The sequence below is a fragment of the Dermacentor silvarum genome, chromosome 1 (genome assembly GCF_013339745.2).
Source record: "Dermacentor silvarum isolate Dsil-2018 chromosome 1, BIME_Dsil_1.4, whole genome shotgun sequence".
Taxonomy (NCBI): domain Eukaryota; kingdom Metazoa; phylum Arthropoda; class Arachnida; order Ixodida; family Ixodidae; genus Dermacentor; species Dermacentor silvarum.
Genome location: NC_051154.1, coordinates 291,635,549 through 291,707,637, shown reverse-complemented (window position 1 = coordinate 291,707,637; position 72,089 = coordinate 291,635,549). Strand labels below are relative to the sequence as shown.

Genomic DNA, 72,089 nt, shown 5'->3' with positions numbered 1-72,089 from the left:
AGCCACTTCATCAGCCAACGGCATCATTTCATCGCAACCAAACTGCCTAGGTCAGTAGTTCTAACCAGTGCGCCTTGCATGGCAGGCGGCAGCCAGAGACGTAATTTGCCATGTGGCGGTAACATTGTTAAGTGAACGGCACATTGCGCACCATCCTAAATTTCAGTTGCCATGGTTACAGGGGTAATTGACAGTCTGATTCAGCGTGCAAGTACAAAAAACTAGGCGTGTAGAAAAATCGATTGGCGATTGTATTTGCAATTTTTTAACAGAATAAGCATATTTTGAGTTGCTTCATGGCAGGCGGAAGGGTAAATGCCACACACCACTCCGGTTGACCTCCAAACCCCTTCGAAGGAGGACTCAGCCATTAGAGCGGATAATTTCACTTTCTTTTCCTCACAATCCTTAGCTGTTCCTTCTACAGAGTTAGTATACTACCTCTAGAAGAAAAGCAGGGCGAAAAAAGTGGCAGCCACAAAGGTGCCCCTTATTTTAGTAACCATAAATATTATCAAAATATAATGCAAAAAACAAGCATTTAGACTTAACCCGTACATATGGGTGATGAATACAGTCAATTCTATATATTTCTGAGAAAGATTCAATGGCTATTAAGACGACCTTCAGTGCCTTTCGAGATAACATAACGCAGATATTGTCTTATGACAAATTACAGAAGAAAAGTTGGGAGCAAATGTTGAAATACGCAACACTTTGACAGAAATACATAAGGTGGAATAAAGAAAAAAGAAAAACCGGTAAAAAATCACAGTGAAACGGCATTCTAGTATAAATTTTGACCAATGCATCACGAAACAAGGAATTACCACAGATGTAAACAACGGTTACAAAAAGGTAAAAAAGGTGGCCTTGAAAGCAGGAGTGCGTGAATATTCCATTTTTTCGAATATCTTCGCTTATATGAAAAAAAAATTTACATCTACCCATATGCAGTACAAAGCTCCAATTTTTCCTTTCATGAAGCTTCCTCCAGCTTGCGGAATTCTGTAGAACGATTTTTCGTCGATTTTTGTTTAATATTCGTATTTAGTACGAGAACTACCGTATTTACACGATTGTAAGTCGACTCGAATGTAGGTCGACCCCCCAAAATTGCATGTCTCAAAAAAAGGGGGGGGGGAGAAAAACCACGCGAGTGCATTTCACTCAAGGGAAATTTATTGATGGGGTTGCTAAGACTACTCATCGTCACTAGAGTTGACCTCACTGGTACTGCTGGTCCCACAGCACGTCGTCATCAAGTGTGAGTCCACACTTCGCGAACGACCGCACCACGACATCGCGCGGTACAGCCGCCCACGCAGAGAGGACCCACCCGCACACAGTAGCCAGGGAGGCCAAATTTCCTCGCGCTGAAGCCGCCACTGCCGCACCACACGTTCACTGACTCCAGACTTGCGTCCCGCTGCGCAGTTGTTAGCTTCCTCGGCATGGAGGATAGCAGCCCGTTTGAACGCTACTGAGAACGAGCGCCGAAAGTTCTTGGCACTCATGACAGGCGCGACGATTCAGCACAACAGCAGAAGTGACAGATGCGCGCGGCCGTCGAAAACAATCGTATCTCAAAGAAAAGCTCTTCCGCCAACTACTAATACCCCCTAAACGACGGCTCTTCTGCCAATTACCAATACCCTCCTAACGGCGGCTCTTCCGCCAGCTACCAATACCCCCCTAACGGCGGCTCTTCCGCCAGCTACCATTACCCCCCAAACGGCGGCTCTTCCATGATCGATGCTCCCACAAGAGCCGTGCGCTCGCGGTGCACGCAATCAAAATGTATGCAATACGGTAAATTAATACGCTACGCTTCTACCGTAACCATAAAAACGTAGGTGCAAAGTTGTAACCACGCCATAGCGCCCCTGATTTCTCGTTTCTCTTGCCGTTACTAGCGGTACACGGTTCGGTTTCGATTCTAAGTCGACCCCCCAACATTGGATTGCCAAATTTGAAAAAATGGGTCGACCTACAATCGTGTAAATACGGTATGTATGAGAAACAAATCGAATATATTGCTGGCTGTGCAGGCAAATCACAATTCTTAGCATTGATTTCTATATAATCTAATAATGTGTTTCATCTTGTGTTATATATTGAGGTCATTTCGTGCTGCCTGCGAAAGTTTGCTTGCAAAGTGCGCTCAGCTGCTGCACAACTAACCCTTGTGAGAAATCCAGCCTCTGAGCAGCAATGGGCACGGGTTCGCGGTTAGCTAGGGTGGACTCTTTAGCAGCACCACCCCCAGTCTGAGCTTATCGCTTGACAGGAAATGCCACGAGTGAGGGGCTGGAACAGGGTCAAGTGTCTCCGAGTCTATGGGCATTTGACGCTGTATCATAAGGCCCAGGTTGTCCAGTGGAAATTGCTAGATAACCGTGTACTGTTATCAGCAATCGGCAATGCGTAAACAAAGCGCTGCGGAACCGGGATGTCCTAATGAAGGTGTATTAAACCCCGATCCTTTGCGACCTTGCGTGGCAGCAGCGCATGGTGCAGCGTTCTCGCCGTCTCGGGTCGCGTTGGCAGCAGCGCTTGAGCGTCCGTTGTTTCCGTGGTCGAAAGACAGATGCTCGTTCTCAATCACTGAAAACACTGACCTCCACTATTGAGGAGACCAGTGGTTGAAACAGACCTGACGCACGTGATGCTGCATGGGCAATTGCTGCAAAAAAGAGTGACGCCACGGTGGCATTCGATATCGCACTGGCGCACACGCCGCGCTATGCTGTTTGTGCTTTACGCCTCCTCCATGGAGGCGTGCCTTGAAAGTGCGTGACCATGCGTGAATTTCCTCGCGATTACAGAAATATGCCTACAGCAGTCGCTCACTCATCTCGAATGCCGTATCATCACTGTGCTTGCACTGATGCGCGGCGCATGCAGCTGTGCACCCTGTTTGATCGCCCTTACGTGCTTTGGTATTTCACACGTGTGCCCTCTATTACCCTAAATGGGTTCGAAGCGTTCGTTGTAACAGTACATCTATTCAAAACAAGAAGTACAAAAAAACATTAGTGGTATCTGGAGGCAGTTTCAAATTGCAGAGACGAAAAATGGTAAGTGCACTGAAATGTGGTCCTTTTAACCAATACATTGTTATGTCTCGGATGATTATAAGTGGGTTGAACTGTAGGTGTGCCACGAAAGATGTTTCACAGGACAAAGTTGCTAAAAATGCATGCTGGAGTTACTAAAAGTGCTCTTGAACCTATAGTCACTAGAGAATAAAGTGACTCTGGCCCAACTTACTCAGTGTCAAGATTGACATTATGAAACAATCGGGGAGAGTTCAAAGGGATGTAGCTACATGAATGAAGAAACAGCCCACCGTGCATATACGGTTTATGGAGAGCACCTCACGAAGGAGCACAAGAAGGAAGTCGGTAAAGAATTCACACTCACGTACATTTCCAACGATGACGTGTGACACTCCTTGCAGTTCGACGCAGTCAGGATGCCTACTGTATCGGCGAATATATATCAGCAGTTTGTTAGCAGCTGTTTCGTGACACGGACTTGGTAGCCGACGGTGTTGCTCAGCTGCAGGAATGAAATATCTTGTGACACACATTGACTTCAGCATTTCAATGTGAATTGGACGCCAAATGCGCTTCCAAAATACCGAAAATTACTGCAAAATGCCCTGCATAACTCCACAGCTGGGTGTGTGATGCATAAAATAGGAATACAGTGATCAAGATTTTGCTGTGGAGTTTAAAAAAAAACAGTCTTGAAAGAATGTTTTATGAAGCAATAGTGTTTCACTGTATCAATATAATGAATTACATACAAGCGCACAACAGCTGATATGAAACATTAGTTAGAGGCATGACAATCCCACCTGTGCAAGACACTAGAGTGAGTGGCCTGGCATGAAGCCGAGCCGCAGTGGAAAGTTTTATTTGTGCATAACAATCACCTAACTTAAACGCTGTCTGTATACATGATGGAGAGCTGCCCACAATGTGCCGCCAGCCACTTCATCAGCCAACGGCATCATTTCATCGCAACCAAACTGCCTAGGTCAGTAGTTCTAACCAGTGCGCCTTGCATGGCAGGCGGCAGCCAGAGACGTAATTTGCTATGTGGCGGTAACATTGCTTAAGTGAACGGCACATTGCGCACCATCCTAAATTTCAGTTGCCATGGTTACAGGGGTAATTGACAGTCTGATTCAGCGTGCAAGTACAAAAAACTAGGCGTGTAGAAAAATCGATTGGCGATTGTATTTGCAATTTTTTAACAGAATAAGCATATTTTGAGTTGCTTCATGGCAGGCGGAAGGGTAAATGCCACACACCACTCCGGTTGACCTCCAAACCCCTTCGAAGGAGGACTCAGCCATTAGAGCGGATAATTTCACTTTCTTTTCCTCACAATCCTTAGCTGTTCCTTCTACAGAGTTAGTATACTACCTCTAGAAGAAAAGCAGGGCGAAAAAAGTGGCAGCCACAAAGGTGCCCCTTATTTTAGTAACCATAAATATTATCAAAATATAATGCAAAAAACAAGCATTTAGACTTAACCCGTACATATGGGTGATGAAATACAGTCAATTCTATATATTTCTGAGAAAGATTCAATGGCTATTAAGACGACCTTCAGTGCCTTTCGAGATAACATAACGCAGATATTGTCTTATGACAAATTACAGAAGAAAAGTTGGGAGCAAATGTTGAAATACGCAACACTTTGACAGAAATACATAAGGTGGAATAAAGAAAAAAGAAAAACCGGTAAAAAATCACAGTGAAACGGCATTTTAGTATAAATTTTGACCAATGCATCACGAAACAAGGAATTACCACAGATGTAAACAACGGTTACAAAAAGGTAAAAAAGGTGGCCTTGAAAGCAGGAGTGCGTGAATATTCCATTTTTTCGAATACCTTCGCTTATATGAAAAAAAAAATTTACATCTACCCATATGCAGTACAAAGCTCCAATTTTTCCTTTCATGAAGCTTCCTCCAGCTTGCGGAATTCTGTAGAACGATTTTTTCGTCGATTTTTGTTTAATATTCGTATTTAGTACGAGAACTACCGTATTTACACGATTGTAAGTCGACTCGAATGTAGGTCGACCCCCCAAAATTGCATGTCTCAAAAAAAGGGGGGGGGAGAAAAACCACGCGAGTGCATTTCACTCAAGGGAAATTTATTGATGGGGTTGCTAAGACTACTCATCGCCACTAGAGTTGACCTCACTGGTACTGCTGGTCCCACAGCACGTCGTCATCAAGTGTGAGTCCACACTTCGCGAACGACCGCACCACGACATCGCGCGGTACAGCCGCCCACGCAGAGAGGACCCACCCGCACACAGTAGCCAGGGAGGCCAAATTTCCTCGCGCTGAAGCCGCCACTGCCGCACCACACGTTCACTGACTCCAGACTTGCGTCCCGCTGCGCAGTTGTTAGCTTCCTCGGCATGGAGGATAGCAGCCCGTTTGAACGCTACTGAGAACGAGCGCCGAAAGTTCTTGGCACTCATGACAGGCGCGACGATTCAGCACAACAGCAGAAGTGACAGATGCGCGCGGCCGTCGAAAACAATCGTATCTCAAAGAAAAGCTCTTCCGCCAACTACTAATACCCCCTAAACGACGGCTCTTCTGCCAATTACCAATACCCTCCTAACGGCGGCTCTTCCGCCAGCTACCAATACCCCCCTAAGTGCGGCTCTTCCGCCAGCTACCATTACCCCCCAAACGGCGGCTCTTCCATGATCGATGCTCCCACAAGAGCCGTGCGCTCGCGGTGCACGCAATCAAAATGTATGCAATACGGTAAATTAATACGCTACGCTTCTACCGTAACCATAAAAACGTAGGTGCAAAGTTGTAACCACGCCATAGCGCCCCTGATTTCTCGTTTCTCTTGCCGTTACTAGCGGTACACGGTTCGGTTTCGATTCTAAGTCGACCCCCCAACATTGGATTGCCAAATTTGAAAAAATGGGTCGACCTACAATCGTGTAAATACGGTATGTATGAGAAACAAATCGAATATATTGCTGGCTGTGCAGGCAAATCACAATTCTTAGCATTGATTTCTATATAATCTAATAATGTGTTTCATCTTGTGTTATATATTGAGGTCATTTCGTGCTGCCTGCGAAAGTTTGCTTGCAAAGTGCGCTCAGCTGCTGCACAACTAACCCTTGTGAGAAATCCAGCCTCTGAGCAGCAATGGGCATGGGTTCGCGGTTAGCTAGGGTGGACTCTTTAGCAGCACCACCCCCAGTCTGAGCTTATCGCTTGACAGGAAATGCCACGAGTGAGGGGCTGGAACAGGGTCAAGTGTCTCCGAGTCTATGGGCATTTGACGCTGTATCATAAGGCCCAGGTTGTCCAGTGGAAATTGCTAGATAACCGTGTACTGTTATCAGCAATCGGCAATGCGTAAGCAAAGCGCTGCGGAACCGGGATGTCCTAATGAAGGTGTATTAAACCCCGATCCTTTGCGACCTTGCGTGGCAGCTGCGCATGGTGCAGCGTTCTCGCCGTCTCGGGTCGCGTTGGCAGCAGCGCTTGAGCGTCCGTTGTTTCCGTGGTCGAAAGACAGATGCTCGTTCTCAATCACTGAAAACACTGACCTCCACTATAGTGGAGATCAGTGGTTGAAAGACGTGACGCACGTGATGCTGCATGGGCAATTGTGCAAAAAAGAGTGATGCCACGGTGGCATTCGATATCGCACTGGCGCACACGCCGCGCTATGCTGTTTGTGCTTTACGCCTCCTCCATGGAGGCGTGCCTTGAAAGTGCGTGACCATGCGTGAATTTCCTCGCGATTACAGAAATATGCCTACAGCAGTCGCTCACTCATCTCGAATGCCGTATCATCACTGTGCTTGCACTGATGCGCGGCGCATGCAGCTGTGCACCCTGTTTGGTCGCCCTTACGTGCTTTGGTATTTCACGCGTGTGCCCTCTGTTACCCTAAATGGGTTCGAAGCGTTCGTTGTAACAGTACATCTATTTAAAAACAAGAAGTACAAAAAAACATTAGTGGTATCTGGAGGCAGTTTCAAATTGCAGAGACGAAAAATGGTAAGTGCACTGAAATGTCGTCCTTTTAACCAATACATTGTTATGTCTCGGATGATTATAAGTGGGTTGAACTGTAGGTGTGCCACGAAAGATGTTTCACAGGACAAAGTTGCTAAAAATGCATGCTGGAGTTACTAAAAGTGCTCTTGAACCTATAGTCACTAGAGAATAAAGTGACTCTGGCCCAACTTACTCAGTGTCAAGATTGACATTATGAAACAATCGGGGAGAGTTCAAAGGGATGTAGCTACATGAATGAAGAAACAGCCCACCGTGCATATACGGTTTATGGAGAGCACCTCACGAAGGAGCACAAGAAGGAAGTCGGTAAAGAATTCACACTCACGTACATTTCCAACGATGACGTGTGACACTCCTTGCAGTTCGACGCAGCAGGATGCCTACTGTATCGGCGAATATATATCAGCAGTTTGTTAGCAGCTGTTTCGTGACACGGACTTGGTAGCCGACGGTGTTGCTCAGCTGCAGGAATGAAAATTATCTTGTGACACACATTGACTTCAGCATTTCAATGTGAATTGGACGCCAAATGCGCTTCCAAAATACCAAAAATTACTGCAAAATGCCCTGCATAACTCCACAGCTGGGTGTGTGATGCATAAAATAGGAATACAGTGATCAAGATTTTGCTGTGGAGTTTAAAAAAAAAACAGTCTTGAAAGAATGTTTTATGAAGCAATAGTGTTTCACTGTATCAATATAATGAATTACATACAAGCGCACAACAGCTGATATGAAACATTAGTTAGAGGCATGACAATCCCACCTGTGCAAGACACTAGAGTGAGTGGCCTGGCATGAAGCCGAGCCGCAGTGGAAAGTTTTATTTGTGCATAACAATCACCTAACTTAAACGCTGTCTGTATACATGATGGAGAGCTGCCCACAATGTGCCGCCAGCCACTTCATCAGCCAACGGCATCATTTCATCGCAACCAAACTGCCTAGGTCAGTAGTTCTAACCAGTGCGCCTTGCATGGCAGGCGGCAGCCAGAGACGTAATTTGCTATGTGGCGGTAACATTCTTAAGTGAACGACACATTGCGCACCATCCTAAATTTCAGTTGCCATGGTTACAGGGGTAATTGACAGTCTGATTCAGCGTGCAAGTACAAAAAACTAGGCGTGTAGAAAAATCGATTGGCTATTGTATTTGCAATTTTTGACAACAGAATAAAGCATATTTTGAGTTGCTTCATGGCAGGAGGAAGGGTAAATGCCACACACCACTCCGGTTGACCTCCAAACCCCTTCGAAGGAGGACTCAGCCATTAGAGCGGATAATTTCACTTTCTTTTCCTCACAATCCTTAGCTGTTCCTTTATAGAGTTAGTATACTACCTCTAGAAGAAAAGCAGGGCGAAAAAAGTGGCATCCACAAAGGTGCCCCTTATTTTAGTAACCATAAATATATCAAATAATGATGCAAAAAACAAGCATTTAGACGTAACCCGTACGTATGGGTGATGAATACAGTTCATTCTATAGATTTCTGAGAAAGATTCAATGGCTATTAAGACGACCTTCAGTGCCTTTCGAGATAACATAACGCAGATATTAGTCTTATGACAAATTACAGAAGAAAAGTTGGGAGCAAATGTTGAAATACGCAACACTTTGACAGGAATGCATAAGGTGGAATAAAGAAAAAAGAAAAACCGGTAAAAAATCACAGTGAAACAGCATTCTAGTATAAATTTTGACCAATGCATCACGAAACAAGGAATTACCACAGATGTAAACAACGGTTACAAAAAGGTAAAAAAGGTGGCCTTGAAAGCAGGAGTGCTGTGAATATTCCATTTTTTCGAATATCTTCGCTTATATGAAAAAAAAATTTACATCTACCCATATGCAGTACAAAGCTCCAATTTTTCCTTTCATGAAGCTTCCTCCAGCTTGCGGAATTCTGTAGAACGATTTTTCGTCGATTTTTGTTTAATATTCGTATTTAGTACGAGAACTACCGTATTTACACGATTGTAAGTCGACTCAAATGTAGGTCGACCCCCCAAAATTGCATGTCTCAAAAAAAGGGGGGGGGGGAGAAAAACCACGCGAGTGCATTTCACTCAAGGGAAATTTATTGATGGGGTTGCTAAGACTACTCATCGTCACTAGAGTTGACCTCACTGGTACTGCTGGTCCCACAGCACGTCGTCATCAAGTGTGAGTCCACACTTCGCGAACGACCGCACCACGACATCGCGCGGTACAGCCGCCCACGCAGAGAGGACCCACCCGCACACAGTAGCCAGGGAGGCCAAATTTCCTCGCGCTGAAGCCGCCACTGCCGCACCACACGTTCACTGACTCCAGACTTGCGTCCCGCTGCGCAGTTGTTAGCTTCCTCGGCATGGAGGATAGCAGCCCGTTTGAACGCTACTGAGAACGAGCGCCGAAAGTTCTTGGCACTCATGACAGGCGCGACGATTCAGCACTACAGCAGAAGTGACAGATGCGCGTGGCCGTCGAAAACAATCGTATCTCAAAGAAAAGCTCTTCCGCCAACTACTAATACCCCCTAAACGACGGCTCTTCTTCCAATTACCAAATACCCTCCTAACGGCGGCTCTTCCGCCAGCTACCAATACCCCCCTAACGGCGGCTCTTCCGCCAGCTACCATTACCCCCCAAGCGGCGGCTCTTCCATGATCAATGCTCCCACAAGAGCCGTGCGCTCGCGGTGCACGCAATCAAAATGTATGCAATACGGTAAATTAATACGCTACGCTTCTACCGTAACCATAAAAACGTAGGTGCAAAGTTGTAACCACACCATAGCGCCCCTGATTTCTCGTTTCTCTTGCCGTTACTAGCGGTACACGGTTCGGTTTCGATTCTAAGTCGACCCCCCAACATTGGATTGCCAAATTTGAAAAAATGGGTCGACCTACAATCGTGTAAATACGGTATGTATGAGAAACAAATCGAATATATTACTGGCTGTGCAGGCAAATCACAATTCTTAGCATTGATTTCTATATAATCTAATAATGTGTTTCATCTTGTGTTATATATTGAGGTCATTTCGTGCTGCCTGCGAAAGTTTGCTTGCAAAGTGCGCTCAGCTGCTGCACAACTAACCCTTGTGAGAAATCCAGCCTCTGAGCAGCAATGGGCACGGGTTCGCGGTTAGCTAGGGTGGACTCTTTAGCAGCACCACCCCCAGTCTGAGCTTATCGCTTGACAGGAAATGCCACGAGTGAGGGGCTGGAACAGGGTCAAGTGTCTCCGAGTCTATGGGCATTTGACGCTGTATCATAAGGCCCAGGTTGTCCAGTGGAAATTGCTAGATAACCGTGTACTGTTATCAGCAATCGGCAATGCATAAACAAAGCGCTGCGGAACCGGGATGTCCTAATGAAGGTGTATTAAACCCCGATCCTTTGCGACCTTGCGTGGCAGCAGCGCATGGTGCAGCATTCTCGCCGTCTCGGGTCGCGTTGGCAGCAGCGCTTGAGCGTCCGTTGTTTCCGTGGTCGAAAGACAGATGCTCGTTCTCAATCACTGAAAACACTGACCTCCACTATTGAGGGGACCAGTGGTTGAAACAGACCTGACGCACGTGATGCTGCATGGGCAATTGTGCAAAAAAGAGTGACGCCACGGTGGCATTCGATATCGCACTGGCGCAAATGCTGTGCTATGCTGTTTGTGCTTTACGCCTCCTCCATGGAGGCGTGCCTTGAAAGTGCGTGACCATGCGTGAATTTCCTCGCGATTACAGAAATATGCCTACAGCAGTCGCTCACTCATCTCGAATGCCGTATCATCACTGTGCTTGCACTGATGCGCGGCGCATGCAGCTGTGCACCCTGTTTGGTCGCCCTTACGTGCTTTGGTATTTCACGCGTGTGCCCTCTGTTACCCTAAATGGGTTCGAAGCGTTCGTTGTAACAGTACATCTATTTAAAAACAAGAAGTACAAAAAAACATTAGTGGTATCTGGAGGCAGTTTCAAATTGCAGAGACGAAAAATGGTAAGTGCACTGAAATGTGGTCCTTTTAACCAATACATTGTTATGTCTCGGATCATTATAAGTGGGTTGAACTGTAGGTGTGCCACGAAAGATGTTTCACAGGACAAAGTTGCTAAAAATGCATGCTGGAGTTACTAAAAGTGCTCTTGAACCTATAGTCACTAGAGAATAAAGTGACTCTGGCCCAACTTACTCAGTGTCAAGATTGACATTATGAAACAATCGGGGAGAGTTCAAAGGGATGTAGCTACATGAATGAAGAAACAGCCCACCGTGCATATACGGTTTATGGAGAGCACCTCACGAAGGAGCACAAGAAGGAAGTCGGTAAAGAATTCACACTCACGTACATTTCCAACGATGACGTGTGACACTCCTTGCAGTTCGACGCAGCAGGATGCCTACTGTATCGGCGAATATATATCAGCAGTTTGTTAGCAGCTGTTTCGTGACACGGACTTGGTAGCCGACGGTGTTGCTCAGCTGCAGGAATGAAAATTATCTTGTGACACACATTGACTTCAGCATTTCAATGTGAATTGGACGCCAAATGCACTTCCAAAATACCAAAAATTACTGCAAAATGCCCGGCATAACTCCACAGCTGGGTGTGTGATGCATAAAATAGGAATACAGTGATCAAGATTTTGCTGTGGAGTTTAAAAAAAAAACAGTCTTGAAAAAATCTTTTATGAAGCAATAGTGTTTCACTGTATCAATATAATGAATTACATACAAGCGCACAACAGCTGATATGAAATTGCAACATTAGTTAGAGGCATGACAATCCCACCTGTGCAAGACACTAGAGTGAGTGGCCTGGCATGAAGCCGAGCCGCAGTGGAAAGTTTTATTTGTGCATAACCATCACCTAACTTAAACGCTGTCTGTATACATGATGGAGAGCTGCCCACAATGTGCCGCCAGCCACTTCATCAGCCAACGGCATCATTTCATCGCAACCAAACTGCCTAGGTCAGTAGTTCTAACCAGTGCACCTTGCATGGCAGGCAGCAGCCAGAGACGTAATTTTCTATGTGGCGGTAACATTGTTAAGTGAACGGCACATTGTGCACCATCCTAAATTTCAGTTGCCATGGTTACAGGGGTAATTGACAGTCTGATTCAGCGTGCAAGTACAAAAAACTAGGCGTGTAGAAAAATCGATTGGCGATTGTATTTGCAATTCTTTAACAGAATAAGCATATTTTGAGTTGCTTCATGGCAGGCGGAAGGGTAAATGCCACACACCACTCCGGTTGACCTCCAAACCCCTTCGAAGGAGGACTCAGCCATTAGAGCGGATAATTTCACTTTCTTTTCCTCACAATCCTTAGCTGTTCCTTCTATAGAGTTAGTATACTACATCTAGAAGAAAAGCAGGGCGAAAAAAGTGGCAGCCACAAAGGTGCCCCTTATTTTAGTAACCATAAAGATTATCAAAATATAATGCAAAAAACAAGCATTTAGACATAACCCGTACGTATGGGTGATGAATACAGTCAATTCTATATATTTCTGAGAAAGATTCAATGGCTATTAAGACGACCTTCAGTGCCTTTCGAGATAACATAACGCAGATATTGTCTTATGACAAATTACAGAAGAAATGTTGGGAGCAAATGTTGAAATACGCAACACTTTGACAGGAATACATAAGGTGGAATAAAGAAAAAAGAAAAACCGGTAAAAAATCACAGTGAAACAGCATTCTAGTATAAATTTTGACCAATGCATCACGAAACAAGGAATTACCACAGATGTAAACAACGGTTACAAAAAGGTAAAAAAGGTGGCCTTGAAAGCACTAGTGCGTGAATATTCCATTTTTTCGAATATCTTCGCTTATATGAAAAAAAAATTTACATCTACCCATATGCAGTACAAAGCTCCAATTTTTCCTTTCATGAAGCTTCCTCCAGCTTGCGGAATTCTGTAGAACGATTTTTCGTCGATTTTTGTTTAATATTCGTATTTAGTACGAGAACTATGTATGAGAAACAAATCGAATATATTGCTGGCTGTGCAGGCAAATCACAATTCTTAGCATTGATTTCTATATAATCTAATAATGTGTTTCATCTTGTGTTATATATTGAGGTCATTTCGTGCTGCCTGCGAAAGTTTGCTTGCAAAGTGCGCTCAGCTGCTGCACAACTAACCCTTGTGAGAAATCCAGCCTCTGAGCAGCAATGGGCACGGGTTCGCGGTTAGCTAGGGTGGACTCTTTAGCAGCACCACCCCCAGTCTGAGCTTATCGCTTGACAGGAAATGCCACGGGTGAGGGGCTGGAACAGGGTCAAGTGTCTCCGAGTCTATGGGCATTTGACGCTGTATCATAAGGCACAGGTTGTCCAGTGGAAATTGCTAGATAACCGTGTACTGTTATCAGCAATCGGCAATGCGTAAACAAAGCGCTGCGGAACCGGGATGTCCTAATGAAGGTGTATTAAACCCCGATCCTTTGCGACCTTGCGTGGCAGCAGCGCATGGTGCAGCGTTCTCGCCGTCTCGGGTCGCGTTGGCAGCAGCGCTTGAGCGTCCGTTGTTTCCGTGGTCGAAAGACAGATGCTCGTTCTCAATCACTGAAAACACTGACCTCCACTATTGAGGAGACCAGTGGTTGAAACAGACCTGACGCATGTGATGCTGCATGGGCAATTGTGCAAAAAAGAGTGACGCCACGGTGGCATTCGATATCGCACTGGCGCACACGCCGCGCTATGCTGTTTGTGCTTTACGCCTTCTCCGTGGAGGCGTGCCTTGAAAGTGCGTGACCATGCGTGAATTTCCTCGCGGTTACAGAAATATGCCTACAGCGGTCGCTCACTCATCTCGAATGCCGTATCATCACTGTGGTTGCACTAATGCACGGCGCATGCCGCTGTGCACCCTGTTTGGTCGCCCTTACGTGCTTTGGTATTTAACACGTGTGCCCTCTATTACCCTAAATGGGTTCGAAGCGTTCGTTGTAACAGTACATCTATTCAAAACAAGAAGTACAAAAAAACATTAGTGGTATCTGGAGGCAGTTTCAAATTGCAGAGACGAAAAATGGTAAGTGCACTGAAATGTGGTCCTTTTAACCAATACATTGTTATGTCTCGGATGATTATAAGTGGGTTGAACTGTAGGTGTGCCACGAAAGATGTTTCACAGGACAAAGTTGCTAAAAATGCATGCTGGAGTTACTAAAAGTGCTCTTGAACCTATAGTCACTAGAGAATAAAGTGACTCTGGTCCAACTTACTCAGTGTCAAGATTGACATTATGAAACAATCGGGGAGAGTTCAAAGGGATGTAGCTACATGAATGAAGAACAGCCTACCGTGCGTACACGGTTTATGGAGAGCACCTCACGAAGGAGCACAAGAAGGAAGTCGGTAAAGAATTCGCACTCACGTACATTTCCAACGATGACGTGTGACACTCCTTGCAGTTCGACGTATCAGGATGCCCACTGTACAGGCGAATATACGTCAGCAGTTCGTTAGCAGCTGTTTCGTGACACGGACTTGGTAGCCGACGGTGTTGCTCAGCTGCAGGAATGAAAATTATCTTGTGACACACATTGACTTCAGCATTTCATTGTGAATTGGACACCAAATGGGCTTCCAAAATACCAAAAATTACTGCAAAATGCCCTGCATAACTCCACAGCTGGGTGTGTGATGCATAAAATGGGAATACAGTGATCAAGATTTTGCTGCGGAGTTTAAAAAAAAGTCTTGAAAGAGTGTTTTATGAAGCAATAGTGTTTCACTGTATCAATATAATGAATTGCATACAAGCACACAACAGCTGATATGAAATTGCAACATTAGTTAGAGGCATGACAATCCCACCTGTGCAAGACACTAGAGTGAGTGGCCTGGCATGAAGCCGAGCCGCAGTGGAAAGTTTTATTTGTGCATAACCATCACCTAACTTAAACGCTGTCTGTATACATGATGGAGAGCTGCCCACAATGTGCCGCCAGCCACTTCATCAGCCAAGGGCATCATTTCATCGCAACCAAACTGCCTAGGTCAGTAGTTCTAACCAGTGCGCCTAGCATGGCTGGCGGCAGCCAGAGTGATTTTTTTTTGCCACCGATTTCGGGGGTGTGCAGGTGGTAAAAGAGATGGAGAAGGAAGACGGATGGCGACACAGCAAGCAGATTTTTAATCACACGCAAACCCTCACAACCAAAAACCTCAAACTAAAAATCAAGCATATCGAACAAATACAAGAACAACTTAAGGCTCAATACACTAAACAAGTTCTAATTTGCGCCTACGCATGTATGTAGCGTCTAATCCTTCAAAGTCAGGCAACCCTGTATTATCGCTGAGATGCACGCCTGAAACGCTACAAAGAGTCACCTTGCTGGACCCGTCGTTGAATGTGTGTTCCGGCTTGTCGGCTCTTTTTCCACAGCAGTTGACGCTCTCGTTGATGCTGTAGTCGCCTTGCCGTCGTCGCGTCGTCTCTTATCGGTGGTCAGCTCGTCGGTACTTCGTCGGTGATGAGCTCGTCAGTAATTCTTCAGTGACGGCGCTCGGCGTTGCTTAGGCCCACCTGGATAGGCCTAGCGTCGGGATGCGTCGCAACTTCTTCACGAGTGCCGAAGTGGCATCCCGCGGAGAATCGAACGGGCCGGTCTGCCGCGGAAGAGGGATCCTCTCTGGGGTGCCCGGTCCTGCCGTGAGCGGCTGCAGCCAGTCCAGGAGCCTCGCTCGAACTCGCCGAGGTCGACGGCCACACCTTGGACGGCCAACGTCACGGACTCAGCCAGACCCCCAAGTCTCCCGTCGCCAGAGCGGAGCTGGCGCTGCGACCTTCCTGGCCCGGAGCCACGTCGATAATCCACGGACAGCGCCGTTCATCCCCCGATTATGCCTCGTCTCACGCGCCTCGAGAGCTCGTGCCGTTCCGAACACCGTGCTTCACGTGCTCTTCTTTTTCGCGCCGCAGGCGGCCTCTTACATATGACATGGGTCCCCTTTTAAGAGTTTTCTTCTCAAAAAACTGCCTTCTGTCCTTCTTCTTTCTTGGTGGTGAACTTGACTGTTGTGACTTGGGTCAACGCCTCCTATAAAGACAATACCAGGAAAATGAGCCGCGAACTCGCTGCCCTACCCTGGGATTTTTCTCTTCCCACTAGTAGGTAGGCGAGCGCCCCTGGCGGGCGATCCTTGTAAACATGCCGGCGCGCGGCGCCCGGGAGCCGAGCAGCTGGCTTGTCGCGAGTAGACGACACTTTTCCGACTGCGCGTGGTCACCGCTGCTATATGCAGACGATGACACTCAAGTGGTTTCTTATCGCTGTTCTGAGATCATGCGAGTCACCTTAGGGGCTTTTTGTCGCTGGTCAGTTTGTTTTAGTACAAAAAATTACCCGCCAATCCACCCTGTGAAGGTGGTTGGAAAGCGAAGCTTTTTACGCCACCCTCACGGTGACTGCGGCGCACTTGATATTTCACACACTACAACGCAACTTTAACCATGGCCTTTATTATTATTTACTTCACAACAATGTTCACTACTGCTTTATGATCACCCGCCGTGGTTGCTCAGTGGCTATGGTGTTGGACTGCTGAGCACGAGGTCGCGGGATCGAATCCCGGCCACGGCGGCCGCATTTCGATGGGGGCGAAATGCGAAAACACCCGTGTACTTAGATTTAGGTGCACGTTAAAGAACCCCAGGTGGTCCAAATTTCCGGAGTCCCCCACTACGGCGTGCCTCATAATCAGAACTGGTTTTGGCACGTAAAACCCCATAATTTAATTTTTAATTTGCTTTATGATCGGTGTGATATACACCACTAGACTACCCCATAGTGGGGTAGTCTAGAAAATGAACCGAAGCAGTTACTAGGATGGAAGGGTTTCGAATGACGTCAACCCTCTTTCAAGCAGCTGCATAAGCTTTGCAACAGCTGCAATCTAATCTTACGGACCGCGCCGAGCCTGTTTCCGTTGTTTGCCCGCAGCCCTTATCATCCATCATGTTGGCTCATCACTTTGAAGGTTGTTTTTGTGGTTTTTCTTGCGAAAACAAGTGCTTAGTTGTACGCTGAATGCCTGAATTCAAGTAAGCCATACCTGCAATTGTTAGCGGTTCGTCGGGATCGTTTTTTGCTTACAACGACGGACACGACAGAACCCTTGGCTGGTAGAGGTACAATGCTTCGCTTTAAAATTTGCTGGAGAGCTGCAAATTTCCGCGCTGCGTCAGCAACGCTACCTACGCCGGCGTTTTTTTTTTTTTTTTTTTTTTTTCAGGGACGCCGGCGGGAGCTCGAGCTCTCCGCCGGTGGACAGCGTGCTGCCGGCTGCTCCTGGCTAATGGTGTCACGCGACCAGGTGGTAGTTGGGCGAGTGCACGACCTCCTCTATAAACTTCCGACCTGCTCATGCCGACGCACCCCCTGACGCCAGATTTGCTTTTGCTTGTCTTGTTTTTTTTTTTATTTCGCCAAACTGCCGCCGCATGCCGTGGCGCCACAACTTACCCCTATCGCTTCGCAATCAGTCCTGTGGCCGCATGTGCTCCGCGTGGTCTGCTTCTTCGGTTGGTGTGGCAGGCGCTTGCCTTTGTGACATTCGGAGTTGATCGTGTGTCACTTAGCGACTGCACAGTCAACAACATTAGGGTACGGTAGCAGTAACACCGTTTCCCGGAAATGATGTACTGTTGCGTCCCTTTCTGCAAGTCGAGCCGGCGGCGGTCAAGAATCGCGACTGGGATATCGTTCAACGAGTTTCCCTGTGACATCTAAAAATTAGTGAAAAAAAAAGGATGGTATAATGTGGCGGACAGCAAGCCAAAATGCATGTCCTTTTCAAAATGGAAATCAGATGAAAAGGAAAAGTTTCTCTGCTCAAGGTTTTCATGGGTAGAGTATCAAAATTAGTCGTTTAAGCTTGGCTGTTCGTATACACAACATTCCCATGGATCAGTATAGTGCTCGCAAGAGCTGCTGAATTGAGTTCAGTTTCTCTCCTCACGCTTTTATTTGAAGCATATTCTTAAGACGATGCAGCAGAAGCAATGATGAATGCGCGGGAGCAGTGCCGATGCGATATCGTGGCAATGCCAGCGAAGCTCGAGCGGTGGCCGTAACCGTGAGAAATAACCGTGTTAGGGATCATTTCAAAAATATTGTAGGCGCGAATAGTCGATGTAGCAACGTAGCGGTACGCCGACAGTTATGTTGCACACTTTCATCCTTAGAAGGTCGCTATTACTATAGGGCCCGACGCGTAAAGCACGAGCGTTCCTTCCGCTCGCTTTTATTTTCCCATGTGGACAGCACGATAAAGGTAATCTTGAAACTCGAACTTATGCAGCGGGAATTAATAGGTCATAAAGGTAAACAACTTAGGCGGATGACCGTGTACGTCGTTTATATATATGTTCTGTTTATTCGCGCTGCAGAAACTCGGGTTTCTATATCAATGTACCAACTAGTCCATGCACGAATTACCCCATGGGCTAGTTGTATCAACTAGTCAATGGACGTTGGTAGCAGCCAACGAGGCGGCGCTGCACGAAATGAAGCAAGGAAATGAATATAAGGATTGCATTCTCCATGCCATGCGCTGTATTTTATTTTTGTTTGTTTGTTTGTTGTTACCTACGCGTTCCCGCTGCAAAATCGCTCGTGCAACTGGGTCAGGTAGTCAACATTATTTCGGAGCCCTCTACTACGGTCCTTCTCATGGCCAGACTTTGAGACGTTAAACTCCGTGAATCCGTCATCTACGCGTTAGAAACACGAAAAACAAACAGAATAACGTGCACAGCAGTGCGCCAGGACCGCCGTGCGCTCAATGTGCGCTACGTCGCATCGTCTGCTGTGGGGGTTAGTTCAGGCGGCACCTGGCGGCACTTTCGATCTCTACGCAACCGTTTTTAGGCCCGCGCGCCGCCGTAGGGGTGGCGTCAGTGAGCAGGTCGGAAGTTTATGGAGGAGGTCGTGGGCGAGTGCTCTCGCACGGCGCCTGGTTACAACACGCGGCAGGGACCACGGCCGGGCTCGACTGGCGCTCGCGATCGCTTCTTGCGGCCTTCTCACCCGTCGGGGAAACAATGGGCGAGTTTCTCAGCACGTTTCGCCACCCGTCGGCGGTAGGGGCGCTGCGACCCTGACCCTGCTAGAGTTACTGTATATGCTCCCTAACTACCTTTGGTAGCATATACAGTAACTCTAGACTCTGCTACAAAGAAATAAGATTTCTTATTTTATAGTTCCTCTTTGTTTTGTTTTTTGTAGGAGGGTTAGCCTAGCCAAGCAATCTTTATAAGTTATTTTCATGCTTTTTCACTTTCTTTGTCCTCTCGCTTAGGTAAAAGTAGGTCACAAATTGTTTTCTTTTTTTTCTTTTTGTCACATCCACGCCTTGTTAGTACGAGATGATGGTTGGTACTCGGGGAAACCCACGTGTGCGTTGTTCTGAGTGCGAGCGTTCGTACGCGCTGGAAGAAACGCGGTTTAAGTCTGCACGCGAAGCGAATGGTGCCGATTTTATCTGTAGGATGTGTGTGCTAGGGTCGCGGCTAGACCGTCTCGAGCAAGAGAAAGATAAGCTAGCTAAGCAGGTTGGAAAGCTTGAAAAGGAACTTAAAAGTGAGCAGAAACAGAGGGTGGGGGTAGAAGAAAAGCTAGTTAACATAGAGATGCAGCTGAGGGCTACCATTCAGCAAAGCAATGGTGAACCCATTGAATGGAGCTGGCTCCCATGCGAGTGCAGAGAGCCGAACCCGGAACCGTCAGTGATAGTCACGAGGGGGATACCACTGAAGCAGCCACGGAAGAGAACAAAGGCAAGGGCAAGGATAAGACAGGAGGGGAGGGCATTGTGATCTCGGGGGCAGCTTTCGGCGGTGAGAGGGAAGAAAACGTCGAGTAGTCTTTGTTGGGGATTCCAACATGCCTAGAGTAGAACCGGCGATAACAGAGAGGGTAGGTGCAGGCGAACGAGTCCAGGTTAGCGCGCTTCCGGGAAAGCCGATTAGAGAGGTGATAGCGAAGGCCAAGGAACGCATGTGGGACACAATGGAGGAGAGACACCTAGTGGTGATAATGGGCGGAGTGATTGATGTACTGCACGGACGAGGAGGAGGGATAACAAAGCAAATAGCCAAAGGGGTCACCGACCTGTGGAATGTTTCAAAGGAAGTGCAAATCGCGGTGTGCACGGTGCCAGAGGTTGAAAGGTAGGGCTATGAAATTGAAAGGGCAATTCTTGCAGTAAACAGGGAAATTTGGACTCTAGCTAAAGCAATGAATTTTACGGTCATTGACATCAACCGAGCAGGCCGCGAAGGCGCTTTTGTGGTTGACGGGATACATTTTAGCGAAAGGGTAGCAACACCGGTCGGACGTCGATTCGCAGCGCGAGCTGTAGCTTTTTTAGGCGGGCCCCAGGCAATCAGGAAGCAGGATTAAGTATTGAACGTAGCGAAACACCAGTAAAGGGCAGAATTAGACGACCAGGAGTCAGGAAAATACGCAGAAAGGATAAGAATAGAGAAGGTAAAATTGCTACATTAACATGCAGGGTGGTCGCAAGCAGGAAAAATGGCTGGAAATTCAAACGCAGCTGAATGATGAAGCGATTAGCGTGTACGCCTTGACCGAAACGCATCTAAGAGATTTGGAGCAGCCGCCTGTTATTGACAATTTTGTATGGGAAGGGTGCAACAGAATGACCAGGTCAAGGAAAGGCGGAGCCGTAGGCGTACTAATTAGGCGAGGCCTGCAGTGGCAAAGGGTAAACGAGACATGTAAAGAGCATTTATGGATTAGTGGCACATAGCAAGGTAAAAAGACGTGGCTCGGAGTAGCTTACCTTTGGACAGGTAGTGATAGCAGAGAAAAAAATAAGGAATTGGTTGATTGCATTAGAAGCGATATTAATGAGTTCAGTAAATCGGGCCAGGTGATATTAGTGGGAGATATGAACGCACACATGGACGATTTAGACGGATATACTGATTACAACGGCTCTTAGTGCTGGATCTGTGTGATGACCAGAACCTTATAGTAGTTAACAGGGAGAATAAGTGTCATGGACAGGTAACGTGGCCATGCGGAAACAGGCAGTCATGTATCGACTATGCCTTAGTCTCAGAAATGGTCTACGAACAACTAGACCAAATGATAATAGACGAAAATGGAAAAAATAGCCTGGGAAGCGATCATAGACGTTTAGCATTAAATTTTTGGCGAGATACTAGCGCAGAACATGAACCAATAGTCTCAGAATTTTTAAAAATGAATGAGGAGCAAATAACAGAGATCGCAAACAACATAGAGAAGAAAATTGATAATTTTCCTACAGCAGTCTGGGAATATAGGGAACTGGTGGACGTTATGCAGCATGAAATAAGGCGGACACGGCAAAACAATTGTTGGGATTCGCAAGAGGAAACCACGTAAGTGGTGGAACAAGGACATAAAACAAGCTATAGAAGAGCGTAAAGAGGCATCTAGGGCTCATCGAGAAGCCAAAAAGTTGGGATTACAAGAAGAAGAGGTGCTCCTTAGATGGAATACATACCGAGAAAAGAAAAGGGTTGCGAGTGAGCTCGTGCAAAAGAAAATTAAATGCGCAAGTGAACGTTGGGTGCATAACATTCACAAAAGAGACAAAAGCGCTCCAAAAAGATTCTGAAACCATATAAAAGCACTTGGAGCTCCAACTAAAAACTCGCAAACGGCTATAAGGGATGAAGACGGTAACATCTACGAAGGAGATGATGCGATGCGGTACATCACAGACGTTATTAGGGATAACTTCGGCACGAGAAAAAGCGTAGTTCAGAGAACAGATCCAGCAACAGCAGAGAGGCCAGAGATCAAAATTTAGCATAGAAAGCTTTTATTGGAAAAAGGCAGCAGAAAATGTCCCTTACAACACGGCAGCAGGACCCGATGAAATCACAATACAGCTAATCAAAAACCTCGGTCCAAAAAGCAAGGCACTGCTAATGCCATAGAGCAAGTGATTAAAACAAAGAAAATTCCCGTTGGATGGCGTGAAAGCAAGATGAATCTCATCTACAAAGGCAAAGGAGATAAGGATAAGACGAGCTCGTAAAGGCCAGTTACAGTAACGTCGGTGATATATAGAATGGCAATACAAGCCATAAAATTAGAACTGTCGAAGTGGGTGGAGAAAAACGATGTATTGGGGGAACTACAGAATGGGTTCAGGCCAGGCAGACGCTTAGAAGACAATATGTTTGTACTAACTCAGTGCATAGAGATTTCAGTAGCTCAGAAAAGACCTTTATGGATAGCATTTCTAGATATTAAAGGAGCTTATGACAACGTAGACAGGGAATTGTGGATATTCTTCAATACGAAGGCATAGATGACGATTTAGTGGAGCTGCTGAGGGAGATATATAGAGACAACCAAGTACAAGTGGTATGGGAAGGTAGAAAAGGAAATGAAATGGTGGGAATTCACCAAGGATTGACGCAAAGATGCCCTCTGTCACCATTGTTGTTCACGCTTTACGTCAAGGGTATAGAAAGACGACTGGAAAACAGCGAATTAGGTTTTGATTTACCCTACATGCGTAATGGACAAATGGTGCAACAGAAGGTGCCCGGACTTATGTACGCAGACGACACTGTGCTCCTAGCGGACAATAAAAAAGATTTACAGATACTTGCGAATATCTGTGGGAATGCAGCGACAAATCTAGGCCTTAAGTTTAGCACAGAGAAATCAGGAATTATGATCTTTAATGAACACAAGAGTAACTTCGTGGTGTCAATTCAACAGCAAGTAATACCCATAGTGAAGCAATATAAGTACCTCGGCGTACACATAAACGAAGGAAAGAATTACTCAAACAACCATCAAGATAATCTGAAAATAAAGGAGAAGCGGAATGCAGCAATAATGAAACACAGAGCACTGTGGGGCCACAATAAGTATGAGGTGGTGCGTGGAATCTGGAAAGGAGTAATGGTGCCAGCACTAACATTCGCAAATGCCATTATAGGCTTAAAGAACCAAAGATCAGTAGGCCGGTTGGCTTTGGGAGCCCACGGTAATACCACAAATGAGGCAGTGCAGGGTGACATGGGTTGGGCCTCTTTTGAAGTTAAAGAAGCACAGAGCAAAATTAGTTTTGAGAAAGGCTCTGGAACCTGGATGAAATTAAATGGGCGGCTAAAGTGCACAAGTATCTCTACATGAAAAGCGTAGACACAGAATGGAGGAAGAGGTCAAGGAAGTTGGCAACCAAGTACAGGATAATCGAAACTGCAAATAGACAACCAGGAGTCATCAGAAAGAAAGTGAGAGAAATAGAGACCGTGAATTGGATGCAAAGAATGGAAACAAAAAGGACAATGGAGATTTACAAGAATGAGAAGAAATAAATTAGAAGGGAAAATCTGTACGATAACACAAAGGGCAGTGCCTTGCTATTTGAGGCTCGAGCCCGTTGCCTAAGGACGAAAACATATCGGAACAAATATTCGAAACTAGATGAGACATGTGCATGCTGTAGTAAAGATCCAGAAACCACTCAGCACATCCTGATGGAATGCGACGGGATCCACCCAGCGAGAACCGTAGGTAACTCCCAGAAGCGCTTGGTTTCAAAGTAGAGGGAAACATAAACAGATCAGCCGTAGAGATCAGCAAGAGACGATTGGAGTACTGGTGGAAAAAAAGCAGGGAAAAGATGGATACACAAGGTAAATTTTTGAAAAAGAAAAATAATAATGAGAGGTATACAAAAATGCTAGATAAAGAACATGTATAGTATACTTGATTAAATCGAGCAGGCTAGGTGACTATTTGTCGCCGCCCCGTTTCGAAGGGGATGCCAATAAATCATCATCATCATCATCATGCTCCGCGTACATGCGCTTGCCTTCGCGCTCGCACGATCGTTTTCCCGCGCATTTTGTTCGGTGCTCTGTCAGTGTCGTTCAGTATGAAGTAATTTGTGGGCTCCGCGCCCAAAAGGACACTAATAAAGTTCTTAATCCATCCATCCTGAAGACCGTCGTACAGCCTTTAGTACGCGTGGCCACAGCCAAGACTTGGCGCCGTTCATTGCACATCGGTATATAACTGCTGTGTGATGGTGTATTGCTGTCTTCCGTATTACAAGTCCCGTTCCGGGAAAACAGCCGGTGTTTCTTTTCACCAGTTCCCAAGCAATGAGTTTCTAGCCCGAGTTTCTAGCGCTTTTGGACAAGATATTTGGACAAGATAGCATCAACTAATAAAGGGGAATTATGAGATGGACATAACAAAACTCGTAGCCTTCTCCTCCGGATGCGCTACTCGGCAAATACATAATTTCACTATAACTCCTTTTTCTCACGCAGCAATTCTTTTAAGTATTCTTTTTTTCCGCGCACAGTAGTGGACTGGAACCAGCTAAAAAAATAACGTCGTCTCTGCACCAACATGAACTTCTTTTTTATCATGCATGTCTACAGTGACATTATTTTGTTTGTGCCATGTTTGCAGTGACAGTGTTTTACTTCTTTAGAGTAACGTTGCGTGTGCCCAACCTGTACGCTTTGTATTTATTCAAATAATTAACAGTTTTCTTTATTAACGTGTGCATTTTCTGTACATACCAATGTGTTCGTTATGCTTGTACCACCCTGCTAAAATCACCGCATGGTGATTGCAGTATTTATAAAATCAATATAAATAAGTAGCGTTTTTTTTTTCGATAAAGCCTCCGAACACTTGCCACGCAGGAATGTACTAGAAGTACTCGAAAGAGCAGTGCAGCCCTATTTACAACGCGCTCCCATCTTGAGTTGCCCTGAAGGTGTTGACGACAGTCATGCGATACAATCCGCAAATCTAATTACCGAGAAGTTTCTGAGAATACTTGTAAATCAGTCAAACCAACTGACTGAAGAAAACGACAAGCCTTCGGCCTATGTACACAAGTCGCCAAGGAAACACTTCAGATTGTAATTGTGAATAAGACATTTGTGAGCTACTCTGCCCGCAAGTTTTCGCCTGAAAGTATGGCAACCATTGTAAGTGCATACGAGCAATAAATATTTATTTTCATTCCTCAAAATGCATTTGATGGCGGAGAGCTGTTCTCCCGGCGCATGCAGCCCCAGTGAACTTAAAGAAGCTCGATGTATTAATACAGTTACACTGCATCCATTGATAAGAAGCCTAGATGAACCATTTACGAGTCCTCTACAATTAGGCGACTTGTTCTTCAATGCACGGTGAGGTAAGAAGCGCGCCCGACTAGGGTGGCTAGGATGGCGACACAGCAAACAGATTTTTAATCACACGCAAACCTCACAACCAAAAACCTCAAACTAAAAATCAAGCATAGTAAAGCATATCGAACAAATACAAGAACAACTTAAGGCTCAATACACTAAACAAGTTCTAATTTCCGCCTACGCATGTATGTAGCGTGTAATCCTTCAAAGCCAGGCAACCCTGTATTATCGCTGAGACGCACGCCTGAAACTATACCTGAAACGCTACAAAGAGTCACCTCGCTGCACTCGTCGTTGAACGTGTGTTCCGGCTTGTCAGCTCTTTTTCCCCAGCAGTTGGTGCTCTCGTTGATGCTGTAGTCGCCTTGCCATCGTCGCGTCGTCTCTTTTATCGGTGGTCAGCTTGTCGGTACTTCGTCGGTGATGAGCTCGTCAGTAATTCTTCAGTGACGGCGCTCGGCGTTGCTTAGGCCCACCTGGATAGGCCTAGCGTCGGGATGCGTCGCAACTTCTTCATGAGTGCCGACGTGGCGTCCCGCGGAGAATCGAACATGCCGGTCTGCCGCGGAAGAGGGATCCTCTCTGGGGTGCCCAGTCCTGCCGTGAGAGGCTGCAGCCAGTCCAGGAGCCTCGCTCAAACTTGCCGAGGTCGACGGCCACACCTTGGACGGCCAACGTCACGGACTCAGCCAGACCCCCCCAAGTCTCCTGTCGCCAGAGCGGAGCTGGTGCTGCGACCTTCCTGGCCTGGAGCCACGTCGATAATCCACGGACAGCGCCATTCATCCCCCGATTACGCCTCGTCTCACGCGCCTCGAGAGTCTCACGCGCCTCGAGAGCTCGTGCCGTTCCGAGCACCGTGCTTCACGTGCTCTTCTTTTTTGCGCCGCAGGCAGTATCTTACATATGACACAGAGACGTAATTTGTTATGTGGCGGTAACATTGTTAAGTGAACAGCACATTGTGCACCATCCAATATTTCGAATGCATTGGTTACAAGGGTAATTGACAGTCTGATTCAGCGTGCAAGTACAAAAAACCAGGCGTGTAGAAAAATCGATTGGCGATTGTATTTGCAATTTTTTAACAGAATAAGCATATTTTGAGTTGCTCCATGGCAGGCGGAAGGGTAAATGCCACACACCACTCCGGTTGACCTCCAAACCCCTTCGAAGGAGGACTCAGCCATTAGAGCGGATAATTTCACTTTCTTTTCCTCACAATCCTTAGCTGTTCCTTCTATAGAGTTAGTATGCAACCTCTAGAAGAAAAGCAGGGCGAAAAAAGTGGCAGCCACAAAGGTGCCCCCTATTTTAGTAACCATAAAGATTATCAAAATATAATGCAAAAAACAAGCATTTAGACTTAACCCGTACGTATGGGTGATGAATACAGTCAATTCTATATATTTCTGAGAAAGATTCAATGGCTATTAAGACGACCTTCAGTCCCTTTCGAGATAACATAACGTGATATTGTCTTATGGCAAAATCAGAAGTCTGGAGCAAATGTTGAAATACACAACACTTCAACAGGAATACATATGGTGGAATAAAGGAAAAAGAACAAGAGGTAAAAAATCACAGTGAAACGGCACTCTAGTATAAATGTTGACCAATGCATCACGAAACAAGGAATTACCACAGATGTAAACAACAGTTACAAAAAGGTAAAAAATGTGGCCTTGAAAGCAGGAGTGCGCGAATATTGCATAATTTCGAATATCATCGCTTATATGAAAGGAAAAATTTACATCCACCCATATGCAGTATGAAGCTACAATTTTTCCTTTCATGAAGCTTCCTCCAGCTTGCGGAATTCTGTACAACTGATTTTTCGTCGATTTTTGTTTAATATTCGTATTTGGTTCGAGAACTATGTATTAGAAACAAATGGAATATATTCCTGGCTGTTCGGGACAAATCACGATTCTTAGCATTGATTTATATCTAAACTAATGTGTTTCATCTTGTGTTAAATTTTGAGGTCATTTCGTGCTGCCTGCGAAAGTTTGCTTGCAAAGTGCGCTCAGCCGCTGCACAACTAACCCTTGTGAGAAATCCAGCCTCTGAGTAGCAATGGGCATGGGTTCGCGGTGAGCTAGGGTGGACTCTTTAGCAGCACCACCCCCAGTCTGAGCTTATCGCTTGACAGGAAATGCCACGAGTGAGGGGCTGGAACAGGGTCAAGTGTCTGAGTTTATGGGCATTTGACGCTGTATAATAAGGCACAGGTTGTCCAGAGGAAATTGCTAGATTACCGCGTACTGTTATCAGCAATCGGCAATGCGTAAACTAAGCACTGCGGAACCGGGATGTCCTAATAAAGGTGTATTAAACCCTGATCCTTTGCGACCTTGCGTGGCAGCAGCGCGTGGTGCAGAGTTCTCGCCGTCTCGGGTCGCGTTGACAGCACTGCTTGAGCACCCGTTGTTTCCGTGGTGGAAAGACAGATGGTCGTTCTGAATCGTTGAAACCACTGACCTCCACTATAGTGGAGATCAGTGGTTGAAACAGACGTGACGCACGTGATGCTGCATGGGCAATTGTACAAAAAAGAGTGACGCCATCATGGCATTCGATATCGCACTGGCGCACACGCCGCGCTATGCTGTTTGTGCTTTACGCCTCCTCCGTGGAGGCGTGCCTTGAAAGTGCGTGACCATGCGTGAATTTCCTCGCGGTTACAGAAATATGCCTACAGCGGTCGCTCACTCATCTCGGATGCCGTATCATCACTGTGGTTGCACTGATGCGCGGCGCATGCAGCTGTGCACCCTGTTTGGTCGCCCTTACGTGCTTTGGTATTTAACACGCGTGTGCCCTCTATTACCCTAAATGGGTTCGAAGCGTTCGTTGTAACAGTACATCTATTTAAAAACAAGAAGTACAAAAAAACATTAGTGGTATCTGGAGGCAGTTTCAAATTGCAGAGACGAAAAATGGTAAGTGCACTGAAATGTGGTCCTTTTAACCAATAGATTGTTATGTCTCGGATCATTATAAGTGAGTTGAACTGTACGTGTGCCACAAAAGGTGTTTGCTCACGACAAAGTTACTAAAAATGCATGCTGGAGTTACTAAAAGTGCTACTGAAACTTGAGTCACTAGAGGACAAAGTGACACTGGCCCAACTTATTCAGTGTCGAGATTGACATTATGAAACATTCGAGGAGGGTTGGAAGGCATGTAGCTACAAGAATGAAGAACGGCCCACCGTGCGTACACGGTTTATGGAGAGCACCTCACGAAGGAGCACAAGAAGGAAGTCGGTAAAGAATTCGCACTCACGTACATTTCCAACGATGACGTGTGACACTCCTTGCAGTTCGAGGCAGCAGGATGCCCACTGTACAGGCGAATATACGTCAGCAGTTAGTTAGCAGCTGCTTCGTGAGGCGGACTTCCTAGCTGACGGTGTCGCTCAGCTGCAGGAATGAAAATTATCTTGTGACACACATTAACTTCAGCATTTCAATGTGAATTGGACACCAACTGCACTTCCAAAATTAGGTCAAAATTTCCAAAATTACTGCAAAATGCCCTGCATAACTCCACAGCTGGGTGTGTGATGCATAAAATGGGAATACAGTGATCAACCTTTTGCTCCGGAGTTTACAAAAAAAACAGTCTTGAAAGAATGTTTTATGAAGCAATAGTGTTTCACTGTATCAATATAATGAATTGCATACAAGCGCACAACAGCTGATATGAAATTGCAACATTAGTTGGAGGCATGACAATCCCACCTGTGCAAGACACTAGAGTGAGTGGCCTGGCATGAAGCCGAGCCGCAGTGGAAAGATTTATTTGTGCATAACCATCACCTAACTTAAACGCTGTCTGTATACATGACGGAGAGCTGCCCACAATGTGCCGCCAGCGACTTCATCAGCCAACGGCATCATTTCATCGCAACCAAACTGCCTAGGTCAGTAGTTCTAACCAGTGCGCCTTGCATGGCAAGCGGCAGCCAGAGACATAATTTGCTATGTGGCGGTAACAGTGTTAAGTGAATGGCACATTGTGCACCATCCAATATTTCGTTTGCCATGGTTACGGGGGTAATTGACAGAGTCTGATTCAGCGTGCAAGTACAAAAAACCAGGCGTGTGGAAAAATCGATTAGCGATTGTATTTTCAATTTTTTGACAACAGAATAAGCATATTTTGAGTTGCTTCATGGCAGGCGGAAGGGTAAATGCCACACACCACTCCGCTTGACCACCGAACCCCTTCGAAGGAGGACTTGGCCATTAGAGCGGATAATTTCATTTTCTTTTCCTCACAATCCTTAGCTGTTCCTTCTATAGAGTTAGTATACTACCTTTAGAAGAAAAGCAGGACGACAAAAGTGGCAACCACAAAGGTACGTCTTATTTTAGTAACTATAAAGACAACCAAAATATTATGCAAAAAACAAGCATTTAGACGAAGCCCGTCGCATGGGTGATGAGAAGTTCATTCTATAGAGTTCTGAGAAAGATCCAATGGGTATTGGTAAAATTACGGTGCATGAATGAGTACGAAAGAGCAGCAGCCATGAACGTCTTGTGTACGTATGCTCTCTGGTGGAATAAACTGCATACTACAATGTTCCCATGCTGCATCATGGGTTACGACTAGGAGTGTGCGAATACCAAGCTTACAATTTCGAAGAGAATGGAAATAATAAACCAAGTGTCAGTCGAATACGAATACTATTGGTTCTTAATGGAATTTTTTACCAACCAAAGGTACGAAGAACAATATTTCAGTTTATTGCACAGCAAATGATCTACAGGAAAATTATACTGCCTACTCAACAAAATTCTCTAGTACTACACTTTTGCTTGCCAGTACCACGTCTGCAGTTATTTAATGTTGTCATGAATGAAGAAACGCATATTTTTGCAAGTATAACCCACACCAAACATTCAACATATTTATCAGTAAAGTCGGGGTGTGGGTTATAGGCAAATTTCGCCTTACGGCATGGCCTAAGCAGCGCGGCCACGATGGTGGTCATCGTATCGTGGCTGAAGTGTTAAAACTTCACTTGAACTATGTAGATGTGCGTGATAAAACCATAATCAGATCATGAGGCATGCCGTAGTAATGGACTCCAGGTTAATTTGACCCCCGGGGTTCTTTATTGTGTACCTAAAAGTAATTACACCAGCGTTCTTGTATTTTGACCCCGTCGTGATGATGCTGCCGCAGTCGGGGTCGAAGCCGCCACCTCAAGAAACGCCATATATAGCCGCACAGCTGCATTGGCGGTCAGAAGTGTTGATTTGATGTGTAGTCTCTTCTGTGGTCTAGTGTTGCCTAGACGCTTTGTAATGTACCTTTAACTTAGATTTATCCAGCTTGTTCGCAACCGCTGTCGTGTGCAGTACTAGCGTTTCCTTGCCTTCTGAGGTCGCCTGTTCCTTCTCCCGCCCTCCCCCTATGTATGCGGACTGTGCCCGAAGAGTAGCAAGGTTGCTATCCACTCATTTCATGATTGCGTCGGTCATATACCCCATGCTCTGCTCCATCAAACTACCTTTCTCTTCTCTAACACTATACCTCCCCTCTGGGCTGTTGCATGTAAGTACAAAGCACTGCAGCTACTGCAATGCTTCATCTTCTGATGCACCACCCGACCTGACGGGCAAGACAGCTGCAGCAGAAGCAGCAGTGGAAAAGTAGAAGGAAGAGGTGAAGGAACGTTCACTTAAATACATTAACTAATCTCTTCTTCCCACTCGAGAGTCACCCGCTTTTCCATGGAGAATGCTGCAATCCTTCTTGGCTGGGTGTCCACGATATTGCACCTAGAGCTTGCTCTCCACGAATGTAGTTGTCAAAGAAAAACTGCAGAACTTGTGTGGTTGTCCCAGATCTTGTCTCGCCACAGATCAACACCACACGGTTACGGTTGATGTTACTCGCAATTTCTACCCTGCAGCGTGAAATGATAACATGACCACGCTCTTTTAAATTCCGTTCGATGTGCAGCTGAACGTTGTTATAATAACAATGAAGTTTCATGTGAGATACAAATACCTTTATTATACAGCTAAACCTTCATATAACAAACTTTAATATAATAATATTTCTCAATATAACGAAGTATATAACTTCCTATACGTCGTCCATATCACACCATGCATTTTGAACCGCAATATAATAAAATGTTTGTATGGAGGTAAAGCTCGATATAAAGAACTTTTATACAGTAGACTTCTGTTAATTCAACTCCGGTTAATTTCATTTTTTGGTTAATTTAATCGTGACCGAAGGCTCCGGTTGGCGTCAATGCATTTATATTCTCTTTTGGAAACAGTCGGTGAAGCAGTAAGGTTATTGAATGAGTCTGCTGCAGGCGTTCAGTATTTTTGCTGGAAAGCAACTAGTTTTACCTCGCGTGTAGCCTCGAAAGGCAGTTGCCGCGTTGTCTGTGTCACTGTTGCACTCAGCCTTGGTGTAGTTCAGCATCGTCAACAAACATGGCAGCGTGTCACGCGGGTGGATGTGTGAAGAAGCCACTGCGTCACACTCGACGAATTGGCGAATCATGCTTGCGGCAGCTTCTGCTCCAGGCGCGCTCGGCTCCTCCGAACTGGGTTGACAACACGTGATAATAACTACCACTGCTTTAGAAACGCACATTCGTCAAGCAAGGCTTAGCGGAACGCTGCAGCTCTTCCGGTGAAACATTTTCGCCTTTATTATAAGTAAACTGCGCCTTCCGAATTATAACAATGACGCTTTTATCTTCCATTCGGAAATGATGAAAGACAGATAATGGCTGCTCAGTTGTCGGGTTCAATTCTTGTGCTTTCTTACCACGCATATTTGCTAAGAAATATCCGGAATATACGTCGTAATGTTCGTTCTTCAGAACCATCTTCCGTGTAGCAATATCTAACCTAATTTATCCTAATGACACTGAAAAGGTTTGTAGATGATCAAAAAATTATTTTCTGCACACCAGAAATTGCTACTTACCATTCTGTTTCAAACTTGATCTTATAGCGTGAGCGTAAAGTGCTCACGATTGGGTAATATATGTTAGGACTTCTTTCATATGTTTTGGTCATTCAGGCATGATTTCAACCCAGGTAATAAAGAAAGGTACAAAAAATAAAATGCTTCTAGCACAATACGTCCCCCATGCACTGTGATCACTGTATCGTATACAATGTGCTTACTTGTGCTACTTTCCGGTACTACAATTTCCAGCATCTTGGTTGTATGTTCAATTCTGGCGTTATTTCATGAACCTGGAATTCATTTTTAGATTCCCCCTGTTTTCTATGAGACTCAGTACGTGCGGTGTCGGAAAAGGTTTCGAGTATGCGAAGAATAGTCTCAAAGCCTGCCTTTTTTAATCGTTCGTTTGTCTTTTATTGCTACGCCATTTATATGGCAGCAGAAACCAGCGGTATCGTATACACAAAGGAGCACCAATTGCGCCAGTATTAGAAATCATACCAATATTTTCCTGTGCACTGTACAAAGTTCGGTAAACATTTTTCTGTTACCTCGGCTCGTACATGAAGGTATATAAATGCAATAACTCTAAAGCATAGATTGGAATCCTTCCGGAAGCACTGCCTTTGAACTAACTCGTGTGGTCTGGCTGTCATGAGACTTCAGCTGTGGAATGAATGCTTAACAATACAAGGCACGAAGAGACGCAGAGATATTTTTTGCGCTATATTCAAGCGTAGAAGATACAAGCCTCCCAATTTGCGGACGGGTTCTATTTGTCGCATATCGCGTTCTTCTCTCCTTCTCTAGGCTTTTCTTTTTGGAAAAGGACAAAAATAATTCCATTTTTGGCGGCCTTTATCTTCCTTCCGCCAAAGTAGTGCTGATACGAGAGATTGCCGAATTCGCACAAGTTCACTCGAAGCGCTCAATCATAACTACCTGCTCTGCCTTGGGACATCATGATCAAGTGACGAAATTTGCTACTTTTACGGCACATAGCTGAATTCTACCAATCTATGGAGCCCTAATGTTGAAATGAGGCGTATACTTGCAATCCGAGATCTCGCTTCTGCGTGCATTGGAATCGCTTTCCTTCCGACAGTGTTTCCATTTATGATAACACATTATGTAAACCTACCTTAGCTAACATTGTACAATAAAGTATCGCTTACCATGCTTTGTAACAATATAGTGCACTACGCTTTCTCTCTACCCACTGCCCTCTGGAATGCTTCGGCCCTGAGCGTAAATAAATAAAGTGCTTCTATTAGGGCATGTATCCAAAACGGATAACATTGCTCTGTGAATTTGTAGCTTATGACAAACTGTTCAAATATTTGCGATAATCTTGCAATAGCAAACACACAAATTAGTGGTGCTTACCAGAGTGGTGCACAAGATATCAATTCTGCCACCTTTAGGTGTCAAAATAGCTACAATTTACAGAGTTTTGCTATCAGTTTTATTTCGCACTTTCACTTCGAAGGTATTTTCTGCAATTTAACATGGTTTAGTCTAATCAAGAATCCCCTACAAGTCAGTGGGGAGGTTGTAACGTTATCATTTATCTGCAGCAAGCAATTCGGTCCATTAGATATAAAGCGAAATTATATCTCATTATAAATCTACCGAGGTCTAATTATCCTCTTAGAAAATGGGGATTTCAGCAGAGCCACAGCATGGATTCCTCCAAGCAAATAAATGTGGGTAGCATGAACCAGCTGCATATCGTCGTGAAGTTGGCGAGGCACATCACTCAAGCAGCGGCAAAGCGTCAACGAGAAGAGGCACATCAAGGTTAACGTTAAAAGAATTTAGGCGTGGCAAAAGCACAACATGCGCAGAAGTTGCGTATACATCCTGCGAATATTATTTTTATTTATTTATTTATTTATTTATTTATTTATTTATTTATTTATTTATTTCAATAGCCTTAAGGCCCTAGTGGGCATTACATAGGGGAGATTGCAGGTGAGTACATAAATATAATATATAAACGATATAAATTGAAGACAAGAATACTTACAACAAAACAAGAAAAAAGAAACAGCAAGTTAACTTGAACTAAATTTTTAAAGCATGATTTGAAATAATCATGCATGCATAGTATGAGAGGCTTCTTAAGACCAGATGAGCGCAGCGACTAAGAATGGGAGATATTGATTTAAGAGGAGATCACGAATTGGCATAACAATCATGTAAGTATTGAACACCGCGCTACGGCGGAACATGAATACAACTGTGCAATGTGTATGGTTATGGACGCATTTCTCTTTCTTTGTTTAATAAGAGAAAATCACTATCATCATCAAAAGTCAAAACGGTATTTTGTTGAACAATACATATATATTCAAGTAGAAGTTTATTATGATGCAATGTGCGAAAGCTCGCCCATATTAACCGTGTTACTACGCAAGCCCGGCAGAATAAAACTCCCCATGGCTGTTGATTGGTATTGCTACAGCTATTCCTCCTTCGTTGGACTCTGTACAAACAATTTAAAGGCTATTTTTTTCTTCACCAAACGAAACAAGCCGTAAGGTTCCTTTTTGAAGTTAAATTATTTCGGCCTTTGTACTCAGTTGCCCGCCTCGTTGCCTTAGCGACTGTGGTGTTTCATTGGTAAGCTCCAGGTCGTGGGATCAAACCCCGGACGGAATACAAGAACGGCGGTGTCCCATGCATTAGGGGCACGTTAATGATCCCCTGGTGGTCAAAAAAATTAGTAGCACCCCCTACGGCGTGCCTCGTAATCAAATCGTTGTTCAGGCACGAAAAGCTCAAGAAGTCAATTCAACTGAGATTCGGCACGGTAAAATCCCCCCACGCCTCCCTCTTTATACATAGAAGAATGAAATCAAATACCTGTGTATCATCAGCGAGCGCCCGGTACCCCTCGATACGACCATCTTGTGGCGGACTCCTTGGACGGTGCTTGGTGTTTGCATGGTGTTGCATGAGACAGGGTGTCCCTGACGCCTACCATAACGAGCAGGCCGCACTCGGCCTTCGGGAACAGACTACTCCGATCTCCTACGCAGCTGTCGGAGGCGCGTTCGTCGCCCTAGTTCTATGGCCAAGTTGCCGGACCGGTAGGACACGTAGTCTTTGGCCCCCTCTGGACTTGTGCCGAGTAACATTGAGGAACGCGTCTTGGTGGCTGGTTACTTCCGAGAAAGTGGATGCGCAGCCGTGAAGCAGACGGTTAACTGCGATGTCTCCGGCTTCATCGATGCCCATGGCTGGTACTTGGCCGATGCCGTTTCTTTCCGCGATGCTGCGTAGTGGGCCCGCACAGGTTGGCTAGCGTTCTAAAGCGCGAGCAAGATTTTTCTATGCCACGTGAGCCTGGCGGGTCAGCGCGCGAGCGCGTGGCTTCCGTCTCGTTCTTCTTTTAGGTGGGAGGCACGTTATGCGCTGGGGCTGTCGGCGTCTCCTGTCGTTGTCGTCGTCGTCGTTACGGTAAGCAAGTGGCTCGTGTTCGCGCTCAGCACTCGCCGAGCGCGTGCCGAGCGTCCCGCGTTCGTCGTCGTCTTCCGGAGCTGGCTGCGTTGCCGCTCATCATTCCAGCGTAGAATTTCACTTCTCTTCTGTCGTCGTAATGGGGAGGCCGCGTTTACGGGGTTATGCGAAATTGATTAACGCAGCATGAGCCCATTAGCGGTATATCACTGCATGCTTCGCACGTCCCTAGGACTCACGTTAGTGGATCGGCATTTCGCTCAATGGGTCATTTCACACTTACGCATAAAATTTAACTCGGTGCTCTAACCGAGCCTACGACTTAACTCGTGTTAACTGTAATAAATAATAAAATATACAGCACGAAAGGCGTCCATAATGGCCAAATTGCTGAGAGAGTTAAAGAAAAAAATTATGGTTTCGCTATTACTTACTGGTAAAAGACATGAAGCTTGTCCCAATATAATACGAGTGACGTTCTTTCTCATTTCATGTTTGCTTTCTCAGAATGTGACTATTTCTATATTTGCTTATCTCCCAATGTTTCTTTAAAACAGATTTTCTAGCTGCAGGTATATATATCATCATCATCATTATCATTATCAGCCTACTTTTTCCTCTACTCCGTTCTGAGCTTGGTGTAGCAACCTGCTCTCCCATGTCTCCTGGGGTCTTACTCTAAAACACCTTTGATGCTGCGAAGGAAGCTGGGGAATAAAGCATCCCAGACACAGAACGAGATGACCCAACTTTTTCATTTATAATCCGGTGTCTTACGACTAAAGTACGGGCCAGATATTGGATAGCAGAGTTTCCTGGGTCATTACACAGAGATCGGGATATTGTAGAGGGTCAGACAAGGAAATCGTTGGATCGCACAATGAGGGATGGTTTCATTCCCTCCCCTCAATTCTTTTCCCAAAACAGACCAATTAGCTAGTGAACATACAGGGTGTTTCACTTAAGTTTGGCCAAACTTTAAAAATATGCGAATGCTAAGTAGCTGGACAGAACCTAGGTAATGTCGTTTGCCGTCGCTTGGAGATACTCAGAAATTTTTTTACATTTCGCCTAATTATATAGTTAGTCTTATTTAACTTCTCAATTATTATACTTACATGAAAAGTGTAAATGAGAACATTGTAGAGCAACATGAAAAACTCCCGATATAGCTTTCTATTGCTCAATAAGTGCTGCATAAAGGTTTTTCCAATAGTGAAAGTAGCCCCGGAGCACAAGTAAAATTGCCGCGCGACTGGCTGCTCGTGGCACTTTGCGTGTATTCGCGCGCATCTTTCACGTCGTGATCTTTCAAAATTAATTTTTTGGTTCCTTCGAAGCTGCAAAGAAGTTGCTTAAACGCGTCCTTTCTGTGACATATGTAGAGCAGCAAACAATATTTCTTGGGAAAATCATCATAACTTTTAGCCTTAGAAAAGGCAGTCAACCTTAACGCGTAAAAATACGTTATCTCTGTTTATTAAATAAAACACTTGATATCTAACGGGTGAAGCGAAGTGTGGAAACATGTCGGTATTGGAGGAAGCCGGCCAGCTGCTTGGGTGCAAGAAAGAGGTAAACACACAAAACAAAAACAGCAACAAAGTGACCTGAAGTTATCCCCCCAGCCACAAGTTAACAAACATACAGGTTGAAACATGCGAATTCTTGCTGAAATTATCAACGATTGTGAACGGTCGGCAACGATCTCGATTCACTCGAGCTGACGTGGCCAGGTTTATCACTAAACATTCCGCGCGAACGTGATAATTCATTTAAATTAAATTTTCGAGTTATAGGTGCCAAAATCGCAATCTTATGAAGAGTCTCGCCTTAGCCGGGTACTCCGGATAAATTTTTCCCACCTAAATTTTTCCCACGTTCTTTTAACACGCGCCCAATGCATCGTGCACCAGGAAGATTGCACTCCAACGGCGTCGAAATTTGGTGCCGCGGCAGGGATCGCAGGTCAGCAGAGCAACGGCACTGTGGTAAAGCGTTATAAAAATTCCGATTTTGGAAGGACTTTCCTGCCATTTTATGAGATGCCGCTGTAGTTGAAGTCGATAAATACCGGGGAATATTTCAATGCAAGCAGTATGTTCATTGCATACTGTTTTTTTTTCTTTCTGCACAAAAAAGATGTCTTCAAGTTTTGAACGTTTAAACTATATCTCCCACACTTGTAACTTGGAACGTAATTCGGAACGTGTACGTCAAAACGTCGGGTACAACACGGACCGGGTGAGAACCACATTGCAGATGACAAATTGAGAGCCGTGACAATTGCAGACCAACTTCGCTAAAACAAACAGATATATCCAGTTGTCAGCCATGAGAAAGTGGACACAGGAACGCTCATCACTAATATCGAGTACGTAATCCTCATTATCTCGCGCTCTGATATCTAGAAATATCGGTCAAGTCGAAATTTTTTCCAGCAGTGGTGTTAACCCAAGCATTCGTGAACCCTTATTTTTGAAAAGTTCTTGCGGCGAGCTCCGAATATTTAGAAATCCCAACTTCGTACATACCAGGGGAAAGCCAATGGGGCAGCGTCGGCAGCGTCGCTTGCACTCGCTTTTCACCCGGTGGCAGCTTGCTAGCTGAGCCAGACGCTCCGCCAGGCCGCACTCCCCCGCTTCTCTTTAACCTTGTTTCTATCACCGCTCGAGCACTCTTGCTCAGCTGCTTGCTGCCACTATGTTGTGGGCTCACACAGCAGCTGACAGCTGAAGTCCCGTTTTATTGCGATAGCAATTATATGGACACTCCAAGCGGATTTTTGCCGTCGGCGTCGTTGTCGCCGTGAGGTTCCGTAAAAAGTCCAACACGGCGGTCAAATCGTCGCCGCGCGCCGAATGCGTCAAAATGACGGGGAGCGAACGCAAGGCGTAGAGCAAACGCGACTTCTTCCATCGCGCAAAATGCCGTGGGGGGAGGGGAGGCGACGTTTACCTGCGGCACCAAATGCGTATTTATATAAAAACGTTGCGAGGCGAGAAGGTGGTAAAGACGTACGATGCTGCTCGGCGAGTGTCCCGTTCTGTTCTCACAGAAAACCTCTGAGCCGCCGCCAGAGGCACCGGCAAGTCACCAACGCCGCGCGCGTTCGGTGCGAACGCGGGAAAAACGCCGACGGCTCGACAACAGTTCTGCGCGTTGCTGGTGCTGCTACATGTCCAAGTTTATACAGCTGATAAAACTAGTATCCTTACTCCGTATAGTATAGCTATCTACTAATCTGCTATCACCATTGATACTTCGCCCTTCGGGTGAAACCGCGACATTTTTTTTTCTTTTCGATTAGGATGCTGTCAGTGACTCATCAATGTGGTCACAGTGTAATAATCGTGACCTTGAGTGAGATTATCGGCACTTTTGAGCGGATGCGATCAGCCCGCCCGTTACTATACTCCATCTCACGAGCTGTTGTCAGCACTGCCGAAGGTACGAGGCATAAATAGGCCATATCCTTGAGCAGCGGGAGTAACTGGCCGATTATTGGCTACGCTAGTGTGTTATTTTTGCTCGCTACATGATACGGTATCGTCATACGCGACATGTCATGGCCTTTTCTCATGCACGTCGTATACGGAGAATCGCCGGTGACCGTAATAGCCACCCTAACCGTGATCACTTATACAAACATGCCAGCGCCCATACAGCGCCAACCACCCGCTTCGATCCGAATTCGCGGTTTTTATTGACTCTCCGCCATGTCAGCAAGAAATAAGGGGCAAAATCTGTCATCACTAAGTCTTATCTCAAGCTGAGGTCAAAACATTAGGTATGTTTTGTCGTCATTATTGAGACTGGCTGTTTGTTTTCACGCTGCTACTACAGACACGCCACCTAACCGTCAAACAGGTTTGATTTCTAGTTAGCAGATAGCGCCACAGCATTAGCATTGGTAATGCCTTGATGATGCGGAACGCTATAATTGTTCACTAATTCACTGCATCATTAATTTACTACCACGCTCTATCATAGTAATGGATGACGGTAGCGAGCAAACGCCAAGTATAGACGTCGAGCAGACGCTGTGCCGCAGGTGAACCTTTATGAGGGCGTTCGTCCTTAATACTTGCTAAGGAGTCTGCAAGGTAACTTACAGGGAAAGCGTACTGGTAAAGCGAAGTCCTCCTGCCGCATGCATGCACACCCAGCTTACGGTTACGGCGTCAAAACATTTTTTTGCGTCAATCATCCACCAACCATGGAGCATCTTAATGGATGGCAAGCAGACGCTGAGCAGACGACGCGGTGCGGATGAGCACATCTAGAGGAGCATTCGGCCTTCCTATTGGCTAAGAATTCGTGTAGCTTCCACAGTGCTGATAACAGCTTGTCAGATGGAGTATAGGTAAGTACAGTTGTACGACGCATCGATAGGCAGAGTTCTAAATTATGATATGGCAACATCTGTATAATTCACACAGGCTGGGAGACTTACGACCCAAATTTAAAGGGAATGTCTTTAGGAATCGTCATTATAATTGCCTACAGGAAAAAGGCGAAGTAGGGGCAATGGCGCTATTTTAATTATTCTAGGAACTGGAGCTATGCATAGCAGACATGGAAGGCGGCAACAGGACCAAGCAGTTTAGAACAGGCCCAGTAATCGCAAGCGTTTAACACAGCCAGAACTTACAAACAGCCGTTTGTGCCATTACCTTTTGCAACGCTTCTGCGGTCACAATGTTTTCTGAAACGTGGTCAGCCAAAAAAATCACCGCATATCAACGAAGTGAATGATGATGAGTGGGCGAAGCACCAGGGGATCATTCGGTTAACCGTGAATACCCCGACGCCGGCAAGCGGACCCAGAGGCGGCGAGAGCGCGGGAAGCGGCGGCAAAACGCTAGAAGCGTTCTCTACCTGATGGTGGCGCCGATGCTCGGTTCAAGCGCGACGCCGGCAAGCGGACCCAGAGGCGGCGAGAGCGCGGGAAGCGGTGGCAAAACGCCGGAAGCGTTCTCTACCTGCGGTTGGTGGCGCCGATGCTCGGTTCAAGCGCGAGCTACGCGAGCCCTCAGCTCCGGGTCCGCTTGCCGGCGTTGCCGTTTTGCTGCAGCTTCCCACGCCCTAGACTCCGGGTCCGCTTGTTGTCTGCGTCGCCGTGCTGCAGCAGCTTTGCGAGCCCTCGACTCCGCTTGCAGTTGAGCCGCCACTCTCGCCTTTTCATCCATAGTGGGCGCGCCGTTATCAAAAGTGACCGTTATCATCCATGGCTGAAGGTAGAAAGAGCGCGCGTCGGGAACGAACGCCCTTGTGCACCGCAGCACCCCTAGCGGATTCCATGCAAACCAGAGCTACAGACGAGAGAGAAAGATATCGCGCGTCGGGCACGAACGCCCTTGTGCACCGCAGCGCCCCTAGCGGTCTCCATGCAAACCAGAGCTACGGACAACGGACAACGAGGGAGGGACAAGGCTCGGCCCTAAGGTGCTTCGCCTCTGAAAGAACTCTGACTGGGTGTGCCTTGCCCGGAATCATGATGACAGGCTCATCGCCGAAGTACTCCCAAAACATGTCCGTGTTGATTGTTGCACTCATCAGAATCACCTTCTGCAGAAAAAAAAGGTGTTGGAATACACCGCTATAAAAATTCATTCAGCAATCTCTTTATTCTTAGAAGAACTTGAGAGGCTTTCGAGATAACATAAAGACGATATTGGCTTACAGAGCATATGACAAATTGCAGAACTCAGGAGCAAATGTTGAAATATGCAGTACCTCAACAGGAATACATTAGGTAGAAAAAAACAAAAAAAAAAAAACACAAGTAAAAAATCACATTGAAACGGCACTCTGGTATGATGACCAGTGCATCACGAAACAAGGAATTATCACAGATGGAAACAACGCTTAGAAGCTAACAAAAAGGTAGCCTTGAAAGCAGGAGTGCGCGAATATTCGATAATTTAGAATGTTCTCGATTATATGAAATGAAAAATTGACATCCACCCGTATGCAGCACGAAGCTGCAATTTTTCCTTTCATGAACCTTCCTCCACCTTGCAGAAATCTGCAGAACTCATTTGCCGTCGATTATATGTTTAATATTCCTATTTAGTTAGAGAACTATGTATTAGAAACAAATCGAATATATTGTAACGATGTTGAGGAACACAGGTTAAGAAAACAACGATATTTAATAAGGGCGAACCTGTGCCCACGACTTAAAGTCACTGCGGTTGTGAAGAATGCCCGGCAGTCGCGTTCTAAAACTGGCGTCCAACTGTCTTCCTTCTTCTAGAGTCCTGCCTCGTGCGCGTGGCGCATGCGAGCCGGGTCCAACCGGGTTCTCGTGCCACGAAGATCGCTGCCTGTTGCTGCTGAACAACACCACGGAACGGCGTGCACATTGTCCAATACGAACGGCGCGCAACTTGAATGTGGCCAAGTTGTCGCGGCATTATCCCCCTCCTTAACGCATCGGCCCGATGCGTGAGAAAACGCAGTGGTTCCTGTGAGTTCTCGCGCTTTTTTTTTATCTCTCGTGGTAGGGTTTCATGCGTACGATTTGTACAACTTCTGTGGGTTGCGCCGTCTTGAGCTCTCGTGTCCAGCGGATTTCACTTCGTAAGTGACGTCGCTTATACGACGAAGTATTATTGCGATAGCAATTATATGGACACTCAAAAGCAGATTTCTGCCGTCGCCGTGAGGTTCCGTATGACGTCAATGGAGATGAAATTGTCGCCGCGCGCCGCCGAACGCTGTATGTGCGAGTGAAAGGGCGCGAGGGACGCGCGCTTTCACGGGGAGTGAACGCACGGCGGAGAACAAACGCGCGTGCTGCGCTGTGCTCCCTTAAGGGCTGCAGAAGTAGGCGTCTCTTTCCTCCTCTACAATCACCATATATGTAGAGTAAACGTACCTTCTTCCGACGCGCGAAAGGCTGTGGGGGAGGGGGGGGGAGGGGCAGGGAAGGGAGGCGACGTTTAGCTGCGGCACCAAGTGCCTATTTATATCAGAGGCTCCGGCAACAGCCACCGACGCCGCAATCATTTTGAGCGAACGCGGGCAAAACGCCGGCGCCGTCGACACCAGTTCTGCGTGTTGCCGGTGCTGCTGCATGTCCAAGTTCATACAGCTGATAAAGCTGCTATCATTACTCCCTATAGCTCTCTTCAAATTTGCTATCGCAATTGATGCTTCGCCTTTCAGGTGAAACTGCGACAACTTTTTCGTAAGGGCCGAAGTAACGGCAGAGAAGCTTTTCAGACAGTCCACGGCGTCGCACTGGGGTCCATACCCACACCTTGTGACCGGGCTGATAATGCGCTTCACTACGTCGCTGGTTGTACCGGCAGGAGTCTATGCGTTGTTGGCGGCGTATTCGGTACTTTGCCATCTGTCGTGCCTCCTCGGCTCTTCGCAAGAAATCATCTAGGTCAGATGAGTTATTGCTTTCTTCGTCTAACGGCAACAAAGCATCCAAAGTTGTGGTTGCTGCTCGGCCGAAAAAAAGTTCAAATGGGGCAACTCGTGTTGTTTCTTGAACTGCCGTATTATATGCGAAGGTGATGTACGGCAACATTTCGTCCCACAGCCTATGTTCAACATCGACATACATCGAAAGCATGTCAGCCAGTGTTTTGTTGAGGCGTTCAGTTAAACCGTTTGTTTGCGGGTGGTACGCCGTAGTTCTCCTGTGATCAGTATGTGTCACTTGCAACAAGCATTTCATTAGGTCCGCAGTAAAGGCTGTTCCACGATCGGTAATAACAACTGTGGGAGCGCCATGCCTGAGCACGATATTGTTGACAAAGAATTTTGCAACTTCGAGAGCCGTTGCACTGTACAGGGAATCAGTTTCTGCGTAACGGGTCAGATAGTCCGTGGCCACAACTATCCACTTTTTGCCTAAAGATGATGTTGGGAAGGGTCCAAGGAGGTCCATACCGACTTGTTGGAATGGGGCTTTTGGTGGCTCTATTGGCTGGAGGAGGCCTGCCGGTTTTACGGACGGAGTCTTGCGCCTTTGACACTCGCGAGAAGTCTTCACAAAGTGCTGTACGGATGCTAATAACTTAGGCCAGTAGTACTTGAGACGAATCCTGGCGAATGTACGGCTCACGCCCATGTGTCCAGATGAAGGTTCATCGTGACATGCATGCAAAATTTCTTCTCGCATAGCTGTGGGTACGACAAGTAAAAACTTTGTATCGCTGTTCTCGAAGTTTCTCTTGTAGAGGACACTTCCTCGCAGACAGAACGAGGATAGCCCTCCAGAGAAAACACGCGGGAGTTGAATGTCGAGTCCCTCCAGGCGCTGTACAAGTGGTAGCAATTCCGGGTCATCTCGTTGTTTTTGAGCGATTTGTGACGCGTCAACAATACCAAGGAACGGGAAATCCTCCTCTTCTGACACAGTTGTCTCGACTGGTGCGCGTGACAAACAGTCGGCATCGCTGTGTTTCCTCCCGGATCGGTATACGACAGTAATATCGTACTCTTGCAGCCTAAGGCTCCATCTTGCTAGTCGTCCGGATGGATCCTTGAGATTCGCCAGCCAGCAAAGCGAATGGTGATCACTGACTGCTCTGAATGGTCTACCATAGAGGTAGGGTCGAAATTTACATATTGCCCAAATGACTGCAAGACACTCTTTTTCGGTTGCCGAGTAGTTTGCCTCTGCTTTCGAGAGCTTACGGCTGGCATAAGCAATTACTTTCTCCTGGCCGTTCTTCCACTGCACTAGTATGGCACCGAGGCCAAGGTTACTTGCATCGGTATGAACTTCAGTGTCGGCTGTCTCATCAAAATGGGCAAGGATTGGAGAAGCTTGCAGGCGTTTCCTTAACTCGTCAAAGGCGTCTTGTTCGCTTTTCCACGTGAAAGGTACATCTTCTCTTTTTAGTATTGTAAGGGGCTCAGCAATCTTTGAAAAGTTTTCCACAAATCTTCTATAGTATGCGCATAAACCCAAGAAATGTCGCACTGACTTTTTGTCTTTGGGTTTCGGGAACCTCGCAACGGCTGCTGTCTTTTCCGGATCTGGCCGAACGCCTTCAGCACTGATGACGTGTCCGAGAAACCGAAGTTCATCGAAGCCGAATTGGAATTTTTCCGGCTTAATTGTCAAGTCTGCTGCGCGAATAGCTTCTAATACTAGTCGCAGTCGCTCTAGATGTTGGTCAAATGTTGCGGAAAATACAACCACATCATCCAAATACACTAAGCACGACTGCCATTTCAATCCAGCGAGCACAGTGTCCATCATTCGCTGGAACGTTGCAGGCGCGGAACAGAGGCCGAATGGGAGCACTTTAAATTCGTAGAGGCCGTCAGGGGTTACGAATGCTGTCTTATCGTGGTCGCGCTCATCCACCTCTATTTGCCAATAACCACTCTTGAGATCCAGGGAGGAGAAACACTTTGCACATCTGAGCCGATCTAACGTATCGTCGACACGAGGAAGGGGGTATACATCCCGCTTAGTTACGCTGTTCAATTTACGGTAGTCGACGCAGAATCGAAGTGTGTTATCTTTTTTCTTAACGAGCACTACGGGAGACGCCCATGGACTGCTGGAAGGCTGAATAACGTCATCTGAAAGCATCTCTTCCACTTGCTTCTTGATGATCTCCATTTCTTTTGGTGAAACTCGATACGGGTGCTGGCATACCGGTCTTGTGGCGTCCTCTGTTATGATTCGGTGCTTTGCAACAGACGTGCGCCGTACCATCGATGAAGTAGAGAAGCAGTCAGAAAAATCATTTATCAGGGCATGTATCTGTCTCTTTTGGGCTTCCGGGAGTCTTGGGTTGACCGTAATCGATCTGTCGGCACTGCAGGTTCCTGGCAAAGCAGTTGACGTTGTCGTTAGGCTGCATAATTCGGTCGCTACACAGAACTCGTAGAAAAAGGCAATAGCTGTTCATTGTGCGATGTGTTGGAATTCATTTCCAAAATTCGTAAGTGCGACATTTGCACGGCCATTGCTTAAGTGCACAAGACCCCGAGCCACGCAAATACCTTTGTTCAAAAAGAGCTCTATGTTTTTATCCGCTATGCCTTCACGGTAGCAAAATGTTTCATTCTCCACAAGAACCATTATACTGCAGCGTGGCGGCACAGTTACATCATCATCAACGACGCGTAGTGCAGCAAGACGTCGCTCCTCCGATTCTTCCACAGGTTTATTGTTTTGTCGAGAAAGACACACTGGGCCGACGTAGGTTAATTATGGCGCCGTTAGCTTGTAGAAAATCCATTCCCAATATAAGTTCACGTGAACATTCTGGCAGTACAATAAAGTCAGAAACATAAGTGAAGCCTTTTATCGTAAGTCTTGCGGTGCATCAGCCAAGGGGCGTAATAAGATGACCCCCTGCCGTGCGTATCTGCGGTCCAGTCCACTGTGTCACAACTTTTTTCAGGTTCTTCGCCATCTTGAAGCTTATTACTGAATAATCAGCGCCGGTGTCGACTAAGGCATTCAGCTCGCATCCGTCTATTATCAACCGCAAATCTGATGTAATCGTTTCGTTCCTGCATCTGTTTACTGGAATTATCTCGTCATCGCACTGGAACCGTGTTGGAGGATCTTCGAAATTCTGGTTATCAGCGGCCTCACCTCCACAGGTCGCTTGCTTCAGTTTTCCTGGTGGGGGCTTGATGAACGACGCCTAGGCAATCTTGGAGACGCGCGTGGGCTAGGTGATCGGTAGCGCATGGGCGACGGTGACTGATTGATGTTGGCGAGGAGCAATGGGGCTTTGGCGCGTGGACAAGTATTCTTCTATCTCTGCTGGCCGTTCACCGTTTCGGGGGCATGGTGCACTTAAGGGAAAACCTCTTAATCCAGCTTGACGGTACGGGCAGAACCTATACAGGTGACTCGCTTCTCCGCAGTGAAAACACAGAGGTCTGCGCTCGTGGTCACGCCAGACGTCGCTTTTCCGGGGCCTTTGTTCCACAAAACGAGGTGCACTACGTGCTGGAGGTGGATAGGCAGCCGGTGGTTCCAACAGACGAGGTGGACTGCGTACTGTCGACGGGTAGGGAACAGTCGTGGCAACTGCTCCACTACTGTGTACCGCGGGTTGCCTGAGTACGTCGGCGTACGTAGGGGTGCGCCGCATCGGCTGTGGCTCACGCTCTGGATCCCTTATGACCTGCCTCAGTTCGTCCCGGACAACGTCGACGATAGATAGTGCAGTTGGAGTCTGAGGTGTCTGCAACTTGTTGAGCTCTTCCTTGATCACTGACCGGATGAGCTCCCGCAGGGCTTCAAGGTCGTTCGGCATGCCTCCAGAGAAGACATGGGCAGGTGCACAGCTTGCCTCCCGGTTGTATTGCCGAGCCCGCTGTTCCAGCGTCTTTTCGATGGTCGTTGCTTCGTTTCGGAACTCTGCGACCGTGCGCGGTGGGTAGCGGACGAGAACTGGGAAGAGTTCTTGCTTAACCCCCCGCATAAGATGGCGCAGCTTCTTATCTTCACTCATTGTGGGATCAGCACGCTTGAACAGGCGGGACATGTCCTCGATCTACATCGCCACGTTCTCGTTTGTGAGCTGGTTCCTAGCTTGAAGGGCAATTTCCGCCTTTTCTTTACGATCCGTGCTAGCGTATGTTGCTAGCAGTTGTCGTCGAAATTCCTCCCAAGAGGACAAAGAGGGTTCGTGGTTCTCATACCACGTTCTTGCGAAGTCTTCCAAAGCGAAATATACGTTACGGAGCTTCTGTCTCTCATTCCATTCATTAAAGCTTGCCACTCTCTCGAACAGTTCCAACCAGTCTTCCACGTCTTCGAACGAGTCGCCATGGAATGTTGGCGGCTTGCGAGGTTGGCTTACGACCAGCTGTGCCGGTGTTACCTGGCTAGTCATTGTGGCGGCGTCCGTTGTCCGAGTTTCCCTTGGCGTGAAGAGAAGAGGGCCGAATTCGGGCGAGTCACCTCGAAGACGGCGGCTGGTCCGCGGGTGCACAGGTGTCAGTTCCACGGAATGGACTCGCTGGTGGTCGGGGCTACGCTGACTTTCGTTCGTGGGGCTTCGACTCATACCCCGCACCTCCACCAGAAATGTAACGATGTTGAGGAACACAGGTTAAGAAAACAACGATATTTAATAAGGGCGAACCTGTGCCCACGACTTAAAGTCACTGCGGTTGTGAAGAATGCCTGGCAGTCGCGTTCTAAAACTGGCGTCCAACCGTCTTCTTTCTTCTCGAGTCCTGCCTCGTGCGCGTGGCGCATGCGAGCCGGGTCCAACCGGGTGCTCGTGCCACGAAGATCGCTGCCTGTTGCTGCTGAACAACACCACGGAACGGCGTGCACATTGTCCAATACGAAGGGCGCGCAACTTGAATGTGGCCAAGTTGTCGCGGCAATATTGCTGGCTGTGCGGGAGAAATAACGGTTCTTAGCATTTGTTTTTATCTAATCTAATCATATGTGCTTGATTTTGTGCTAAATTATGAGATTATTTCGTGCAGCTGGCGAAATTTTGCTCGTAAAGTACGCTCAGCCGCTGGACAACTAAACCTTGCGAGAAAGCCAGCCTCTGAGTAGGAAGGGGCACGGGTTCGCGGTTAGCAAGGGCGCCACCCCCCGGGGGGTCTGCGCTTATCGCTTGAAAGGAAATGCCACGAGTGAGGGGCTGGCACAGGGTCAAGTGCCTCTGAGTTCATTGGCATTTGAGATTGTATAATAAGGCACCGCTTGTCCAGTGGAAATTGCTAGATTACCGCCTACAGTTATCAGAAATCGGCAATGCGTAAACTAAGCGCCGCCGAACCCGGGTGTCCTGATAAAGGTGTAGTAAACGCTTATTCTTTGCGACATTGCGTGGCAGCAGTGCATGGTGCAGCGTTCTCGCCGTCTCGGGTCGCGTTGACAGGAAAGCTTGAGCGCCCGTTCTTTCCGCGATGGAAAGACGGATGGTCGTTCCAAATCGCTGAAACCACTGACCTCCACTATAGTGGAGATCAGTGGTTGAAACAGACGTGATGCACATTTTGCTGCTTGGGATATTGCACAAAAAAGAGAGTAACGCCATCATGGCATTCGATATCGCACCTGGCGCACGCCAAGCGCTATGGTGTTTATGCCTTACGCCTCCTCCGTGGAGGCGTGCCTTGAAAGCGCGTGACCATGCGTGAATTTCCTCGCGGTTACAGAAATCTGCCCCCAGCGGTCTCTCGCTCATCTCGAAGACCGTATCACTGTGGTGGCATTGAAGTGGGGCTCGCGCCACCGTGCGCCCTGTGTGGTCGCGCTTACGTGCTTTACTATTTCACGCATGTGCCCTCTTTTTACCATCACTAGAAGCGATCGTTGTAACGTACGCCTATTTAAAAAAAAATACAACACATATTACTTGTATGTGGAAGCAGTTTCTTATTGCAGGGACGCAAAATCGTAAGTGCACTGAAATGTGGTCGTTATGAACAATAGATTGTTATGTCTGGGATCGTTATAAGTGGGTTGAACTATGTGTGTGCCAAAAAAGGTGTTTGCTCAGGACAAAGTTCCTAAAAATGCATGCTGGAGTTGCTAAATGTGCAAATGAATTTAGAGTCACTAGAGGACAAAGTGACTCTGACCCAACTTAGTATTCAGTGTCAAGATTGACGTTACGAAACATTCGGGGAGAGTTGGTAGGCATGTCACTACAAGAATGAAGAAAAGCGCACCTTGCAGAAACGGTTTATGGAGAGCACCTCACGAAGGAGCACAAGAAGGAAGACGGTAAGGAATTCCCACTCATGTACATCGTCCACGAGGACGTGCAACACTCCTTGCAGTTCGACGTTCTGCGGCAAGTGCCGCAGCAGGATGTCCACTGCACAGGCGAATATACATCAGGAGCTCGTTAGCACCTGCTTCGTGAGACGGACTTGGAAGCCGACGGTGCCGCTCAGCTACAGGAACGAAAATTATCTCGTGAGATAGACTGACTTCAGCATTTCAATGTGAAGTGGACGCCAACTGCTCTTCCAAAATACCAAAAATTACTGCAAAATGTCTTGCATACCTCCACAGCTTGGTGTGTGATGTATAAAAAGGGAATACAGTGATCAACCTTTTGCTGCGGAGCTTACAAGAGAAAGTCTTGAAAGAATGCTTTATGAGGCAATACTGTTTCACTATCAAGACAATGAATTGCATACAAGCACACTACAGCTGGTATGAAATTGCAACATTAGTTACAGGCATGACAATACTACCAGTGCAAGACGCTAGAGTGAGTGGCCTGGCATGAAGCCGAGCCGCAGTGGAAAGTTTTATTTGTGCATAACCATCACCTAACTTAAACGCTGTATACATGACGGAGAGCTGCCCACAATGTGCCGCCAGCCACTTCATCAGCCAATGGCAAATTTTCATCGCAACTATACTGCCTAGGTCAGTAGTTCTAACCAGTGCTTCATGCATGGCAGCTGGCAGCCAGGGACGCAATTTGCTATGCGGTGGTAACATTCTTCACTGAACGGCATATTGTGCGCCATCCAATATTTCGCTTGCCATGGTTATAGGGGTAATTGACGGAGTCTGGTTCAGCGTGCAGGTAAGAAAACCAGGCGTCTGAAAAAATCGATTAGAGATTGTATGTGCAATTTTTTTACAACAGAATAAGCATAGTTTCAGTTACTTCATGGCAGGGGGAAGGGCAAATGCCACACACCACTCCGGTTGGCCTCCGAACCCCTTCCAAGGAGGACTCGGCCATTAGAGCGGCTAATTTCCTTTTCTTTTCCACACAATCCTTAGCTGTTCCTTCTATAGAGTTAGTATACTACCTCTAGAAGAAAAGCAGGGCGAAAAAAGTGGCAACCACAAAGGTACCTCTTATTTTAATAACCATAAAGATAATCAAAATATGATGCAAACAACAAGCATTTAGACATAGACCGTACGTATGGGCGATGACTAAACTTCATTCTATAGATTTCTAAGATCCCATGGCTATTAATAAAATTTAGGGTGCATGAAAGAGTGCGAAAGAGCAGCTGCCATGTACTTCTTGTGTACATATGCTCTATGGCGGAATAAACTGCATACCACAATGTTCCCATGCTGCGTCATGGATTACTACTAGGAGTGTGCGAATACCAAGCTTACAATTTCGAAGAGAATGGAAATAATAAAAACCAAGTGTGAGTCGAATACGAATACTAGTGGTTCTTAATGGAATTTTTTACCAACCAGAGGTACGAAGAAAAATGTGTCAGTTTATTGCACAGCAAATAATCTACAGGAAAATTATACTGTCTACTCAACAACATTCTCTAATACTACACTTTTGCTTGACAGTACCACAACTGCAATTATTGAATGTTGTCATGAAGGAATGATCCCATATTTTCGCAAGTATAACCCATACCAAAAATTCAGCAAATTTAGCAGTAAAGCCGGGGTGTGGGTTATAGGGAAATTTCACCTTACGGCGTGGCCTAAGCAGCGCGGCCACGACGGGGGTCATCGCATCGTGGCTGAAAAGTGTTAAAACTTAATTTGAACTATGTTGATGTGCGTGCTAAAACCATAATCAAATTATGAGGCATGCCGTAGTAGTGGACTCCAGATTAACTTTTACCCCCTGGGGTTCGTTAATGTGTGCCTAAACTAATTACACCAGCGTTCTTGTATTTCGGCCCCGTTGAAAAGATGCTGCCGCAGTCGGGGTCGAACCCGCCACCTCGGGAAACCCCATAGTCGCAAAGCTGCCGGGTGGGAAGAAGTGTTGATTTCCTGTGTAGTCGCTTCCGTAGTGTCGCTTAGACGCTACGTTACTTTAATGTGGCTGTGCGTCGGCACACCCTGCGTTAGTTCGCAAAACAAGTTTGCACGGTGCTTATTTTCAGAAACAATAAACGTATCCAGTTTGTACGCAACCGCTGTCGGTCGTGTGCAGTAATGGCGTTTCCTTGCCTTCTGAGGTCGCCTTTTCCTTCTCCCGCCCTCCCCCTATGTATGACGACTGTGCGCATAGAGTAGCAAGGTTGTTATCCACTCATTTCATGATTGCGTCGGTTCTATACCCCATGCTCTGCTCCATCAAACTACCTATCTTTTCTCTACCGCTATATCTACCGCCCCTCTGGGCTGTTGCACGTTAGTACAAAGCACTGCAGCTTCTGCAATGCTTCATCTTCTGATGCACCACCCGACCTGACGGGCAAGACAGCTGCAGCAGCAGTGCAACAGTGGAAGGAAGAGCCGAAGGAACGTTCACTTAAATACATTAACTAATCCCTTGTTCCCACTCGAGAGTCACTCGCTTTTCCATGGAGAATGCTGCAATCCTTCTTGGCTGGGTGACCACGATATTGCACCTCTCCACGAATGTAGTTGTCAAAGAAAAACTGCAGAACCTGCGTGGTTGTCCCAGATCCTGTCTCGCCACAGATCAACACCACATGGTTACGGTTGATGTTACTCGCAATTTCTACCCTGCAGCGTGAAATGATAAGCAAGTACTATTGGACTTTAGTTTTCTTAAACATGACCCCGCTCTTTTAAATTCCGATCGATGTGCAGCTGAACGTTGTTATAATAACAATGAAGTTTCATGTGAGATAGAAATACCTACATTAGACAGATAAACCTTCATATAACGGACTTCAATATAATGATATTTCTCAATATAACGAAGTATATAACTTCCTATACGTCGTCCATATCACACCATGCATTTTGAACAGCAATATAATAAAATGTTTGTATGGAGTTAAAGCTCGATATAAAGAACTTTTATACAGTAGACTTCTGTTAATTCAACTCCGGTTAATTTCATTTTTCGGTTAATTTAATCGTGACCGAAGGCTCCGGTTGGCGCCAATGCATTTATATTCTCTTTCGGCAACAGTCGGTGAAACAGTAAGGTTATTGAATGAGTCTGCTGCAGGCGTTCAGTGTTTTTGCTGGAAAGCAACTAGTTTTACCTCGCGTGTAGCCTCCAAAAGGCAGTTGGCGCGCTGTCCGTGTCATTGTTGCACTCAGCCTTGGGGTTGTTCAGCATCGCCAACAAACATGGCAGCGTGTCACGCGGGTGGATGTGTGCAGAAGCCACTGCGCCACACTCGACGAATTCGCGAACCATGCACGCGGTAGCTTCTGCTCCAGGCGAACTCGGCTCCTCCGAACTGGGTTGACAACACGTGATAATTACCACTGCTTTAGAAACGCACATTCGTCAAGCAAGGCTTAGCGGAACGCTGCAGCTCTTCCGGTGAAACATTTTCGCCTTTATTATAAGTAAACTGCGCCTTCCGAATTAGAACAATGACGCTTTTATCTTCCATTCGGAAATGATGAAAGACAGATACTGGCTGCTCACAGTTGTCGGGTTCAATTCTTGTGCTTTCTTACCACGCAAATTTGCTAAGAAATATCCGGAATATACGTCGTAATGTTCGTTCTTCAAAAGCATCTGCCGTGTAGCAATATCTAACCTAATTTATCTTAACGACACTGAAAAGGTTTGTAGATTACCAGAAAATTATTCTCTGCACAACAGAAATTTCTACAATTACCATTGTTTCAAACTTGATCTTATAGCGTGAGGGTAAAGTGCTCACGATTGGGTAATATATGTTAGAACTTCTTTCATAGGTTTTGTTCATTCAGGCATGACTTCAACCCAGGTAATAAAGAAAGGTACAAAAAGTAGGAAATGCTTCTAACACAATATGTCCCCCATGCGCTGTGATCACTGTATCGTATACAATGTGCTTACTTGTGCTACTTTCTGGTACTATAATTTCCAGCATCTCGGTGGTATGTTCAATTCTGGCATTCTTTCATGAACCTGGAATTGATTTTTAAATTTCCCCTGTTGTCTATGAGACTGAGCGCGAGCGGTGTCGGAAAAGGTATCGAGTATGACAAGAACAGTTTCAAAGCCTGCCTTTTTTAATCGTTTGTTTGCCTTTTATCCTACGCCATTTATATGGCAGTAGAAACCTTCTTCTTTCTGGGGTTTTACGTGCCGAAACCAGTTCTGATTATGAGGCACGCCGTAGTGGAGGGCTCCGGAATAATTTTGACCACCTGGGGTTCTTTAACGTGCACTACAACGCAAGCACACGGGCGTTTTTGCATTTCGCCTCCATCGAAATGCGGCCGCCGCGGCCGGGATTCGATCCCGCGATCTCGTGCTCAGCAGCGCAACGCCTTAGCTGACTGAGCCACCTCGGCGGGTAAGTAGAAACCAGCGGAATCGTATACACAAAGGAGCACAATTGCACCAGTATTGGAAATCATAATATTATTTTCCTGTGCACCGTACAAAGTTCTGTAAACATTTTTCTGTTACCTCAGCCCGTACATGAAGGTCTATAAATGGAATAACTCTAAAGCATAGATTGGGACCCTTCCTGAAGCACTACCTTTGAACTAACTCGTGTGGTCTGGCTGTCATGAGACTTCAGCTGTGGAATGAATGCTTAACACTACAAGGCACGAAGAGACGCAGATATATTTTTTGCGCTATATTCAAGCGTAGATGATACAAGACTCCCCATTTGCGGACGGGTTCTCTTTGTCGCATATCGCGTTCTTCTTCTCTCCTTCTCTAGGCTTTTCTTTTTGGAATAGGACAAAAATAGTTCCATTTTTGGCAGCCTTTATGTTCCTTTCGCCAAACTAGTGCTGATACGAGACATTGCCGAATTCGCACAAGTTCACTCGAAGCGCTCAATCATAACTACCTCCTCTGCCGTGGGGCGTGAAGATCAAGTGATGAAATTTCCAGCTTTTAAGGCAGATAGCTGAATTCTTTCAATCTATGGAGCCCTAATGTTGATATGAGGCATAGACTTGTTGAAAAACTATTCGAAGTGGGTGCATAAAAAACATGAAGCTCGATGTTTACGAATTCTTGACTCAGCAGCAATAACAGATCTCGCTTCTGCGTGCATTGGAATCGTCTTCCTTCCGACATTGTTTCCATTTATGATAACACATTATGTAAATCTGTCTTAGCTAACCTTGTACAATTAGTGATTACCATTCCTTACCATGCTTTGTAACAATATCGTGCACTACACTTTCTCTCTGCCCACTGCCCTCTGGCATGCTTCGGCCCTGAGGGTAAATAAAGTGCTTCTATTAGTGCGTGTATCCAAAACGGAAAAGATCGCTCTGTGAAATTGTAGCTTATGGCAAACTGTTCAAATATTTGCGATAATCTTGCAATAGTAAACACGCAAATTAGTGGTGCTTACCAGAGTGGTGCACAAAATATCAATTCTACCACCTTTAGGTGTCAAAACAGCTACAACGTAGAGTTTCGCTATCAGTTTTATTTCTCAGTTACAGTTCTAAGGTATTTTCTGCAATTTAACATGCTTTACTCAAATCAAGAATCCCCTGCAAGTCAGTGGGGAGGTTCTAACGTTATCCTTTATCTGCAGCAAGCAATTATTCGGTCCATTAGATACAAAGCGAAATAATTTCTCCGTTATCACTCTTCCGAGTTGTAATTATCCTCTTGCGAAACGGGGATTTCAGCAGAGCCACAGCATGGATTCCTCCAAGCAAATAAATCTGGGTAGCATGAAGCAGCTGGACATCGTCGTGAAGTTGGCGAGGCACATGAGTCAAGCAGCGGCAAAGCGTCGACGAGAAGAGGCACATCAAGGTTAACGTTAAAAGGCATTAGGTGTGGCAAAACCACAACATGCGCGGAAGTTGCGTATACATCCTCCGAAGATTATTTATTTATTTATTTTATTTATTTATTTATTTCAATAGCCTTAAGGCCCTAGTGGGCATTACATAGGGGGAGATTGCAGGTGATTACATAAATATAATGTATAAACAATATATATCGAAGACAAGAATACTTACAACAAAACAAGAAAAAAGAAACAGCGAGTTTATTTGAACTAAATTTAAAAAGCACGATTTGAAATAATCATACAAGCATAGTTTGAGAGGCTAATTAATAGCAGATGAACGCAGCCACTAAGAATGGGAGATACTGATCTAAGAGGAGATCAGGACTTGGCTTAACAATTATGTAAGTATTGAACCCTGCGCTACGGTGGAACATCATGGACGCATTTCTCTTTCTTTGTTTAATGAGAAAATCACTATCATCATCAAAAGTCAATGAAAGTGCATTTTATCGAACGATACAAAAATATTCAAGTTTATTATGATGCAATGTGCGGAAGCTCGCCCATATTATTCGTGTTACTACGCAAGCCCAGTTGAATATAACTCCCCATGGCTGTCGATTGGTATTGCTACAGCTAATTCTCTTTTGCTGGACTCTGTACAAACAATTTAAAAGCTATTATTTTTTCTTCACCAAACAAAACAAGCCGTAAGGTTGATTTTCGAAATTAAATTATTTCAGCCTTTGTACTTAGTTACCCGCCACGTTGGCTTAGCGGCTATGGTGTTTCATTGCTAAGGTAGAGGTCGTGGGATCAAACCCCGGTCGCAGCAGCTGCATTTATATGGCGGCGAAATACAATTAAGAACGGCGGTGTCCCATGCATTAGGGGCACGTTAATGATCCCCGGGTGGTCAAAATAATTAGTAGCACCCCCTACTGCGTGCCTCGTAATCAAATCGTTGTTCTGGCACGAAAAGCGCAAGAATTAAATTCAATTCAACTGAGATTCGGCACGGTAAAATCCCCCCACCCCCTCCCTCTTTATACACAGGATAATGAAATCAAATACCTGTGTATCATCAGCGAGCGTCCGGTACCCCTCGATACGACCATCTTGTGGCGGACTCCTTGGACGGTGCATGGTGTTTGCATGGTGTCGCATGAGACAGGGTGTCCCTGACGCTCACCACAACGAGCAGGCCGCACTCGGCCTTCGGGAACAGACTACTCCGATGTCCTACGCAGCTGTCGGAAGCACGTTCGTCGCCCTTGTTCCATGGCCAAGTTGCCGGACCGGTAGGACACGTCGTTTTTGGCCCCCTCTGGACGTGTGAGACGAGTAACATTGAGGAAGGCGTCTTGGTGGCTTTCTCGGTGACTTCCGAGAAAGTGGATGCGCAGCCATGAAGGAGACGGTAAACTGCGATGCCTTCAGCTACATTGATGCCCATGGCTGGTACTTGGCCGATGCCGCTTCTTTCCGCGATGCTGCGTAGTGGGTCCGCACAGGTTGGCTAGCGTTCTAAAGCGCGAGCAAGATTTTTCTATGCCACGTGAGCCTGGCGGGTCAGCGCGCTAGCGCGTGGCTTCCGTCTCGTTCTTCTTTTATGTGCGAAGCACCTTATGCGAAGCACCTTATGCGCTCGGACAGTCGGCGCCTCCTGTCGTTGTCGTTACGCTTAGCAATCGGCTCGTGTTCGCGCTCAGCACGCGCTCTTGCCGAGCGCGTGCCGAGCGTCCCGCGTTCGTTTATAAATCGTCCAAAAATAAATGAGTGACTGCGTGTGCCTTGCCCGGAATCATGATGACTGGCGCATCGCCGGAGTACTCCGAAAACATGTCCGTGTTGATTGTTGCACCCATCAGAATCACCTGCCGCATGAAAAAAGGGGATGCAATACACCGATATAAAAATTTATTCAGCAATTCATTTATGCTATTAAGACCTTCAGTGCCTTTCGAGATAACACAAAGAGGATATTGGCTTACAGGGCATATGACAAATTACAGAATAAAATAAGTCGGGAGCAAATGTTGAAATACGCAATACTTCAACAGGAATACATTAGCTAGAAAAAAATGAAAAAAGAAAAACAGGTAAAAAATTACGGTGAAACGGCACTCTAGTATCAATGTTGACCAATGCATCACGAAACAAGGCATTACCCCAGATGGAAACAACAGTTACGAAAAGGTAACAAAAAGGCAGCTTCGAAAGCAGGAGGGGGCGAATATTCGATATATTCGAATGTTCTCGATTATATGAAATGAAAAATTGACATCCACCCATATGCAGCACGAAGCTGCAATTTTTCCTTTCATGAACTTTCCTCCACCTTGCGGAAATCTGCAGAACTGATTTGCCGTCGATTTTTTGTTTAATATTCGTATTTAGTTCGAGAAGTATGTATTAGAAACAAATCGAATATATTGCTGGCTGTGCTGGAGAAATAGCGGTTCTTAGCGTGTATTTCTATCTAATCTAATCATATGTGTTTGATTTTGTGCTAAATTATAAGATTATTTCGTGCTGCTGGCGAAATTTTGCTAGTAAAGTACGCTCAGCCGCTTGACAACTAAACCTTGCAAAAAAACCAGTCTCTGAGTAGCAAGGTGCACGGGTTCGCGGTTAGCAAGGGCATAGGTATGCTCAAGGGGGGGGGCGGCTGGCCCCTCTAATCATCTAGAGAAAGGGGGGGGGGGCGCAAAGTTGGCCCCATATTTTTTCTCAGTCGCGCCCGTCCCTTTATTGTTAAAGGGGCGCCAAAGGGAAACATAAGGTTCCCGCGGACTGCTTGCAAGAACCACCATTACACAAACCTCGTAGTACTTACTTAGTGCCAAGAGAATGCGTCATTTAAAGAAAAACGCGTTTTTCTAGATTGCAACTGCCCTCTACCGAGTTGGAAGGCGTCTAACGTAGCATTCGACATTCCCGCCTTTGGCCGCCAACAACGTTCCCCGGTATAACATAGCGCTAGAAAAACTCGCAGCAATACTTACTGATACGCTTGTTTGCGTACACTACTGGTTTTGCGCTATTTTCTCCAGATAGAATAACACCAATGAGGTGACCCGGGCATTGTTGTGCAGTGTGCATGTCATCCACGTGTTACTGCCGGCGCAAAGCCGCTCCATATGTGTGTCGCAATTTGGTGAGCCTCTGTTTATCCTGCCAAAGTGCCACGCCTCCGAAATGCGACATGATCGACCCATGTATACCGTGAAATTTAACGAAATTAATTTGGCCACGATTAAATTTTTTGCCCTGAAATTAAGATTACGAGTTGTTTTTCCAGGATGCACTCTAGCTTCTAGGTGCCCTTGTCACGGCCCCAGCATTTATTTTGCAGAATCTGCGAGCCGCGCCTATGGCCTGAACGAGCTCAACAGTTGGTAGCGCTCTCACCCACCAGATGACACTTGGGGCAGCGGTGGTTCGTTTCCAATATATCATGCTTCATAATACAGATGGTACTAATATTGCTACACAATAAGTAAGAGTCTTTGGACTCTTTTTTTGTGAGTTATGATTTGCGAGCTTACGTGTGATAAAAGCACACGTAAACTCTCTCGTCGGATAGTCATATGTGGCCCAAACAGTGTTGCCAGGTCCGACGAGGCGGCGTAGCCAAAAGCTAGAGAAGTTGTAGCCCAAATGTAGCCAAACACAAAAAAGTGCAAAAAAATTTCGTAGCCAAATATAGCCATTATTATTTGCAGTTTTATTTGTGTATACATTTTCACATTCGACTACGGCAATCCTTTTTTTGCACAACCCGGTGTAACAAAATGTCCGTGCCGCCATTACGGTCGGCCCTTGACATCAACATCAGCGACATCATGCTTGCACAGAACACTTTTTTGCTGGGCCCGGAAGCTCGTAAGTTCCAGCGAATCGCTGCAGAGGGCGAAATCAGTGCTTTTATTTTATGACAGATAGTACTAAGTTATTATTTTTAGTTATTTACAGTTATTTACAGTAATAATATTAACTACAAACTCTGCTTTTTAGCTGTCGTGAACGCAAAATAATGCTTGCCATCATCGATCTCTCACGTCAGCTCTGCCTACGGCGTAAAAGTTCAGCTGTCCAGTGATCTGCGACGTGCTCACGGCTTCTTTTTTATGACCTAAAACAAGTCTTTCACGCTATGATATCTCGTGTTATATGTCTCATCGTCCTATCTTGTTTTCACTTTTTTTTAATTAGCTTGGCTCGGGTTAGCTGGTATATGATCTATACAATGTTCATTTACATCAACCTGGCCGCCATCTTAGGTCTCTAGCACGGCAAGAACATGCGTTAAAATAAAGTGTCAGACAACAGATGCCACTCGCTCTCTGTGCCTGACGCAAAATCCAAGCATAGTTTGCGTCTTGCGCATGTGCAGTGGCTTCGACGCTATTTCTTTGGGGCCCCCAAAAGTTTAAGGCTCCTATTCTAAAACTCTCTAATAATTGCTGGGGTTTTACGTGCCAAAACCACGATATGGCATGACGCAGTGGGGGACTCCGGATTAATTTTGGCCACCTCTGTTTCTTTAACTTACACCTAAATCTTAGTACACAGGTGTTCCTGCATTTCTCCTTGGTCGAAATGCGGCCGTCGTGGCCGGAAATCAAACCCGCGTCCTCCAGCCAGCAGCGCGACATCTCACCTGCTAAGCTAACACGGTGGGTGAAGATCATGTGACGCGGTGCACTGATGTCATCGTGGCAAACATGTTTCAATATTATCAAAATGAGTATCTGCATCCGTGACATAACGGACAAACCACCCAGAAGTAAACGCACCAGAACCCACCTTTGGCTCGTGGTCTTGCTCCCATTATTTTTTATACGTTCGTGCATACTTGGCGCACTTCCCCATGTTTGGATTCTCCTCTCTGAGGGGGATCCGATCTTACGTCCAACCTATCGAAATGAATCTCGAATGTAAGCACGAACAAAAATTCATCTAGCAGGTGAAGGAAAAGGGATGTAAAGCTTCGCGCGAGATACGTGGAGTAGGTCGAAAGGTGTGCCCGGCGCGATACTTCATCCATAATTAAGGCATGGCCATGAACACACTGGGGCGTGTCATCCACCCGTGCTTCCATTCTTTCATGTCGGCGCCCCGATCGCCCGACGGCCCCGACTCTATGTTATTGCTCTCCCTTCCTGAGCATACCCATGTTAGCACAGTGTACTGTGAAAAACCCACTACTCCTAGGTTCATCCCCATGCCTGGGGATCGGGTGCATAACGTTCAAGCGGGGTGTAAGTTTAAGTGCATCAAAAATCAAAGCCACCGGCTCAGACAACGGCGCAGGGAGCGAAGAGAAGGGGAGGGGCGGTCATTTCGCGCACGCACACATGCACAACCGCTCTGCCGGCTAAAACAAAGCCTTCGATATTTGCTTCTACCCGATCAAAGCGACCTCTGGAGCGTGGATTTCCGGTACTCGTTGATCCAGCACTTATAGCCCAAACAAAGCAAAGTCGCAGATTTTCAGTAGCCCAAATATAGCCACATAGCCAACTCGTCCATGTCGACGCCAAAAATTTTTTTCCTGTAGCCCAATTTGGCTATATATAGCCAAACCTGGCAACACTGGGCCCAAAAGAGAGTTGACGCGTCTCTTCAAGGAGACTTAGCAAGCAGGACCTACCTACAAGAGTAACACACTCTCTTTTTTTTTCTCAGAGTTTAGGAGATGAGTTCTTCAAGTATCACTACAGGTAAGTTGCGGGCACGATAACTGGGAACGTTCTCTGCGTTTCGCGTATCGTCTACCTGTGATAACTTCATGTGACCGTCTGCCTGGACTGCATCGCCCGGTCGTGGAGCCTCCCGTGTCCGGTTGATGTGAGGGGCTCCAATTTCGGGTCGTCCTCGCGACATCTAACAAGCCGATGTGAGTTAACGGTAAATGCGATACCACGGTAACTGAACACCTTCCCCGATTTTATGAACTTCCGGAGTATATATATTTTAATTGATTATATTAGTTTTATTTTCGTACGACTTTGAAACTCTCTTGGTATTTGCTTGTTTCCCCTACACGTGCAAAAACATACCAAAGTCCGACTAAAAAGCGCTACGAAAAATCGGCGTTTTGAAAGGCCCATTACACGACTTGTTTGCGTCTCCGTTGGTTTCGTTATGCACGGAAACGCAGCGAGTACACGGGTAGATTTTTCGGTTCAGCCCATTGTCGTAAACGTACGCCCTGTCGAGCGTAGCAGTTGTTTCCATGTCGCTTCGTGAGATTTGAATTGTGGCGTGCACAATTTACGTACGACGAGATCACAAGCATCGAGAACGAGAGAACGAGAGAGAACGAGAAAAAAGAAACCATACCGCCGAGGCGCGACTGCGCCGGCGGCATGGTTTCTTTTTCGACGGCATAAAACACCGACGCCAAAGTTCTCTCCCTCGAGTGCGCGCAACGAAAAAAAACAATAAAAAGACCCGGCGACGCAGCGCCAGGCGCCAACCCGTCTATGGGCGTCTTGCACTGGAGTTTGAGGTATAGTAGCGGCGCCTGGTGGCGGCGAAAAACGTCATCTGGGTAGTACCAGTTTGGATAGTATTGAGCCCTGGCTGTGGCGAAGCACGTTTTTAGGCCGCGTTTTGCGTCGATTCGCACTTTTTATTGCGATAGCAATTATATGGACACTTCAACCGGATTTCTGCCGTCGGCGTCGGCGTCGCCGTGAGGTTCCGTATAGATAAAATCTTCGCCGCGCGCCGTATGCCCCAGAGGCAGCGTGCGGGGACGCGCGCTATCACGGAGAGCGAACGCACTCAATCTCCCACGCGCAAGCAAGGAAGCGGAAAGCCAGCGCCGGCACTTCTCTGCCAACAACCGCGCTCGTCGCTCGTCCGCACAGTCTCTTATCTCTCCCACGCGCAAGCAAGGAAGCGGGAAGCCAGCGCCGGAAGGAGCGGGGGGGGGGGGCGCACTTCTACGCTGCCAACAACCGCGCTCGTCGTTCGTTCGACCGCACCGTCTCTTATCTCCACACGGCTCTGACCTTTATGCGCATTCGCCGCTCAGTTTCCGTTGAAGCGATAGACCGCACGTACCTTCGCCCGCTCCTGCGGCGTATATATCCGCTCGCTGCCAGCGTTTTGACGGTCGTTGTCTGCAGTCATTCAGTGTGATCTATTCATGTTTGTTTGTGCGCGCTCACACCATGCTTCTTCAATCAGTTAGTAATAGTCGGGCCACATTTTCCAACGCACGCTACACATGCAATGCTGCCCGGGTCGGCAGTGCAGCGCTACAGGTGTGTCCCTTCGCACGCGCTGCCCACGGTAAGCGCTTCTCATCAACACCACCGTTTCACACGCGCCTTCTCGTGGTCATCGAGTCTCTCTTCATGTCGGTCTACTTACGCCGCAGCACACCTGCTTACTTAATCAGCTCATGTTTACTACAATTCATATTGTTACCGAAGCCGCTCACCTTACTTCGTATGACATTGCTGTGTTGCTATCGCATTCATCGCTTCGCCCTTAGGGCGAAACTGTGACATTTTTTCTGCCCTGTTTCGAGTGCAAAAAGGCTCGTCACTTCTCACAGACCATGGCGACCAGGCTGCGAGCTGGCCGCAGCCTATAGTTTTACGAAAACGGACTCTCCGCGTGCCGTGGGACGTAATGCTGGAAGCAGAAGACATCGGCGACGCCGATCCGGAGAGACCTAGCTCAGCCTCGAAAAAGCGTCACCGTCGTTACTGCTGCGTAGTGGGCTGCCATGAACAACAAGGCCTGAACCCCAACATCAGATTCTACCGTTTTCCTTCAAGGCCTCACGCTACAGAGCGTCGGGCGCGCTGGATAAGTGCAGTTCGTCGCGCTGGGTAAGCGAAATAGAAGACCGACATAGCAGCAGGCATGGCTGGTGATTCACGATTCGAGACCCGGCCACAGCGACAATTAACAATTCGACCGGTGCGAAGTGGTGAAGTGACCAGGTGTGTGCAAATGACCACAAATGGTCGGGCTGATTCGGTGATAATTCACTACCCCACTACGAGCAGCACAGGTTAGAAAGTTGAATGTGCTCATCCTTGACCTCAAGTCAGCACGTTGAGGCAGCACAGCAAGGCAGTATTGATTACAGCACATCAATGTTAGAGCGCTGTCATTAAAAGCTACATCAAGCGAGAAGTGCACGAGCACGCGCTGCAGCGCGATTCGCACGTACGTACGTTACTGCAAGCTTATATACATTGCATTAGTTATTGATCAATTGCTAGACAGATGGCCGCTACTACAGCGCAGGCATAACTACTTGTCTAGCGGCATGCAGTCAAAAAGATTGCAGGAGACCCGCGCCGTTTCGCGGCATGCTGAAAGACCGCTGCCGTCGGGGCGCGTACCGTCGTGCGCTCGAGCAGTTTCGTACACATGTCTGCTTATCGCTACTGTGAATTCATTTATAGAAAGAATTTCCTCGCGCCTGAATCTAGCAGCGTGCAAACCTTACCTGAAGTTCAACTTCGCACGTGCGTGACTCGCTTCACTTGAGATTGACACGTACCGCGCGAAAACTTCGCCGCTTATTTCTTGAACGGCGTACACGTATTCGGCGTTGCATAATTTCTTGCCTTTACGCAGCATGCCACCCATGGAAAAATCTTCGGCGCCCGATATTCGCTGCAAGCCGTGGTACAACACAACCGAAAGTGGCGGGTCCATATTGTAAACGTGCTTCCCGAAGCAGACGACCGAGCTTGGTACTACCGAGTTTCGGATTGAGGGCGCTTTTTAGCACCATTTTTGCAGCGCCCCCTGGGCAACGCAAGAGCCCCATGGCCAGCCTTCGGCGAAAAACCCTCCTTGCCCTTGGAAACGGCCGATCACGTGACGCCGAGTGACGCCGCCACGGATGGAAGGTGCCAGTGAAGTCTAGAACGTTCGCTAGCTTCCACTGTGCTGCACGCTAAAGAAGACACAAGAACCTTCTGGAGGCCGGGCGCGAGGGTATAAAAGGGTGCAGCGCGGTGGGGAGCAGTCAGCCAGTCCATGTGGTGTAAGCCGCGTTGAAGTCAGCCGCGGAGTTGGCGAACTACGTTGAAGTGTGAGTCGTTCGGTCGGTCAAAGAAGACGTGTTTGGTGATGGTTGGTGTCAGTCGATCTGGAAGAATCAAGTGACGACGTCGTGGTAGCTGCGACGACTTTGAAGAGTGCCTCCTGGAAGAGTGGCATTCGGGACCGACGACGAAGGGAACGGCGATCAGCGCTAGAGTTTGCGTGAGTGTTTCCTGGAAGAGAAACATTCGAGTTAATTTACAAGAACTGCGGACTGGACTCAATTTGTGAATATTCAGGACTTTATGTGTTCTCGAATAGGTTGTAGTGTATGTGACTGCATTTGTAGCGTGATTTGGTGTTGGTTCCCGTGGTTGTAAACACTATCTGAGATATAGAGTTGCGATGTCAATTGAGTTGTGATTGTTACCAGCCGAGTGTGCATGGTTTTGTTTTGTTTGTACTGCCTTAACTGAGAATATATTTGGTTTGTGTTATCAGCTCTCGGCTCTGACTCCGTCTTTGGTCCGCAACCGGCGTTCGCTGGCGCACTAAAAGGACCACCCCTCAAAATTGTCCGTGCTTTCTTGGGGCGTTTAGGGGGGCAGATACGTCAGCCTTTGGAATCCGCCCGGCGATTGCAACCCTTTAACGGGATCAGTGACAAAAATTCTTCCAGACCTGAGTGAATTGATTGACTGAATAAAACGCTCATAGAAAAATTTACCTTTCTCTATCTCCTGTTGTTTACTTGTTCTTGGAAGCGTGACTCGTGAGTTAATTTTTTGCGAGTTTCTTTAATGCGTTTCCTCGTTTCCCCAACAGGCGTACCAGCGGGCTACACTTCCTCCCCCCCCCCCCCCCCCAAACAAATGCTGGGTACGCGGCTGCCGCATCTCATCCAGCTTCAAAAGTTTGTCTGTGGAAAAGGCGATGCCATGGCACTGAGCAAGCCTTCTGGAGCTCAGTTTCGGCACTCCCGACGAAACAAGTTGGCTGAAGAGACAGCGCAAGGAGACAGGCTATGAGCTTGGCTCCTTTCTACAGGTAAGCTGTTAATTTTCATGCTTGCGTTTAAATTTACAGAATAGGCTCCAAATCAGTAATATTCGTAGCCTGATCTAAGGACCAAAATTGCTTTCAGAAGCTCAGGAATGTGAGATTGCCAGTGCCAGTGAACCATCCCACCGGGTGGCCGAAAATCAGCACCTCGAGGACATCCCACTTCAAGTATCACATTCTTGCCAAGGAGACGACAACTGCCAGACTGAACTCAGTTGCGATGAAGAACAGCGCTCTACTACGAATACGTTCAGCTGCGCATCGAGTGATGATGACCCTTGGCGACCGTTGCCGTGCGACGACCTTCACACTGACAGGCGCACCAGGCTTATGCGTGGCCCTATTCAGCCGCGTTTGAATTGCTACCCGCAGAAACAAACGGTAATCGGAAGGCAAAAGTTTTGCGCGCGCTGGTACGACGAGTTTAACTGGCTGGAATATAGCATAGAGAAAGGCGCTGCGTTTTGGTTCTACTGTCGCGCTTTTCCGCAGCAGAGTTCAGCGTGGAAGGGTCATTCAGATCCAGCATTCGTCTCCGTGGGCTTCAACAGATGGAAGAAAGCCGTAGAGAAGTTCAGGCTTCATGAAAAGTCCGACAGTCACTTAAATAGCATCCTGTGCTGGAACTCTTATAAAAAATGCAAATCTGTACGTGAACTGCTAGACGAGAATCGCGAGACGCGTGTCGTTTTGAGAGAAGAAAACGAAAAAGAAACCGAGAACTTTTACAGCGTTTTGTTGACGTTGTTATTCTACTCGCGAAGAGTGGCAGGCCCTTTAGAGGCCATAACGAAAGCGAGGAAAGAACATAAAAAGGTTTTTTCCTAGAGATCGTTAATCTCTTGAAGAAATATGATCCTGTCTTGCAAGCTCACCTTGTTTCTGGTCCGAAAAATGCTTTGTACACCAGCAACAGAACGCAGAACGATCTCATTGAGGCACTGCATGCTGCGATGATGCAATCGATTATTCACTGCCTGAAAGGCAAAACTGTGTCTCTCATATGCGATGAGATAGTGACTGTGGACACCACGAGCAGTTGTCTGTTGTAATAAGGTACTTTAGTGAGGAGAATAACCGGCCCGTAGAAGTGTTCACCGCACTAGAGCGACTTAGTGTTGACAGCAGCTTAATATTCTCGGCACTGGAGCGAGTTCTAGGTGTTCTCAAAATCACGTGGACATCAGTGAACTCTATTTGCTTCGATGGCGCTGCTGCCATGTCAGGGCACATTTCAGGGGTGCAAGCCAAATGCAAAGAGAAAAACAACAGAATCTGGCTCTCGTTTGAATCTGGCTCTCGTTGATGCCTGTTTGTCAAGGGCCGAGAACAAAATTCTTTTTGATTTCTTCGGCACCTTGCAGCTAGCATACAACTTCATAGAATCTAGCCCAGTGCGTCACGCAATTTTTGAGCATATATCTTCGGCGTTAGGCACAGGTCTAACGACGCTAAAATCTTTGTCCACAACCAGATGGGCTTGCCGGGCAGAAGCCGTCAAAGCAGTGCGGGATAACTACTGCGCCTTGCTAGACGCCATAGAGGAAATCATGGAAAACACGCAGCATTCGGAAACGCGAGCAAATGCAAAAGGACTTCTCGCGCAACTGGAAAGCTTCGAGTTTCAATTCTGTATGGAAATGGCCCATCCTGTGCTGCAGATGGTCCTCAAGGTTAGCCGCATGCTTCAGGACCCAAAAATAAATCTTCTTACTGCGTTCCAGGGAGTGAAAAATCTCCTAAAAGCTCTCAAGGAAATGAGGCTGGACGAGAGTGCATTTACAAAGGTGTTTCAAGGTGCCACAGAGATATGCCAGACTCGCGGGATCAGTATTCCTGCTGTGAGACAGAGGAAAGTGCCTAGACGCGCAGACGTGAACTTCGCCAGTCAGTTTTTTCACGAAACAATGGAGGAAGAACTCCGCGTCAGCGTTTTTTACCCCATGCTTGATGCTTTCGTTGAAGGAATTGAGGCAAGATTCACGCAGGAGACCGTCGTTCTCATATCTGCGATAATGAACATTCTGCGCCTCACTGCCAATGACGAGGAGATAGACGTTGTCACTAAGTATTTTGACGTGGAGTCTGACAGCTTGCGGGCTGAGCTCCGCTTACTGAAGGCACAGGTTAGCACAGAGCACATAAAGCACGGTGACTGTAATGAATAGCTAGACTGGTTGCAACAAAACGGCCTAGGAGCGTTAGTTTATAAGGACTTTTTTAAAATTCTTAAAAGCTTTGCAGTTGTCCCTGTCACTAGTTGCTCATGCGAGCGGACGTTTTCAAAGCTCGCCATTGTGAAAACAAAGCTGAGATCAACTATGAGTCATGACCGGCTTCTGTGGCTGCTTTTACCGTTCGCTGAGCAACAGATTGCATTGTGAATAAGTTCTGAGTCAGTCATCGAACAGTTTGCGACAAAATCGCGTAGATTTTTGCTTTAGACTTCACGATTGGTGAAAAGTACTATATCTTCGACGTGCTACACATTTTTAGTAATCTAGTCATAAAATATTTTTACCACCACATAACTTATCCATTAGTTTGTATAATGTTTCTTGAGCATGACATAATGCGTGCGTGTTATCTTGTGCAAAAAAAGTAATTACAGCCCTTGTTTCTATTACATGTTTCTATCAAGCGCCAGAAAGTAAGATTACCAACTGTACATTTCGATGCTCAGAAGAAAAAAAATGGCATGTCATAGCGTTTATCTTCAATAATTACTAAATATTGTAACTTCCTGTTGCTCGAATTTTTAATATGCGGTATATTCTCGTGCTTTTAAGCGTTGCCATTACGTTGTGTATTGGGTGGCGTTTTTCCTCCTCTGCATGAACGTTGCAGACGCCATATGACAGCTTTCACCATGTGTAGGTCCACCCATGCGTTTGCCCTGTATGTATACTATATTTTCCATACTAGTAGAGTCACGTTGAGGCAATATTTTTAACTATTCTGCGCTTTTAAAGATGGCATATGTGTCGTATCTTTCTCTGGTTTAGAAAGAATAAAAATTCTTTGTACGCGCGTTGTGTCACTGACGCCTCAGCTGCACAGGGACTGCCTTTCTTTGCGGACGTTTCACAAGAAAGTGAAACCAACTGCTTAATAATATTTTGTATATGTTACAATTCAATATTGTTGAAATAAACGTTTCATAACTAGAGACCGGATTTTAGGCAAATGCCTTTTTTGTTCCTTGCGCTCCTATAGCCACACTTTGATATATGAGCATGAATTAGAGGTTAATAAGGGCTTTTGTAGTGTTTTTATAGTGCCTATAAATGCCTATTATGGCGTTTGTGCCTAAATGCCTATAAATCCCTATAAATGCCTATTTTCAATATCGGCGCCTATATGAACACTATTTAGCCTCAAGTTTCGCTTTCGAATGCAGTTAGAGAGCATTATTCATGTTACCGGGCAACATTGACTGTTCGGAACTCTATGGTGTTCAACCTAGACCTTTAGTTCAACCAACTCCCGGAAAACAACTGCTAGCAGCATTGAAATGGGACACGCCGGCCAGCATACGCCGAAGCGCTGACATTGCGCGAGCGGTTGGCGAATGCGAAGCCGCGGAGAGCCGTCAGGGGAAAGGAGAGTGAAGAGCAAAAGAAGAAAGAAAAATGTGATCTGCACGCGGCTTTTGTTTACTTTCTAATTTACTTTTTAAGGTGTTCACCGTCGTCGGGCGTTCCTTCTCAGCGTACGAGATCGTTCTAGGTGACAAGAGGCACAATTTTGAATCCAAAAATCTGGAGATGGTGGTAGTTTGCTATTGTTTCCACAATCTTCACAGTGATTCTTAGACAACGTTCCGCGTGCTCTCCAAACAGATTTTAGAAACATAAACCGCTTCCAAGGCACGCCCCCGTGGAGGCGTGCCTTGAAAGCGCGTGACCATGCGTGAATTTCCTCGCAGTTACACAAATCTGCCCCCAGCGGTCGCTCACTCATCTCGAAGGCCGTATCATCGTTGTGGTTGTACTGAAGCTGGACGCGCGCCGCCATGCGCCCTGTGTGGTCGCGCTTACGTGCTTTACTATTTCACGCATGTGCCCTCTTTTTACCATCACTAGGCTCGAAGCGTTCCTTGTAACAGTACGCCTATTAAAAAAAGTACAAAAACATTACTTGTATGTGGAGGCAGTTTCTTATTGCAGAGACGCAAAATCGTAAGTGCACTGAAATGCGGTCCTTTTAACCAATAGATTGTTATTTCTGGGATCGTTATACGTGGGTTGAACGATATGTGTGCCACGAAAGGTGTTTGCTCAGGGCAATGTTCTTAAAAATGCAAGCTAGATTTACTAAAAGTGCAACTGAAACTAGAGTCACTAGAGGATAAAGTGACTCTGGCCCAATTTATTCAGTGTCAAGATTGACGCTATGAAACATTCGAGGAGAGTTGGAAGGCATGTCGCTACAAGAATGAAGAAAAGTCCACCTTGCGTATACGGTTTATGGAGAGCACCTCACGAAGGAGCACTAGAAGGAAGTCGGTAAAGAATTCGCACACACGTCATCATCATCATCATCATCATCATCAGCCTATATTTTATGTCCACTGCAGGACGAAGGCCTCTCCCTGCGATCTCCAATTACCCCTGTCTTGCGCTAGCGTATTCCAACTTGCGCCTGCAAATTTCCTAACTTCATCATCCCATCTGGTTTTCTGCCGACCTCGACTGCGCTTCCCTTCTCTTGGTATCCATTCTGTAACCCTAATGGTCCACCGGTTATCCATCCTACGCATTACATGGCCTGCCCAGCTCCATTTCTTCCGCTTAATGTCAACTAGAATATCGGCTATCCCCGTTTGTTCTCTCCCCGTTTGTTCTCTGATCGTACACACGTACGTACATCGTCAATGATGACGTGCGACAGTCCTTGCAGTACGACGCAGCAGGATGCCCACTGTACAGGCGAATATACATCAGGAGCTCGTTAGCAGCTGCTTCGTGAGACGGACTTGGAAGCCGACGGTGTCGCTCAGCTGCAGCAATGAAAATTATCGCGTGAGATAGATTGACTTCAGCATTTCAATGTGAAGTGGACGCCAACTGCGCTTCCACAATACCAAACATTCCTGCTTGCCTCCACAGCTTGGTGTGTGATGCATAAAAAGGGAATAAGGTGATCAACTTTTTGCTGCGGAGTTTACAAAAAAAAACAGTCTCGAAAGAATGTTTTATGAAGCAATTGTATTTCACTGTATTAATGAATTGCATACAAGCGCACTACAGCTGATATGAAATTTCAGCACTAGTTACAGGCATGACAATACTACCAGTGCAAGACGCTAGAGTGAGTGGCCTGGCATGAAGCCCAGCCGCAGTGGAAAGTTTTATTTGTGCATAACCATCACCTACCTTAAACGCTGTCTGTATACATGACGGAGAGCTGCCCACAATGTGCCCCGCCAGCCACTTCATCAGCCAACGGCATCATTTCATCGCAACCAAACTACCTAGGTCAGTAGTTCTAACCAGTGTTCCTTGCATGGCAGGCGGTAGCCAGAGACGCAATTTGCTATGTGGCGGCAACACTGTTCACTGAACGGCACATTGTGCGCCATCCAATATTTCGGTTGCCATGGTTATAGGGGCAATTGACGGAGTCTGATTCAGCGTGCAGGTACGAAAAACCAGGCGTTTGAAAAAATCTATTGGCGATTGTGGCTGCAATTTTTTGCCAGCAGAAAAAGCATATTTTGAGTTCCTTTATGGCAGGCGGAAGAGTAAGTGCCCCACACCACTCCGGTTGACCTCCAAACCCCTTCTTCGGCAATTAGAGCGGCTAATTTCATTTTCTTTTCGTCACAATCCTTAGCTGTTCCTTCTATAGAGTTAGTACACTATCTCTAGAAGAAAAGCAGGACGAAAAAAGTGATAACCACAAAGGTACCTCTTATTTTAGTAATATGATACTATGATATGATATGATACATATGATAATATGATAAAATATGATACAAAAAAACAAGCATTCAGACGTAGCCCGTATGTATGAGCGATAAGTAAAGTTCATTCTATAGATTTATGAGAAAGATTCAATGGCTATTGATAAAATTTACGGTGTATGAAAGAGTGCGAAAGAGCAGCTGCCATGAACTTCTGTACGTATGCGCTATGGCAGAATAAAGTGCATACTACAATGTTCCCATGCTGCGTCACGGGTACGACTAGGAGTGTGCGAATACCAAGCTTACAGTTTCGAAGAGAATGGAAATAATAAAAAAACAAGTGTGAATCAAATACGAATACTATTGGTTTTAAATGGAATTTTTTACCAACCAGAGGTACGAAGAAATATATATAAGTTTATTGCACACCAAACAATCTACAGGAAAATTTTACTGTTGGTAACAAAATTCTCTAATACTACACTTTTGCTTGACAGTACCACAACTGCAGTTATTTAATGTTGTCATGAAGGAAGGATCCCATATTTTCGCAAGTATACCCCTACAAAAAATTCAACAAATTTATAAGTCGGCGTGTGGGCTATAGGCATATTTCGCCTTACGGCGTGGCCTAAGCAGCGCGGCCACGATGGTGGTCATCGCATCGTGGCTGAAGTGTTAAAAACTTTAATTGAAAACTGTGTAGCTAGATATGCGTGCTAAAACCATAATCAGATTATGAGGCATGCCG

At 46.4% G+C, this 72,089-nt stretch overlaps 1 protein-coding gene across 2 annotated transcripts; it reads right to left on the bottom strand.

Moving 5' to 3' along the window:
* Positions 1–14,482: 14,482 nt before the first annotated feature.
* On the bottom strand, positions 14,483–56,566 carry LOC119452870 (uncharacterized). Of its 2 annotated transcripts, XM_049660358.1 has the most exons (4): positions 56,407–56,566; positions 31,710–31,909; positions 28,612–28,669; positions 14,483–14,621 (listed from the first exon to the last, which is right to left on the bottom strand). In XM_049660358.1, exons 1-4 carry the CDS (start codon positions 56,487–56,489, stop codon positions 14,618–14,620), a joined length of 345 nt encoding a protein of 114 aa, XP_049516315.1. In that variant the 5' UTR covers positions 56,490–56,566; the 3' UTR covers positions 14,483–14,617. The 2 variants fall into 2 exon arrangements, 1 of the variants encoding a protein (XP_049516315.1); XR_005192149.2 differs by lacking the exons at positions 31,710–31,909; positions 56,407–56,566 and having other exon boundaries at positions 28,616–28,718.
* Between the last annotated feature and the right edge of the window lie 15,523 nt (positions 56,567–72,089).

Coding starts and splice junctions, on each gene's coding strand:
- LOC119452870 (XM_049660358.1), bottom strand. CDS start 56,489: ATGCAAACACCATGCACCGTCCAAGGAGTCCGCCACAAGATGGTCGTA. Junction 31,910..56,406: donor CGCTCGCTGATGATACACAG/GTATTTGATTTC, acceptor TTGTCAACCCAG/TTCGGAGGAGCCGAGCGCGC. Junction 28,670..31,709: donor CTTTCGAGGCTACACGCGAG/GTAAAACTAGTT, acceptor TCGCCTGTACAG/TGGGCATCCTGCTGCCTCGA.